The sequence below is a fragment of the Rutilus rutilus genome (assembly GCF_951802725.1).
Source record: "Rutilus rutilus genome assembly, chromosome: 5".
NCBI classification, from domain to species: domain Eukaryota; kingdom Metazoa; phylum Chordata; class Actinopteri; order Cypriniformes; family Leuciscidae; genus Rutilus; species Rutilus rutilus.
In genome coordinates, this window is record NC_140213.1 from 44849814 (window position 1) to 44921902 (window position 72089).

At 41.0% G+C, this 72089-nt stretch overlaps 1 protein-coding gene and 1 pseudogene across 3 annotated transcripts; both read right to left on the reverse strand.

Moving 5' to 3' along the window:
• Positions 1-360: 360 nt before the first annotated feature.
• LOC311291136 (cilia- and flagella-associated protein 45-like) lies at positions 361-44094 on the reverse strand (annotated as a pseudogene). Its single transcript has 10 exons — positions 43807-44094; positions 42056-42196; positions 29573-29674; positions 20624-20781; positions 20432-20561; positions 20190-20336; positions 11100-11208; positions 10772-10965; positions 6763-6987; positions 361-412 (listed from the first exon to the last, which is right to left on the reverse strand). The product of its transcript is annotated as a cilia- and flagella-associated protein 45-like (transcript).
• LOC311290632 (transforming growth factor beta regulator 1-like) lies at positions 41866-55874 on the reverse strand. 2 transcript variants are annotated; one of them, XR_014627422.1, is made up of 6 exons: positions 55697-55852; positions 55428-55582; positions 53780-54036; positions 53566-53705; positions 47574-47811; positions 41868-44156 (listed from the first exon to the last, which is right to left on the reverse strand). XR_014627422.1 is itself a non-coding variant. In XM_084409235.1 (5 exons), exons 2-5 carry the CDS (start codon positions 55550-55552, stop codon positions 47791-47793), a joined length of 543 nt encoding a protein of 180 aa, XP_084265361.1. In that variant the 5' UTR covers positions 55553-55582; positions 55697-55874; the 3' UTR covers positions 41866-47790. The 2 variants fall into 2 exon arrangements, 1 of the variants encoding a protein (XP_084265361.1); XM_084409235.1 differs by having other exon boundaries at positions 41866-47811; positions 55697-55874.
• Between the last annotated feature and the right edge of the window lie 16215 nt (positions 55875-72089).

Here is a 72089-nt window from a genome sequence, read left to right on the forward strand (position 1 = left end):
GAGTGCTTTTGAAGTAAGGGATCGAATATTCAGCAACCCGAGCTTTATCATTTGTTCTGTTGTTATATCTGTTTTTTATTTGTTGAACATCAATTACATTTTTACCCTTGAATGGGTTTAGGAGTTTTTTGTATGTCCTAATTCGGGGAACAGACACAGTCTCTATATGATGATATCTAGGTGAAAGAGGCTCTATGTGATGAGATTTATCTGACCTTGGTGACGTGAGACAGCTGGCAGACGGTCAGTTTAGCCAGTCTGGGAGGGATGAATACCATCTCTTTTCAACAGGTCAGGTCTGCCCCATTTTGACGTAGCCTCCATTTCTCTTGCTCCTCAGTTTGAAAAAGATGGAAGAGCTTAAACTTTGCGCTCCACTTCCTTGCAGTACTTTTCTGAGAGCCCAGCTGCCCTGTGGTCAGAAGAGGAAATATGTGATTGTCTGTCTAAATCATTGCAAGATGTGTGTGACCATGACATATAGAGCCCAACATATAATCTCTGCGAAGTAAGAAGATTGGAACTCTCTTTTTCTTTCCCACAACCTCTATATCTGGACACTTACGTCACACTTAAATTAATGTCATGGCATTACATCATAAACCTAAATGGCAGAAATACAGTGCAAACACACTTCTCAAGAAAGGTGGCGGGGATACAAAAACGTGGAAGTAGAATCTGCAGTGTTCACAAAAGTCTCGGAGTGTTTTTGTGTCATCTGGCACACTTTTGCTGACAAATGGAAGCAATTTCTAACACTGGAAATATTGTACAGGGTCCCCGCGGATCCTTAAAAAGTCCTAAAAGGTCTTAAATTAGATTTTTTTTTTATTTAAGGCCATAAAAAGTCTTAAATATATATATATATATATTTTTTTTTTTAAATGTCTTATTTTTACTTATGAAAGGTCTTACATTTTAGATGACACTTTGACTTAGACTTATCTAAATGCTTTCGAAATTAAAACGATCTAATTAGCGTAGGCCTACATATTTTTTTTTTTAATTCTATCTTTGTGGATTTGCTTGTTCACGTGACAATTCGCGTCACTTACGGCAGCATATTACGCCGGTTTCACACTGCACGCGTTAGCAGAGCGTATGGTGAGCGGGAGCAGGATACGTGCATTTTGCTGAGAGGCGGTATTAACATTAAGTGACATGGCATCTGACGCACAGAAGCCAATGGCACATGTCACTATGCGCATTGGCACATCCGGTGGCACATCCGGTCTTCATTGGCATGTGCCAGTGGATATGTGGCATGTGTCACTGACATTATTGGCATGTGCCACTGACATCGCGACACACTGACACTGACATGACACCTGACTGACACCGAGTCGCGGAACATGTCACCGTGTTGCGACACCTCCAGTAGTGACTGACAGATTAATCGAACACCTATAGCCTACTGACGTAATTGTGCCACAAAATCCTAAATAAATAGCCTAATTTTGTGATATTTAAAATATCAATTAAACGAATTAAAGTGCTTTAATATTTTAATAAACGTGTTATTTGTGTCACGTCTGTATTTGATTGGTATGTGTCACTGAATGTTTTGTAATACCAGTGCTACTTTATGTTGTTTATCTCGCAAAGTCACAAACTGCCCATTCTAGGAAAGACACGAAATAAATCTATCATGGGTCACTAAGAATAACGCATTAACTGTCGCGTCCGTTACTGTAAACCTTTATTTTTGCGTGATGCTGCACAGACGCACGCCAGTAGGTGTCAGTATAAGTGAGTGTAACACTGGCCAGCGCAAGATTCTCATCTGTGGCTTACATATTTCAAGTCCTTCCAAAAAGTGTAAAAAAAAAAAATAATTATTAAAAATCATATGTTTGTTAGGCTATGTATCAAACTAAGTGCAAAAAAAGTGCTCAGTGCAACAAACGTTCGGTCGCGCAGGACCTTCCTCAGTAGCATACCTTTAATATTTAAAAAATAATTTTATGGAATTATTCAATAAATAAAATACATTTTTGTTCTACAAATTAACGATGTGCATATGGTACACAATCTACATTATACTCCGGCAGACAGCTGCAGGTGTCACTACTGGAGGTGCCACAACATAAAGAGACATGTCAGTTTTAGTGACAGGCCAACTGGCATGTACCAGTGGATATTGTGTCACTAAAACGTGAGATGTGCCAATGGACTGCGTCATATGCCACTTGCATAACAATTTTGTCAAAAAATATGATTTATAACATAGCCAATGTGTAGCCTACAACATACATAATTCGATACAATTATTTTGAAATATGTAAGCCACAGATGAGAATCTTGCGCTGGCCAGTGTTACACTCACTTATAGCCTACTGACACCTACTGGCGTGCGTCTGTGCAGCATGTATGTGCAGCATCACGCAAAAATAAAGGTTTACAGTAACGGACGCGACAGTTAATGCGTTATTCTTAGTGACCCATGATAGATTTATTTCGTGTCTTTCCTAGAATGGGCAGTTTGTGACTTTGCGAGATAAACAACATAAAGTAGCACTCGTATTACAAAACATTCAGTGACACATACCAATCAAATACAGACGTGACACAAATAACACGTTTATTAAAATATTAAAGCACTTTAAATTCGTTTAATTGATATTTTAAATATCGCAAAATTAGGCTATTTATTTAGGATTTTGTGGCACAATTACGTCAGTAGGCTATAGGTGTTCGATTAATCTGTCAGTCACTACTGGAGGTGTCGCAACACGGTGACATGTTCCGCGACTCGGTGTCAGTCAGGTGTCATGTCAGTGTCAGTGTGTCGCGATGTCAGTGGCACATGCCAATAATGTCAGTGACACATGCCACTATCCACTGGCACATGCCAATGAAGACCGGATGTGCCACCGGATGTGCCAATGCGCATAGTGACATGTGCCATTGGCTTCTGTGCGTCAGATGCCATGTCACTTAATGTTAAAACTGCTACTGATTTTGCTTTCACACTAGCAGCGTTTGTCACGCGCGGCGTGTGTACAGACAGAGTACTCTATAATGGGTAAGTTGGCATTGCTTTATTTAGTTTTCAAATACATTTAAGAGAAAAGACTTGTCAAGAAGCTTATTTTATTAATCTTTTCATTTATATAACTTTTGGTTCATCTTTGTTTTTATCGCTAACGCGTGCAGTGTGAAACCGGCCTACGTCTGTCTCCTGCACGCGAGAGGAGAGAAGAAAACGAGTGAATGTCAGTTCAGTTGTAAGTTCATTCTTTATGTGCGATATTGTCTATGAACTATGATGATATTGTAATCATTGTTTTAACTAAGTTATGTACGAGGCACTGCGAGCGCGAGCTGACATCGCGTTTGTCTCTCATGCTTGCTTTCACTGCGTGATGTGTGCAGTTATAGATGTCCCCAAATGAGTTTTTGTCTTATATTTATATCATATTATGTTGTTATATTAGAATATCACATGAGCAAGAGTGCCGTTTTCCTGTGCACAATTGACCCTTCGCATTTCGCAAAGACCCGCCCCCCCTTAGTTACTAGTAGCAGCTACGCAGTGAAAAATACATCGCGGAGCAGAGAGGAGACCGACAACACGCTGACAGACAGGACAGACCAGGTTACTTTTGATATTAAACATATTAAAGTCTCACCTGTCAAATTTGGCCATTTAAAAAAAAAAGAAATTTAAACGATACATAGCTGCTAACGTTACCGTTTTGTGGCTCTTAAATGTGTCTGACAGATCGCTGTAGAGCATCAGTTAAAGTTGCTCGTGAACCGATCATCTCTTCCTTCTAGTTCATTTATAGCATCAAATAAACATGAATGAACATAAGGAATGTTGTTTCAAACCGCGGAAAGGCGTCAGTACATTCCGTTTTTCAAGTTCAAATCCTCCCATGTTAAATCTGCTATCTCTCCTGACTGCTTTGTCGGACAAAATGGCGGATGGCGGATTATGATTGGTTAGATCGCCTGTCAATCAAGCTCCCTGCGAAGGGTCAATTGCAAATGTGCTATTTATTTTATACAACAGTTAAATTAACAATAAAGTTAACATTGTGAGTTACTTTTTGGACACAATATTGTCAATTTTTACTTTATTTCGCCGACGAGAATTTCATAATGAAGCCGTACGGTCCAACAGACAGCGATTTTTTTTGTTTGTTTGTTTTTTACTGAAATCCGCGTTTTGAACGAATCATTTGAACGATTCAATGAACAATCACTTGTTTTTCTGAATGAATCAGCCGTTTGAACAAATCGGTTGAATAAATGACTCCAACAACTTGCTAAGACAGTGACTTGCCGCCACCTACTGGTGGTTTTAGTTTCATATTTAAAATATCCTTTAATTAAAACGTTACAATTATAAATCATTTCATATTTAAATATTGAATAGCTTTATTTATGCAATTGTAAATGAAGTGTAAATATAGTAGGCTAATGCCAGTTTTGATAACGCTTCTGTGTCACCTCTGCACTGCAAGGATGGATTTTAATTTAATGATTTAATTTGACATTGGGACTGTGTTATTTAGCCTCATAGCATAATTGCCTACGTCCTATTTTTTAAAAAAAATTACTTGGGCAATTATGCCATGAGGCTAACGATAATTTAATTTGAATGTTAGAATTTGACATAAAAGGTGATGCATACCTCTAAATACGTTTAGAAACAATGTCCATATATAAGGATAAAATGCCCCTGGAAATCAATTTAAGATGGCAAATATTGCCCCTTAATAAAAATGTTCATTTCGGTCACTACTGTGAACTGACCACTGCATAGAATATAAAAAATATGAATATCTTCGTGGGTCTGCTGTCAACAACAGGCCTAAACCAGCCAGGATACCAGTACAAAAACACAATCAGTAAAATATCATCTAATTATTATCAACAAAACTTAGAAAATATCTAGACATATTTTTGTCAATATTGCGCACCCCTAATGTACGGTATTCATTTTGATTTCTTCAGGTCTTAAAAAGGTCTTAAAATGCCTTAAATTTGACATTAAAAATTGTGCAGATACCCTGTTGTAGAAATGAAGAATTTCATGTTTTTTCCCTAGCTCTCCTAGTGCCTTTTTCTTTTGTTTTGATTAACTGAAGTTTAGTTTACACATAGGCTAGATCCTCAACTCTCCTCCTTCCTATCCTAACTGTGAAATATAGTCAATAACACAGCAGCTCTTTCACATTTTAGATTTGTCATTCACTGCGGTTTCACCCACTGAGTGGCTGCGTTAGTGTTAGCTTAATACTAATGCAGCCACTCAGTGGGTGAACCCGCAATGTCTTTCTTTGACGTCATGTGCATACTCTCTATAATGCTTTTCCCTTTCATTCTTGTGTAGCAAGCAGATTTCTCTCCATCTTCCTTTTTTTTTTTTTGTGGTAGAAATGATTGAAATACCAAAATTACTTGCTTCATATAAAGTTATGTTTCAAATATTCTTTTACAAAATTTTTTTACATGAAAAAACACTGAATTTATGACAATCTTTTGGGCCTTAGACTTGTTCCCAATAAAAACCCTGAATGCCACTATGGGCCCTATTTTAACGATCTGAAACGCAAGTATCAAACGCGAAACGCAAGTAACTTTGTGGGCGGATCTAAGGCGCTGTTGCTATTATACCGACGGGATAAATGACTCTTGCGCCCGACGCAAATCTAAAATGGGTTGGTCTGAAGTAGCTTCATTACTCATAGGTGTGGTTTGGGCGTAACGTGCCATAAACCAATCAGAGCGTCATCTCACATTCCCTTTAAGAGCAGGCGCGCTTGTTCCATGGCGGATTGCTATTATAACGGCAGATTTGCCAGGAGCAGTTCACAGCCGAGGAGACTGACGTTCTCGTCAGGGCCATAAAAGACAGAGAAGTGACATTGTTCAGTTAAACAGGCGTATAATAATTTTGGTAAATATGTAAGCTAGATTTATCACAGATAAATCACATCTTCATGGACACCACAATGATTTCCCTGATGTGGAATATTTTTCCTTGTAATTATGTATGGTTTGCAAAAATGGCAACTGCTGTGTGTAGATGAGAGAAGCAAAGTGTATGCGCGTTGTGCACACGCTACATTATGGCCAAGCATGCGCCCTTAAAATAGCATCTGAATAATGCGCCACTGACTTTAGACTAGGTTTTTCCTGGTCTGTGGTGGAATTGTTTTCTGGAACTGCAAAATAGCACCAGGGAACGTTTGCGCCAGAACACGCCGCCTCTTTTCGCTGAACCGCCCCCGAGAGCGCAAGTTCATTCCCTAATTTACCGACGTGCGTCTGTGGAGGGAAAAGTCCGCTGTGCGTCGGGTACAAAATAGGAATGATACATGCGTCGGTGTACAAAGTCAATTGCGCTGGGTGCAAGATAGGGCCCTTGGTGTGATATTTTGTAGTTAATGCAATGAAATTCATAAATTTTTAATTGTGCCGTAAGTGTCCAAACACTTTTTGAGGCCACTGTGTCTTCTTTCCTGTATGCAATCCATCATTCCTTATTTCATTACTCATTCATAACTCATATTTTCATTACAGTCTTATGTCATTTTTAGGGCTGCCCTGACTAAAGATTTTTTCTGGTTGACTGGTAGTTGTTCATTTAAGCCATTAGTCGACTAGTCGCACGTTTATGACATTAATTGAATTACTTTTAATCATTTATTGATAAACTAGTGTTTATGAGTCAATGTCGGTGGCAAAGAGAATAGTGTATATATAAAGAAAATGCATTTTGCTGTCTACTTTACTCTAAGGACATACCTGAGTTCCCTTAGTTTCTTTTCTTTAATCTCCTCCAGTCGGGCTCTGCGACTGCGCGCCTCCTCCTCCAGTCGTTCCCCCTCTCGAAACAGCTCTCGGCGCTGGCTGACGGCCTGCACTTCTCTCTCCCGTATCTGCTGCCTCACAGCCTCAGCATGCCTCTGGATGTGTTGATGCCGCTGCTCCTCTTTATCTCGTTCTTTCTCAATTAAATCCTGCTGTGCCCTGGAAAAGGAGTATACAGCATACAATCTTCAATGTTATCTTTGTCCATTCTCCCCTCTAAATTGCATTTATTAGGACTAAATAAAAGTGTACATCTTACGTACGGTGCTCTGCAGTGATCAAAAAGGATTTAAATAGTGAATTTTGAATCTCTTCTTGTAAACTCAGAGATGTGGATTCAGACGGCAATTAAATTACCACACGACCTGTTTGCCAAAAAACAGTAGGTACTAATTTGGCCAGGGATTTTTACGCGGGTTGGGTGAGAAAAAACACTGATATTATGGATTCGGACGGCACTAAAATCACCGACTTACCCCTGTAAATGTTTAAAATACAAGCCCATGAGAAACAATTAGCGTCCGAATAGGCCTAGGACTTACAGTAGCTAACAGTAGCTAACTTACTAACAGTAGCCTATGCTTTCACTGGCCTTTAAAAGCGCTCTTTAATTAAATGAATAATATAATATATATAATAATATAATAAAAAATCTAACAACAATCTGTGTAATGACAGTTTTATTATTTGCATGAAAACACTTGAATGAGCCTAATTGAACACTGTCTGAATGTATTAAAACTTCACAGTTATATTCGTATAGACCTGCAACAGTGATAAGGTAAAGCTAAGAGTGGTCCAGACCAACCTTCCGAACGTATGAATTACAGAAGGTATACTTAACTAAGAACATTTCGGGAAACGCGTATTATCGATAAGGTACAGCTTAAGGTGCTTGCAGAAATTGGTTCTGGTCTATCTGCTTGATTATTTCGGGCTCTAACTGATTCGGTTATACCAATGCCATTATTAACTGTGTGTTTACATTTGCTTTAGAAGCCTTGAGCTGCGTCCGAAATTGAATACTTCCCTACTATATAGTATGCGAAAAACAGTACGCGAGCAGAGTAGTATGTCCGAAATCATAGAATTCGAAAAACAGTAGGCGAGAAGTACCCGGATGACCTACTGCATCCGGCGAGATTCTGAAGTGCGCATACGATGGACACTTTACTATCCCATGATGCCACGGGAGAGGAGTTGTCGTCGTTATATTTGAAAATGGCGGAAAAAGGAGACGCGGCTGTTTTCAAGTGTAAGTACATTTTTGTTTATTTGTGGTTAAATTGTATTCGTTTAACATAATTTAAGTAAACCATTGACTTGTTAAAAGTTTAAATAATGTAAATCGAGGGTACAAGTTTGTGAATTGGCTGCAAAATGACAATTTTATCATTATTATTACCGAACAGACGAGCTAATGCCTGTCAGTTAAGTTAGTTAACACGGTTTTATTTAAACAACGACATTGTTTCTCAGTTAAATAAGAGAATTACAAAACTTTTATTTTTTAATATTACAACGATTTTATTTCTTCTTTACCAGTGTTGATATGTAATATGTGATGGCTACGTAACGTTAGCAAGCTACTGTTTCAAGTGTAACGTACCTCAACTTGTCCATGTAACATTAATATTAATATTAATATAGTAATATAGATTGACCATGGTTCATCACTAATGTTAAATTCTGTGTTGATTTTGCAGGGGGCTGATGAACACACCTGTGTTCTTATAGAGTGGAGGGTGGCTAATGAAAGGGAGGAAAGAAAAGAGAGCTACGAGAGAGAGGAAAGATTCCTTCAGCTTTTAGAAATAATTGCTAAAAAAAATTAATAAAGAAAACAAATGTTACACACTCTCTTTACATTTATTTGTTAGTAAGTTCATTTTGTAATGCTGTTTTAGCAAGTTTTATTACAAAACACCTCAAAACAAAAAGATTGTCAGTTGTAAAGTGTTTAATATGTGGCATTGAGTAATTCATATTTTTAAAGGGTGTTGTGTGTGCACTTATTTTGTGGCAGATTCCAGATGTTTTTTGAAACAAGCAAATTGCAGGTATATCTGAAAAATATGAGTACCACACTATAAATACCCACACTCCAGACACATTTAAAATGTATATGCTTTATTTTTGTATTTTTTAACTTTTAAATGGATACAGAATACACAGCATAAAACAAAATCACACAACTTTGGCACAAAGTAGTATAATAGAGCTTAAATCACCACCAAAAGCAAAAGTTTTAAAACTTTTTATTTATTAAAGTGTCATCTTGAGGGAAGAAAATTAACTTCAGCAGCTTCAGTAAGGTAACCTTCTAAAATATCTAAAGGGACTTTCTTACTAACAATCTCATTTGTTGGGCGTCACTTTAAAATAATTAAAAATCTGTTTCTTTAAAAGCATGTGTACAAGATGAGAACTTTACACCCTGGGTAATTTTTGGATTTCCACTTGAATTTTTCCTACCCAAATTTAAAGTAAATAATTTGTAAAAAATTAAGCTTGATATGTAGCTAGAACACCAGCATCTCGATGTCCTTTTTTTCCACCCATGGTCGCAATCAGTGACTGACTGGATGGACTACTGTGAAAGTCGGAGGTTGGGGTGGAGGTCAGCTCCATCTTTAAAATATAGATGAAGAATTGGTGCAGTAGGTTGTAGGGCTCACAGTCTGTAAACGTGTTTATAGTTTATTTCAGAATACAATTTGAATCGACAAGACACTTGTTTTCTGTGTTGGATTATTTATAAATATAATATGTATGTATTATATGTATATGATCCATTTCTTATGTATACACACACACACATATGAATACTTAAGATGTAAAAGCCTCTAAGTGCCATCTGAAATTTTTTTTATCAAGCTTGTATGTTTATGTTCAGTTATTTCACTTTAATGGCAATGAAAAGGACCTATTAATTGTCATTAAAGTGAAATTACTGAACCTAAATAATACAAGCTTGATAAAAATGCTCATTTTAGAAGATTTTTTTTTCTTTTACGTCTGAAGTCTGCATATATACACGTATATGAATGTGTGTATTGTATCTGACCTCAATGTGTTACCCTACTGTTCACTGTGTCTGTGTGTCATACACACACACACACACACACACACTGTGATATTGCATGAATGAATCAACAGAGATAAACACACGCATAGGCTACTACTTATTCATTCATGTTTATTAATTGATGGTAATATCACAAGCAAATGAATTACTTTTTCCTTACCAAAAATCAACATCTGCCATTGCTCACAGGTGTGTGTGTGTGTGTGTGTGCGCGAGCCACTGACCGACTACTCTGAATTGTGAGCACGAACAACGTAAAAACGCAGACGAAAGCGGAGAGAAGAACTAAAAACATTGCTCTAAGCTGGTGCAGTCAGTGCAACGGGCTCTTTAATTTTTCGCGCTGATGTGACCGCGCATGTAGTACGTCCGGACTCCATTCATTCTAACTGTATTCATACTATATAGAACGTACTTTTTTAACGGTCGCGAAGTACGTTCTAATTTAAATGTAGTACCTACTCACATAGTACGCGATTTCGGACGCAGCCTTGGAGTTTCCAATTATGGAAAGTGCATTGAGGATTTTGGCCAATCACAATGCACTGGGTCAGCTGGCCAATCAGAGCAATCTGTGCTTCAGACAGACTGGGAATAGAGGCTATGCAATAATATACAGTATGTAAAGTGTTTTTTTTTTTTACATAAAAGCAAGTTAACCTATTCTATTACACCCAATAAACAAAATAATGAACTTTTAAAATAGCATCATATGACATCTTTAAAATGCACAAATGTAGATCGGGGGGGGGGGGCCCGAAAATGTTAGCAAGCTTAGTTTTTGTACCTCTGTATTTCTAAAACCTTGTGTACGGCCATGCTAATAGTACTTGATACATGTGATGGTGTTTGTACCTCAGGACCCTCTCAAACTCTGCTCTCTCTCGTCTGGCTTCAATGGACACCAAGTGATTCTTATGAGTCATTTGTTCCAAACGAGCAGCCTTTGGCTCCTCTTCCTCTTCCAGCTTTTTCAAAGTCTTCTCTTTCTCTTTTCTTCTCCATTCCCTCGCAGCCGCTTCCTGGTTCCTCCGTGCCCTGATCTCATCCTCACAGTTCAGAGAAAAACTAATTTATTTGAAATCCAGAATCCAGCATGCAAAATGTATTACGCCATCATGGGTATACATCTCATACAAAGGAATTTAGTAATTTTTTATAAAGACATACTGTAACATTTTACCTGCTCGGCTTTATGCTCCCTGTCCCGTTCTTGAAGAGCTCTGTCATGCTACTTCCTCTTTTTCTTTTTTGATTCGTACCTGCTCAGCTTCATACTCTGCCTCTCGTTCCTAGAGTTAAACACATCTGGGATTGATGTGGCTATTCAATGTGGCTTGGTGGGCAAGCAAACTGCAGCTGCTGATGTCGCCAGGCCCTTGGAAGTTTTTTGTTTAGCTTGTCTCAACATATTAATCTACCATTATATGATCCTTCCTTTGATCACAGTAAAGTAGGTCAGACTTAAAAAGATGTTTTTTCCCTTGTGGTCCACTTCTAATATTGGTCAAAATCAATGGACAGACAAATGACAGACTGGAAATAATTAATTTCCAATGAAGAATATTACGGTCCAGTTGCATGGAGGTCTGACTTAGATGCATAAATGTTCTGATTCAATTTGAACTTTTGCAACTAGACCATAATATGGTCCATATTAGTGTTGTCAAAAGACCCGGTACTTCGGTACCAAGTCGGTACTAAAAAAACGTAAACGTCACGGTACCAAGTTTTCTTAAGTACCGGTGGTACCGAGGAGCCGTTCAAACCTGGTTCCTTGATGCGCATGCATGCACTGAGCGCGTGCTGTTGCGCGTCCTCTTTATTAAAGCGCTGAGACACACACACGAGCATTGCGCGTGGCAAGCGCGCTCATAATGTAAGAGACGCCGGCACGACCACAACATTGCCCAACATCAAATAGCAAACGTAATGCAAGCGGAACGAAACTGCTGGTTATTGTGTGGTTGAAGGACCGTTTATCAGTTTGGACCAGTGCAGCGCGAGCCGATCGTGATCATGCGACACTGTTACTACGCAGCGCTAAGAGATCCAGTAAAGAAAGCATTTGAATTCGCCACAGAAGTAATAACATCGCTGCGAGATCTAGTGAGAAACATTCACATTTCTCCGTTATTAACGGATCAAACAGCGCTGATGTGGAAACCAGGAAGAAACATTGTGCCATGAATGAACTATCCAGTGTCCACAGATCAGCAACATTCACCATGGATTTACTGTAGTAACACTAACTGCAACCATGGAAGTTTGGCAGGAATAGTAGGCATAATGCCTTCAAGTAACATTACGTCAGTTTTATTTTGACATTATGAATACAATTGATGCCCTCAAATGTTGACCTGAACTAAAATAAACCTTTGTTTATAACTACTACAATATTACATTTCATTTTTTCCAAGGAGCTGTTTTGTTTTATATGCTCCTAAGAAGAGTCAATTATAGCTCTAGAATTGCTCAAAGTAAAAAAAAATCATACTTTATGATTTTAGTTTTAATAAAATTAAATCAAGGAAATTTCCCTGGCATTTCTTTCTTTTTGCTGTATCAAAAACGTACCGAACCGAACCGTGACACAAGTGTATCATATATATCGAACCAAACCGTGAATTTTGTGAACCATTACACCCCTAGTAATCATGTAAATTTCCTGCACCTGTCATAGACGTCCAAATGACTTCCAAAAAATTACCCAGTTCAAAGGTACAATGTTGAACGTCAATATGACGTCCAAGTTGGGTCATGGTTGGACGTCCAAATAGTGGACCTAGTTTGGACGTCGAATAGATGTCCAGAATTGGTCATGGACCGACGGACCCAATATAGACATGATCTGCACGTCTATCCGACGTCCAATGTTTAGTGGGTAGTTCCATATAAGTTCATGGATAATTTGTTGTTTTGTCGTTAGTGAAAATCAATATTGACCTTGTATTTGAAAAAGGATCCTCATACTGTATAAAAACAATACTAATTCAGACTAAGTTCATTCGCATTCGGAGATTGACTATTTTTGAAACGGTGCGAACTGCGCTCTCCATGATGACGAGGAAATATCAGCAAATAACTTATTGATTTCTAGCCCTTTGGTACCGAAATTGGTACCGAGAACCGTGGATTTTCACTGGTATTGGTACCGAATACTGACATTTTGGTACCGTGACAACACTAGTCCATATATATTATGTGACCACACGGCCAGATCTTGATGAAAACAATGAGCACAAGAATAACCAGCATTTTTGCACTGAAATATTAATATTTAAACACTTTTTCTGTAAAATGGGTGGTTATAATTATGTATGTATATATGTATGTATTTGAGGAGCGGAGAAGAGCGTCTTCGTCTAGCATGTGTTGTCGAGTCATAGCCAATCCTGTACAAGCCCAATTGCCTGTGCAAACCACTTCACAGTTTGAGATTTTGGCCAAATGACAGAAAAACTGACCAATCGAGTCTCTTCGGAAAATTTGGACTAAACCACTCGGTTCCTTTTACGAACTCTTTATGAGAAAGTGGTCAAAGTGTTAGTTGCGAAGACTGTCGATGGAGGGACAGAAAGCTTTCAGATTTCAGCAAAAAGATCTTCATTTTTGTTTTGAAGATGAACAAATGTTTTACAGATTTGGAACGACATGAGGGTGAGTAAATGAGGACAGAATTTTCATTTTTGGGTGAGCTATCCCTTTAAAGTAATCTGTAGTACTTAATACAAAAAGGGATCAGGGAAAATTTTATCTCACATTATAAGGCCGAATCACACTGCGCAGACAGACAGCAACAAGACAGTTCGTCTGGTGTTTGCATGGGCTTATAGGGCTTTTTATGCTGAATCATGTTTGTCGGATTGTGGAATGTCTGAGAAGTGACATACTGTAATCTGGTGTTTGTCCACGTTGGTCGCTGTCTGTCGATGCAGTGTGAATTGGCCTATATGAATGCTTAATTGATCTTATTTATTGTATTTGATTAACAAGGTAAGAACTGCAAGAACGTCTCGGTTACGGATGTAACCCTCGTTCCCTGAGTGGGAACGGAGACGTTACGTCGGATGACGACGATTGGGGTTTCGCTTAGAAGCCTATCACCTTCGAGTATTAGAAAACGAGCCTATGGCAATGAAATGCCATGGGTCTGCGGAATTTGCATAGCGTAACTCCGCCCGCCGCAGGGGGTATATAAGGAAGTACGCGAGCACAATGCAGACATGCCTTCGCTGAGGAGCCGAGACCGGCCCCAGGCGTTTTCAGCGGTACAGCGGAAGTGGCAGGGAGACGTAACGTCTCCGTTCCCACTCAGGGAACGAGGGTTACATCCGTAACCGAGACGTTCCCTTTCGTGGTCACTCCGAGTTACGTCGGATGACGACGATTGGGGTTCCCAGTCTAATCACGCCACCTCGGCTGTCTTCCAGTGCCCTGCGTAAGTCTGAGCTCCCTGTTGTGAGACTAGCACGAACGAAGGAGTCCTACTTAACACAGGGATACCAAGGTACACTGGGGAGCATATCCCAAAAGAGAAGTATGCAATTACGCCCAGCCATTGATGGGGGGGACTTAGAATACACATATGGCCAGAGGCTGCATATGGAAGATCACTGAGGTGTCCAACCGCAGGTGGAATTTTTCAACCCCAGGGGTGGCAAGAGTGGCTTGCCAAGGGAAAGACACCCGCTCACAAGGAGACTTACAGTGGAATACACATGTGGGGGTCGCCTAGAGAGGGGACCATGCACATGGTGGCACCTAGTCAAGCGCAAAAGCTGAGTATGGAAATTTTGGCATAACTCAGGCGTTGACGTAAGCAGTGCTGGAGGAAACTCAGAGCTTATCAGACTCACCTGAGGAAAATATCGCACGTATCCCGTCCGTGGAGGGGAATGGCGAGCAAGCGAAGACACCTGAGCAGAATCTAGCACCGGCTGGTTGAAGCGAGTACATGAGAAGAAACTGGCTCTACTCGGAGATTATAGAATCTCGCGAATGTGTTGGGTGTCGCCCAGCCTGCAGCTCTACAAATGTCTGTTAGCGAGGCGCCATGCGCTAGAGCCCAAGAGGAAGCCACACTACGTGTGGAGTGGGCTTTCACACCAAGGGGGCACGGACGACCTTGCTGCTGGTATGCCAAAGCAATGGTATCCACTATCCAGTGTGATAACCTTTGCTTTGAGAGAGCCTTTCCCTTCAGCTTCCCACCATGACAGACGAAGAGCTGGTCTGAGGTCCTGAAACACTGCGTTCTGTCTACATAAGCACGGAGGGCGCGTACTGGACAGAGCAGTGCCAAGGCTGGGTCTGCCTCCTCCGAGGGCAGCGCTTGCAGGTTCACTACCTGGTCTCGAAAAGGTGTGGTAGGAACCTTGGGCACATATCCAAGCCGGGGTCTCAGGATCACGTGAGAGTCAGCCGGCCCGAATTCCAGGCACGCTTCGTCAACCGAAAATGCCTGCAGGTCCCCTACCCTCTTGATGGAGGCCAATGCAACCAGGAGCGCTGTCTTCATTGACAGGAACTTAAGCTCCACTGATTGCAAAGGCTCAAATGGAGCGCTCTGCAGGGCAGTTAGAACCACTGAGAGATCCCAAGAGGGAACGAGGGGAGGACGAGGAGGATTTAGTCTCCTGGCTCCCCTCAGGAACCTGACGATCAGGTCGTGCTTTCCCAGAGACTTACCATCGACTGCTTCGTGATGGGCGGCAATGGCGGCCACATACACTTTCAGGGTGGAGGGAGACAGCCTTCGCTCCAACCCTTCTTGCAGGAAGGAAAGCACGACACTGATGGGGCATTTCGTGGGTTCTTGATGTTTAGAAGAACACCAGTTGACGAAGAGGTTCCACTTCAACGCATAGGCATGTCTCGTGGACGATGCTCTAGCGGAAGTGATGGTAGCCACCACCGCAGGTGGTAGGGTACTCAAACCTGCCTCGTCCCGTCCAGGAGCCACACGTGGAGGTTCCAAAGATCGGGACGAGGGTGCCATAAGGTGCCCCGTCCCTGAGAAAGGAGGTCCTTCCTCAGAGGAATTGGCCAGGGAGGTGCTGTCGCGAGGAGTACTAGTTCGGAGAACCAGGTCCGGTTGGGCCAATACGGGGCAACCAAAGTGACCTGCTCCTCGTCCTCCCTGATCTTGCGCAATGTCTGCGCAAGGAGGCTCACTGGGGGAAACGCATATTTGCGTAGGCCCCGCGGCCAGCTGTGCGCCAGTGCATCCGTGCCGAGCGTGCCCTCGGTCAGGGAATAAAACAGGTCGCAGTGGGACGAGTCGTGGGAGGCAAACAGGTCTACCTGTGCGTCGCCGAACTGATCCCAAATCAGCTGAACCGTCCGGGGATGGAGTCGCCATTCTCCAGCGAGAGACCGAACTCGAGACAGCTCGTCGGCCGCCTGGTTCAGGTGTCCCGGGATATGGATGGCTCGAAGCGACCTCAGATGCTTCTGACCCCATATGAGGAGGTGGCGAGCGAGTTGCGACATACGGCGAGAGCGTAGACCACCTTGACGGTTGATGTACGCTACTGTTGCGGTATTGTCTGATCGGACTAGTACGTGCTGGCCCCTGAGCAACGCTCGGAAGCGGTGCAGGGCGAGACGTACAGCCAGCAACTCGAGGCAATTGACATGCCAAAGGCGCTGGGGTCCTGTCCAGGAGCCCGCGGCAGCATGACCATTGCACATGGCGCCCCAGCCCGTGTTGGAGGCATCTGTTGATACAACAACATGCCGGGAAACTCGTTCTAAGGGCACTCCGGCCCGTAGAAAATTGAGGTTCGCCCACGGGGTGAAGGTCTGACGGCAGGCTGGAGTCACTGGGACTCAGAGCGTGCCGTGTTGCCATGCCCACCTCGGGACTCGATCGCGAAGCCAAAGCTGAAGCGGTCTCATATGAAGCAAACCCAGCGGCGTTACTGCGGCTGCGGATGCCATATGCCCCAGGAGCCTCTGAAAAAGTTTCAGTGGAACCGCACTCTTGCCCTCGAACTGACGAAGACAAGTCAGCAGTGACTGCGCGCGCTCGCTCGTAAGCTGCGCGCACATGGCGACCGAGTCGATCTCCATACCGAGAAAAGAGATCCTCTGCACGGGGCAAAGTTTGCTCTTCTCCCAGTTGACCCGAAGGCCCAGACGAACTAGGTGCCGGAGCACTAGGTCCCTGTGTTCGCAAACCTGGTCTCGAGAGTGAGCTAGGATCAGCCAGTCGTCGAGATAGTTCAGGATGCGAACCCCGTGTTCCCGGAGGGGAACAAGGGCTGCCTCGACGACCTTCGTAAAGACGCGAGGAGACAGGGCTAGTCCGAAAGGGAGAACCGCGTACTGGTATGCCTGCCCCTCGAAAGCAAACCGTAGAAACGGTCTGTGTCGAGGTAAAATGGAGACATGGAAGTAGGCGTCCTTCAGGTCGATCGCTGCAAACCAATCCTGCGGCCGCACACACTGGAGGATGTGTTTGGCCGTTAGCATCTTGAACGGCATCCTGTGAAGGGAGCGGTTCAAGACGCGCAGGTCGAGGATTGGCTGTAACCCACCGGACTTCTTGGGTACAATGAAGTAAGGGCTGTAAAAGCCGGACTTCATTTCGGCTGGAGGGACAATCTCGATCGCACCCTTCGCCAGCAGGGTAGCGACCTCCGCTCTCATGATGGGGGCATTGCCACCGACCAAAGTGAAGCGGACTCCCCTGAAGCGGGGAGGAGATCTCGCGAACTGAATCGCGTAGCCGAGCCTGATGGTTCTCGCGACCCAGCGGGACAGTCTGGGAAGCTCTAGCCAGGCCTCCAGAAAGTGCACCAGCGGGGTCATACGAACCACAGACGTACCGTCGGTGGGGCAGCGAGGCGGAATGACCGGCACCGGCGAGGGTGGCATAGCGGCCCTGTGCGGGGGCACGGTCATTAACCGCGTCCTGCCAGAGGAGGCCAGGGGAGGGCGCGCGTCCCACGGGGGCGTGCTCTGGCAGGGGTCTGGCGACAGAGGGGGATGAGAGGAGCGAGGCCCGTGGGCGGCGCATGCTGTCATCCCAAACCTCTGGGACAGAGGGGGGCGGGAGTGGCGGGACCCGAGGGTGGCGCGCACTGCGGCCCTCGAGCTCTGTGGGCTCAGGATTGGGAATTTCGATTCTTTCTTTAACCACATTAGGGTACTGCTCGTCGTGGGACGAGCAGCGGGGAGTGGAGAACAAAAGATTCTCCCCCGGCCCTCCACCGGGGGAAGGAGTGGCCCTGCTACCAGCTCCTGTGGAGAAAAGAAAACCAATCCTGAGCTGCCCGTCTCAGGAGCGCCGCTTAGCCTGGCGTTTAGCGGGCGGCGGGGCTGGAGAGGGCTGTGGCGCCTTCTTGCGGCTTCCTCCACGACGCGACCCCGATGACTGCTGCTGGGGCCGTGCGGGAGGGGCGGGAGCCGCAGGAGGGCGCCCTCGGCGGCGAGCAGGCTGAGGGCTCTGAACCGGCGGCTTAGCAGCAACAGCACGCCGGGGCAGAATGTGCTTAATGGCCTCAGACTGCTTCTGAGCAGTCGAGAACTGCTGGGCAAAGTCCTCGACTGCACCACCGAAGAGGCCGGCCTGGGATATGGGAGCGTTGAGCAGACGAGTCCGCTCAGGCTCACGCATATCAGCCAGGTTCAGCCACAGGTGTCTCTCCTGGACCACAGCTGTGGACATCACCAGACCCAGGGAGCGCGCGGTCACTTTCGTCGCCCGGAGAGCGAGGTCAGTGGCGGCGCGCAGCTCATCGAAGAGCCCTGGGTCCGTCCTACCCTCGTGCATGTCACGAAGCATCTTGGCCTGGTAGACCTGTAAGATGGCCATGGCATGCAGTGAAGCAGCTGCCTGTCCCGCCGCTCTGTAAGACTTCGCCACCATAGTAGACGAGAATCTACAGGCCTTGGAAGGGTGCTTTGGATCACCACGTGATGAAGCGCTTGCCGGACACAGCTGCATCGCGACAGAACGTTCAACCGTGGGTATCCCAGTGTACCCACAAGCATCAGCTTTATCGAGGGGAGGAAAGGCGGAGAAAGCCGACGAACGATCGCGAGAAGACATGGGAGCCTTCCAGGACCGCGTGACTTCCTCATGCACTTCCGGGAAGAATGGTATTGGGGCTGGGCGGCGACGGGTGTCAGCGGCCGCTCCCAAAAACCAATCGTCCAACCGCGAGCGCACTGGATCAGGTGGCGGGGACCACTCAACACCAATGGCCGCGGCTGCCCGGGAAAGCATGGCGGTCAGCTCGGGATCAGACTCGGGCAACGCTGGCACGCCCGAGGGCGGCAACGCAGCCGAATCCTCACTTCCCGAGGACTCGCGCCCACCTTGTGATGCCGCGATCGACATAGTATCCTCTTCTGGAGCTCCAAACGAGACGCGCGGGGGCTCCGAAGAGGGACCCGCGGTCTCAGTTTGTACACTCGCGGGTGCTGATGCTGAAGAGGGGTGTGTGGACCGCGGACGTGTCGGCGGTGTGTCCCACACAGTCACCCTCAGGTCACCCCGGCCACCAGCCGAAGTACTAGCCCTCTCGGAGTCAGTAGATCGGGGTGTGGGTAGGGGGACTCTCGCTCTGGTGAGTTCATTGAGTCTCGACCGCAGCATAGAGATGGTCATGTTCCCGCAGTGGGAACATGAGTCATCCATGAACGCTGCTTTAGCGTGATCAACGCCCAAACACGCTAAGCAGTATTCATGCCCATCAGAAAAGAATATCTCGCGACCGCAACCAGAAGTGCACGGGCGAGGCATCTTTGAAAAGACGTGCCGCGTGCAAGCTCTTTTTGTGAGAGGATAAAACTCCGCGGATGCTGAAGCGAACAGGGAGAAAACACACTAACTGTCAGATCACTGAACAGATCAGCAGGGTAGTGAGCACTCGCTGAAATCGCCGTCACACCAACACCGGAGAGTTCGCTCGTCTCGAAGGGAAGAGTAGACTAACTCAGAATATTTTGGCTTGCAGGAGAGGAGAAGTTCTCGGCTCCGAAGCGAAAGCATGTCTGCATTGTGCTCGCGTACTTCCTTATATACCCCCTGCGGCGGGCGGAGTTACGCTATGCAAATTCCGCAGACCCATGGCATTTCATTGCCATAGGCTCGTTTTCTAATACTCGAAGGTGATAGGCTTCTAAGCGAAACCCCAATCGTCGTCATCCGACGTAACTCGGAGTGACCACGAAAGGGAACAGTCTGCCCCTGATTTTAAAGTTTAAGATTACAGTGGTGGTGGATGTCAAGAGAGGCGATTAAAAAGACTTTTCTTACCAACTTCTTGGTTGTATACTCTACAGCACGCAAACCTGCTAAACTCTCTTCTTCCTTTTTCTGCTTTTTAGCAAGCAGGTTCTTCTCATTTATCCTCTGAATATCCTGAAGCAATTTCCTCTGCTCTTCCTCCTTCCTTTCAATGACCTGAGATAACATTACACAAAGAGTGAGTTCGAAAACTACCGGTACTTTTGATTCAAATTGATCTGGAGATAAAATTTTCTGGATATTGCATGTACTTTGAGCTCCTCCATCTGCATCTTTTCCATGTTTTCCAGCAACTGCTGACCCTCCTGGTCCTTCATCTCATCCTGAAGCATTTTCTCCTCCAGACGCATCTGGATCTGGTCGAGGGTGCACAGCTTCCCCCTTTAATAACACCCACCCATTAACCAGGGAGCAATACATTGTATGTAGAGTATATGGAATACAGAGTGTTTTTTTTTTCCTGAGTTTCTACGGCTCGGCAACGCTCCGCCTCCATGATGGCATCCAGCCTTTTCTCCTCCTCCAGCCACTTTGCGCGGTTCTGTTTCTTCTCCTTAATCTGCGCATCCCGGACAACATGGCACTGCGCTTTCCGAATCAACTGCAGGAGTACAAAGACAACATTTGCATGTAGGAAATAACCAGTGCGTCATGGTTTGGCTTGTTAGTGTGGTCCTATCTACCTCATTGAGCTTCTTGACTTCATCTTCTTGTTCCATTCCCATGGCGTTGGCTCGTTCCAACAGGTAATCTCGAGCTCACTGAGTTTCTGGTTCTTCTGCCGAGAGAGGCGCGCCTGACGCATCCGTGCTTTTCTCTCCTCTGCAGAATCCTGACATGACAACAACCAGACAGTGTTAATTTTGGCAGCCATTTTTGATTTAGTCTTAGTTTTCATCTTGAGACGAAAATACTTATTGGTCTTAGTCACATTTTAGTCATTTTGTCTTTCATAGTTTTAGTCTAGTTTTAGTTGACGAAAAGTCATTGCGTTTTTTGTCAACTTTTAGTCAAACTGCAGTTACCGACATTCATTTAGGTAGCTATTTATATGTAGTCCTTAGACAAAAAATGTCCTACATTTTTTATCTCTAGGCCAATTCAATTAAGCTTATGAGAAATGTAAATTTATGTAACAGGCTGTATTGACATTGCACTCTTTAGCAGTAGCACTTGTGCAATTCTACATACCCCTTTTCCTTAGTTCAGTGGTTTTTAGAGTGCCCTACCCCCTGGTACCCCCTCTTCCACTTAGACTGCATTCACATTTTTTCCACTAAGGGACAAAAAAAATGTTATATATATATTTTTAAATTAAACAATGTTCAATAAATATGCAATGATGGTAAAAACTTAGTAATACCGGTACTTTTAAAATATTAAATTAAAGTCAGTAGTAAGTCACTGTCTTTATGAGTGAGTCATGGAGTCATTCATTCATTCAGTAAGGAAGCAAGCTGCTATTTTTATGAACGGGTCATTGAATCTCACGAATCATTCTAAGCCACAGAATCGTTCACGAATCACCGCTGTGTGCTGCAGTTCTGCTGTGGCTTTCGTTGCAAAATAGAGCAATACGCCTATGACAATACTGTTTTAAATGTAGTAAATCATTTAATGTTACCCTTCTGTTTGTTGCACTGTTGTATAAAATCAATGTCTCATTTGAAATCGTGTGGATATTCAGGAAACATTGCATTCTTGCTCGTATAATATGATCGACATTAAAAACACTAGATTTCAGCCTATATTTTGATCGCAGATTTAGTAGCACAAAGATTCAGTAGTAGTCTGTGTTCGGCTCGTGGCAGAACACAGACCGACTGAAAGACACTTTAATTTAAGTAGAACATCTCAAATGAAGATCGCTAAACTCCAGCTTACTTGTGTTGTTTTCAGATCATCCGCGCTTCTTCAGCAGTGTAGAGAGCGCGCGCGCATGGTTGCCAGATACTATTGAAAAGGCCGGGTAGGAAACGTGTTCTTTAACAGAAAAGCTCTGTCTGGGGATTTAATTATTAAAATCTGGCAACCGTAAGCATGAACGCTCGTAAAAAACAGTCAATGTGTTGTCGTCTCCTTTATTTGACACAAACAAGCGGTTTTGGTTAAGTTTAAAAAATGTTTAAACGCATTTAGTCTCGTCTTTTTTCGTCAACGATATTGCATGTGTTGATATAGTCACAGTTATCGTTTAATGACGTGGGTGTCGTCTCTCATCGTCTTGTCTTAGTCAGGGGAAAAAAGGTCGTCAACGAACATTTTTCGTCATAGTTTTCGTTAACGAAATTAACACTGCAACCAGATCAGGGGCGTTTCCTCAGAGGAGGCAAGGGAGGCAGTGCCGCCTCAAAAAATTGGATCAAATATTTCAAAATGTTAACAGACCCCTTAAAGTGCGCGGTGGGTTTAGTGGGGGGTAATTAAGAATGAATGGGGGAAAGTCATGCAAGAGGAGGTCAGTGGCGGTTCTAGACCATTTCAACTGGGGGGGCCAAGCTGGGGCCAGTTGTACTGTTAGAGGGGCCAGTTACATTTAGACCTCATTGTTGTCATATCATTTTCTGCACTGCACTGTAGGCATTAACAGGCAAAATACCATGTTTACAATCATTCAACAATGTATTTGCATTTCCATTATATTTTTAGCGCAATTTTCCACCGGACAAAATTGCGATTGTTAACTCATGATTTCTGTTCTGTCTGTGCGCACCAATCTTGCACTTCTATCTACTCCTCAACCAGACCACCTAGAGACTTCGGGTTTTCGGCATTATGTTAAGGAAGGTCTAATCTCGGGAATGCACAAAAAAAATCCAGGAAAAGATTTACTATCTCTCAGTGTTGTGATCAAGCACAAGCCCTAAAATGTGAAGCCAAAACGTCTCGATCGCCCCCCGGTGGCTGGTCCTAGTATAGGTCATAAGCCCCGCCTCCCCATGTTATTCAACAGGACGTGAGACCAACTAAACAATTAAATTACACTTCAAATATCTTTTTTCCAAAGGTGGTTTCTTTCATTTGCTGTCGTTTTTATCACGCTGATGTAAGTTCAAGTGTCTGTTTCAAAAATAAGTTGTTTTTTAGTTAGTTATGTGATGTGGTGGTGTAACGTCATGATTGACAGCTGTGATTGACAGGTTCTCGAGCGAAGTAGTCACTGAAGCACCAACGGACATTTTTTTCGGGATCTTCGGAGGACTGAGGAGATTGTATTTACTTTATTTTAACAAGCCTCTTGTCGTACTGCAATCAATTTTTTTAAAAGTGTGCAGAATCCACTCTCCCTCGGTGCATTCTGCGAGAGTGAGGGCGGAGCGCTGATTTTCGCGGCTTTACTTCCTGCTCACTACTGCGCATGTCTGGTCCCGAGATCGCTACTGCGCAGACTCAAGTTCCAATCTTTTTTTTACAGTCTATGGTTGTGATCCCATGAGGTCAGAAAATTGCGCTAAAACACTCACCGAGTTTTTATTACTTGTTTAGATTTGCATTACATATTCAGAATCAGTCACATTAACTGTATTCTACGATTTTTGTGTTTTTTTGCAAAAAAAATCAGCAAATTCATCTAGATTTAAGGCCTTTGCCCTCCTTGACTCAATACTTAGAACGCCTAAATTGCTTAATCTGTCATCTGACATTGTGGACCTGAGATAGGTTTTCACCAGCTTTAGTGCATACAATATAATATACAATTAAATTATGCTTATTTTAAATGTATTGTGCAGGCTAGGTATAAAAAATATAGGAAAAACCATGATAATATGAAACGCTTCAAAACAGAGCGCACAAAGCGCGTATGCGCATCGCGGGTGCAGAATGATGTGCTCAAAGCAACATGGAGTCACAGTGTTCAGCGCTGCGCTGCACAAGTGCGCATTTAAAAGTTCACGGCACAAAGCGAAGAAATGTCGAGCGCACAAATCCTAGTGTAGCCCATGGGCGAGGCTAGCCCCTTTTTAGGGGTGCTTCAGCACCCCTAAAAAGGAGCTCAGCACCCCTAAAACTTGGAGTAAGAAATGTTGTTATTCTAAAATTTTTGTTCGTCTTTGACAAGGTTAAATAATGTTCTTCATCTTCAATCCGCAGCAGCGCCAAGCAGAGCGCAGGTCAGAAACAGAGGCGTGTGTGTGTGTGTTTGTTCATCTGAGCCTCATTGGTCTTTCACTTCTCGTCAATGTCAGAATATTTGAGATGACCAATCAAATCAAAGTAGGCGGGCTTTATTTTCACAGAAGCTGCTGAGCGCGAATTTTACATGGAATTTTAGCAGCACGACTGACGCTTCAGTTTATAGTGCGAGTTAAGATGTAAGTAGCTAAACTAAACATTTTATATTTGACAGTTTTTTAGGTCATAAATGTTAAACGAATGACAAAAATAATTAGAAAACTAATAAACTTTTGTCTATTTTCGCCATTTTGAGCTGAAAATAGGCCTATATAACGTGCAATTATGTCATTGTGAGGGGACAAGAAACATTAACAAAGCCGTTTTCATAGGCACAAGATTAATAATGCATGTGTACATGTTGAGAATTAATATAATACAATTTGTAGCCTTCAGTAAATTAAAAAAGTTCAGCTTTAGGAGGGGAAGAGACAGGGCAAGATCAGGAGACTGAGAGAAAAAGACAGAGTGATGGAGATGAGGAGAGAGCAGGTTTTAAATCTATTTCTTATACTTTTTTGGCCTTCAAACGTCTTGAAATGCACATATCAGAGAAATAAAAATGTTTAACCCCATAACAACCTCAAATTTATGACCTCTTTGATTATAAAGCCCTGTCTACAGCCATGTATTAGGCCTAGATCAATAATGAATGTGTACATATTGTGAATGAATTTAATAAACTTAGTTACCTAGCTTTCCTGGTAGCTTTGTCTGAGAAAATGATTCATAAATCAACCTATCAGTTGACCCTATGTTTACTTTCTTCACTGACAGACAAAAATGAAAAGCCTATATCAGTCAAAGCTCAGCTTTAGGAGGGGAAAAGACAGAGCAAGAGAAAAACAAAGAGAAAAAGAGTGTGATGCTGATGAGGTGAGAAAAATAAACAGCTGCCCGCACATGGTTTTAAAGCTATTGTTATCCAATTTTTTTGGCCTTCAAAACATCTTAAAATGCACATATATAGATCAGAGAAATCAAAAATTTCTCAGGGGAGCATGCCCCCGAACCCCCCTAAATACCACACATTTCGGACCTCAGTGATTCTAAAATTCTGCCATATGCATACTGGATGGATGAATGAATGAAACTAGTTAATAATGAGCATTAGACCATAAACTAACTTTTTTTTTCCCTCATTGGGGGCTGAGCCCCCCTAAAATGAAAATCCTAGAATCGCCCCTGGTGTAGCCTATATCTGTCCAACAGTTTATTGATAATTTGTTTCTTCACATAGTGAAGTTTTAAATTCCAGTTATTGTGCGTTTGATGCCCTTGATTAGTCCTTGTGGTGTGAACAGGCACACGGTAGCGAGTCGTTTTAAAACAGCAACAAACATGAAATACAAATACACAAAATAAAGTCATTTTATGCAAATCCACAGCCTTTTATCTACAGATCAAGCATTATAATGTGAATATATCATTTTGGAGAGAGTTTTACCGTGCAACCTGCTGTAACCGGACGAGGCGCGCGCGCTGTTTGTATACTGAATGGAGAATGATTGACAGATGAGGGAAAACGAGTTTCCATAAACTTTGATTTAATGATGTAAATAGACTTCTGTCCCTCACATTAAGCTATGGAATGGCTTCAGATGACTTTGTGAAATTATAATCAGACCCAAGTCACCCAAACTGACGTGAAAAAGAGGCGCAGAAAAGCGCGCTGTTTGCATCCCTGTTTAAGTAAAAATATCAGCACCATGAGTTTGTTGATCATTTTTATCCTTTTTCAAACTGCCACAAACTAACAAAACGGCCAGGTTAAGATTAGCTGATCTAACGTTACACTTCTGTAATGCATTTAATACAAATACAACATATTAACAACTTTACTCACCTCTATATTTCCTTCTTTGCTTTAACTATAATATTCGCGCAAAACGTCCACCAACTTCTGAATAGAAAAAAACCTGCAGATCCGATTTAAGCAGTCCCTCTAGGGTTACATTTGTGTTCCGTGTTGCCACTGTCTAATAACGGATGTGAAAAACAACGATAGCAAAAAATAGTTTTGTAAAAATGATTTCACACTCCACATTTAGGGGGGCCACAAGGGGGTCCAAGCTTGTTGTCACAGGGGCACTGGCCCCCCTCTAGAACCGCCACTGGAGGAGGTACTGCCTCCTCCTATCGCGCTATGATTGGTTCGTGTGATAAATCCCGCCTCCTGTTTACAGACATCTCCCGCATGTCGAGCGCGGCAGTTCATCTACATTAGACGGTGTAATGAAGCGTGTGGGTTACTGCATCCAACAACCGAACATTTTAACTTACCCTCTCGTAACTTCTGCATCCTTTAGCTTGGACTACAAAATTGCAGCGAGAAATAAAAATGGCGGATTGCTCGAAGTGTTGGGCCGGAAGTCAATGTCCTTATTTGGCAGTTCCGCTGCAAATACTGTGACGTAATAGTTCAAAAAACGTCATAGAGAACAGAAAAATCGGAACGGGTTGAAAAATAGGACCAAAACAGAATATAAAGATATCAACGAAGCACCTGAAGAGAATAATTTAAACTTTTCTGTACTTCTAAACACTCCAAATGTACAACAAAATGCATATAAGGGCTAAAAAAGTGGATTTAGCATGATATGTCCCCTTTAAACAGCTCTGCCACTTGGATAACACCGCTTTGTCACTTCAAAATTCTAACTTGAAATGGCCTGAAAACATGATGACACTGGTTTAGTGAGCAATCTGCTCAGTGAAATTAAAGGTATTTAGATCTACTCCCGTCGCATGAAAGGTTGCAGCGATGAGCTTGTAGCCGATGACACACATGAATGCGGTGATCTTATCAATGCAACTCGATTTCTGCACTCTCACGAATGCTTTCATCAAAACTAACAGTGCAAACACAATGTGAATAACAGATTCATTGTTCAGTGAAGACAGTGTCATTGATTATAATGGACTCAGTTACTGATAAACTTGCGCTCTTTGATTGGTAGGGCTGGGTATCATTCAAAAAAATTCGATACCAATACCTATACCTTGATTTCGATACCGGTTCCTGAACGATACTTTTTTCGATACCAATTTTATGAAATCCAAAGATTACATAACACATTACCTCAGAAAAACTTTTTTCAGTTTGACTCATGCTCCTTAGCCAGTGCACAAAGGAAAAAAAATTTTTTATAAAGAGCTCATGCTCACCAAAGCTAAATTTGTTTGATCAAAAATACAGTAAAACATGTAACATTGTGAAATAGTATTATTTGAATATATTTCAAAATGTAATTTATTCCTGTGATGTCAAAGCTGAATTTTCAAAATCATTACTTCAGTGTCACATAATCCTACAGAAATATGAAAACAGTTTGCTGCTTAATATTTTGTAAACTGATACATTTTTTCATGATTCTTTGACGAATAAAATTTTCAAAAGAACAGCATTTGAAACAGAAATATTTTGTAACATTACACGTGTTTTAAGGTAATTTTTGATCACTTTAATGCATCCTCACTGGAAAAAAAAATCTGACTAACCAACACATTTTTGAACGGCAGTGTACATTTAGTAGGTCATTATTGCAATATAAACACTGTCAGAGTGATCAACAAGGTATCTCTTCATTTACCAGTCAAAGACGGAGCAACTTTCTGCTCTTATGTTTACTCCGTGCACTTCTCAAGGTCTTCATCATATCTGTCGTTGTACCGGTCTTTGCAGCAATTATTTTACCGCAAATACTGCATCGCGCGCTGTTGGCATCGAGCCTGGAGAACTGTAGCCACACTTTCGATCGACTTTTCCACATCTTTAGGGTATTGTGTGTGTGTGTGCGTGTGTGTTCGCGTCTCATATGAGTATGTGCGTGGAGAGTTTGTGTGTGTGCTCGCGTCTCATTGAGTATGTGCGCGAGTTTGTGTGTGTGCTCGCGCCTCATATATGCGTGGACAGTTTGTGCGCGCGCGCGTCTCGTGTGTGTAGAGTTTGCGTGTATGTGCGTGAGCGAATTTAAGTGTGTCGTTGTGCATTTCATATGTATTTGTTTGAGCACTGACGTTGACGAGTTAACCCCTTAGGTATCGAGATCTGGTACCGAACAACGAGTCATTTTTCGATACTCGATAGTATCGAGGCAATTCGGTCGGTACCTAAAAAGTATCGAACTCGGTACCCAGCCCTATTGATTGGCAGCTCCAGCGATTATAAAGGGAGCATTATTTGATCGCTGTCAGTATATAATTTAATCACAGTTTAAATAACAGATTGCTACTAAGAGAAACGATGTGAAGTTGACCGTTTAGTCACTGGATTGATTTACTGATGCATAAACGGCAATAAACAATGAACGTCTGACTGTACATGAATCATTACGTATCAGAAATCACTGATCACAGATTAAGCATTAAAATGAACACGGTTACTTGCATGTTGTTGCATTACTGTCGGGTTCATATCTTGCAGTTAAAGTCTGTTTGCAAAGCCTGTGCCGAAATTGCGACTGATTTGCCAAAGAATTCACAGTGAAATTTTCCGAACAAACAAATAATGCACTTTCCTAGCATGGAAGGTAATGTTACATTTAGTCCAGTGATTCTGTATCTCTCTTTTCTTCTAATCTCACTAAAATGCCAGTGGGCGGGGCCAAAGATGCCATGATGTAGAAGACGGTCTTTCGTGGCACTATTGCGTCATAATATGACAAAATCCGAAACTAGTTGTCTTCAGAGCTTGGTTTCAATAAAAGTTGTTTTTGGACTAACAAGGAGGTTTTGAGTTCTGAAACTTACAGGATGTTTTTATAGTGCAATGACCTCGTATATGTCAAAAGATTAAGGAAAATTTAATTTCTCAATTCATGACCCCTTTAAAAACTGTGAAAACACAAATGGCCAATATATGCAGTTCAGGGATACACAGATTTACTGGTTTTATTCACGTCAAATCAGGTTACACCAACATTTTGAACAAGTAATGTAAATATCTCAATAAGGATAACTACATGTCTCCACAGTGTAAAAACCTTTTGCTTCTACTTGCCTGAGGTCTCTGATGAGTTCTTTAGTGATGATGCGTATTACGCCTCTGGCTTTTTGGTCGCAGGAGCAGTGCATGACCGTGTCCTTGACCTCACGCTTCTGCCTTCAGCATCATCTTTCATATCAGCAGCAGAATGCTGAGAATGATTCAATAGACTGTTGGATCTTCCTTTACTTTTCATTTAATGTCCAAGACTATAAAGTAAGCTTTTTTCTACCTGTTTGGGGGTCCCAAAAAGGGTCTCGTCCACATGAGAGGTGAGGGCCCGTGTGCGATAGCGGCCCGACAGTTTCCCAGATGATGGCCCAGAGCATTGAGGCTGAAAAAGCATGTCAAATTACCAACTAGTGAGTCGCTATGTGATTTAAGAATCAGGAGTCTTTAATACAACAACAAATCAGTCAGTTTCTGGTTCTTTTTTTATTCATTATGAAGTACCGACTCATAACATTCATTCCTTCTAGAATTGGACTACACTTCCTGCTGAATATACACGGGTGGTTAAAAGTTTGGAATAATTGTATTTATTTATTAATTTTCATGTTTTTGAAAGTATCTTCTGCTCACCAAGGCTGCATGTATTTGATCAAGTATACCGTAAAAATGGTAAAATATTATTAAAATGTAATACAAGTGTTTCCAATGTGAATATATTTTAAAATAATATAGTAATTTATTCCTGTGATCAAAGCTGAAATTTCAGCATCATTACTCCAGTCTTCAGTGTCACATAAGTCCTTCAGAAATCATTCTAATATGCTGATTTAGTGCTCAATTTATCACTTATAATTGGTGCTCATTTATTAATAATGGTTTATATTGCTGTCAATGTAAAAAAATAAAATAATAATACTGATATTTTTGTGGAAAATGTGATTCTTTTTTTCAGGGTTCTTTATTATAAAGTATAAAGTTAAAAAGAACAGCATTTAAATATAAATATTGAATCAATTTAAACTGGTTCTATCTCGTTTCCAAAAATAAATAAATAGCCTAAAAGTTAAGCAGCAAAACAGTTTTCAACGTTGATAATAATAATTTTAAAAAAAAAGTTTCTTGAGCAGCAAATCAGCATATTAGAATGATTTCTGGAGGATGTATTGTATTTTTCATCAAATAAATGCATCCTTGGTGAGCATAAGACACTTAACATTAAACATTTAAAAATCTTACTCATTACAAACTTTTGCCAGCCAGAAAACATGACATTTTGTCATGTTAATGCCCATAATATAGTGTATATGGTGTGTAAAAGTAACGTTACTTACCATTTCTATCGAGTTCGTCTGGTGTTTCTGGATCAGTGCGTTTACTGCGTTACCCCTGTTGGCATCTATTGGCATGGGCTTATAGGGCTTTTTGCCGATATAACAAGCTGGATCATGCTTGTCGGCTTGTGGAATGTCTGAGAAGTGACGTACTGTAATCTGGTGTTTGTCCACGTTGGTCGCTGTCTGTCGGGCGCAGTGTGAATTGGCCTATATGAATGTGAATTGGCCTATATGAATGCTTAATTAATCTTATTTATTGTATTTGATTCGCTCCGTGCACAATATGGCGGCCGTTGACGTTCGAGCTTGAGTGTGTGGGCCAGTACTTCCGGTGAAAACTTCCGGTGATCTGACAGCGAGAGCGAGAGACAACAGCGACCAAGTTCCATTACCACAGAGATATTTTTTTAGGATTCAAGAGAGGCGACTTGCCTTTCAGAGGGTGACAGCCTCAGCACTTCATGGTTGTGTGCCGTTATGTACCATTTCGTCACGTTACAACAGAGAAGTTAGCTTTCATGCATTCCCCGTTGATGCTGCGGTGCGGGCCGAGTGGATACAGAAGATCCAGAGGCATGACTTCAACCCGACCAAATTTTTAAATGCATATAATTTTCAGTGTATTTCACCTGTGCGTTTATTTTGTGCAAGTGAGATAAGTAAAGATCTGTTTCATAAATCATTATCTGTCTGGTGTTCATAAGCAGCACATACAGTATTGTACTAGTGTAAAATATACACAAACCTGCCTATATTAAATTGTTTGTGGTACCTACAGTTAATTTAAATATGTGATGATAATCTTGATCGAGCAATTGATGCAAGTAAAAATATATGCGCAGAATTGAGAAAATAGTATTTATGGCGATAAATTGTAGCCTATAACAGGGCAAACATGTGAATGTTCACGGTGCATTTTATGCAAACAACTCTAATCGTAGTTGTAACTCTATTTACAGTAGTGTTACGTCCCTCAGCTCTGGTGCTTGTTCCTACACATGTGTATGAGTGCAGTGTCTCTTCCCCTTTTCTTAATTAGGCTACAGATGAGCCACACCTGAGCGAAGCCTATTTGCGCTATAAAAGGCTTCTGGGTCCGCTCCTGAGAGCGCACACAGAGACTGAGAACAGAGTCGATGCACAGCCGTGCTTTCGGTCTTTTGAGTGATCTGATTGCCGTCTAGCCGTCCACCCGGCAGTAGAAAGCGTTCCGTTTTTGTAGTTTTTTTTTTCTTCCTGTGTTAACCTACCTAATATTTGATACCCATTCTGTTAAATAAACATACCCTACTTTTAATACAAGCTGATCTGTGTGCGTCTCTCCTTTATGTTAAGGGTGGTGTCCGACTGCCCGTAACATAGTGGAGGCTCGTCCGAGATGAATAGTTTGATTAAATCGGACTTTAGTGTTAATTGCGGAACTTCTGAACGCTTCAACATTTTGGTGAGTATTCTGGTGAGCAATTATGATTGTCTGTTCCTTTGTTTAGTTGACGTTTATTTTATTTTGGTGGATATCTCAGGAGGGGGCACGTAGGAGATGCCTCGAGCTGAGTAAGCCACTGAAGATTGCGTAGGTATTTAGGATTTTGTTTTGGTTTTGTGTATAGTTAGTTAGAGAAGTTGGACAACATTTTTGCCTATCAGAATACCTTTTAGTTTAGTTGTATAGCTTGTGATATATTGTGGCATATCGCCTATTTAGTGAGCGCTGGTACTCTGATTGTACTAGCGTATTGGTTAAATTTGTGGGTGGACATTAAAATTCGTGTTCGTTTGTAGCCTATATTGTGCTTTTCGTTTGACCACTTCAGATATTCGCTACTTCGTAGCTTTGTCGCAGTTAAACTGCTTTGAGTGTTTATTTGTACTTGATTTTGAGCGCGCTTTAAGCGTCATAACGCTTTAAAATTAAACGTTAACAACCGCTTTAAAATTACGCGTTAAAATGGCAACAGAGGAAGCATTCGTTAAAGAACCCTCTATCGAGTTATTTTTGACATTTTCGAAAGAGCGGTTACTGAATTTGGCTGCAACTTACGAGGTTGAGCTCACTTCTGCTGAAAAGCGCACCAAAGATACAATCAAGACCGTCTTACAAGCTGCTTTGGTTAGTAAGGGCATTCTGCCTGTAGAGAAACAATCTCCCGTGTCTACAGAAGCATTACAGCTGCAGATTCGGTTGAGAGAGTTAAGTATCAGAGAGAAGGAAATGGAGTTCGACCGTGAGCGCATGCAAGCACAGGCCCGTGAGCATGAACTTGAAAACCGGCTGGCGTTGAGAAAGTTAGAAATCGAGGCTCAGAGGGAAGGTGTCGCTCCTTCTGACCCTAATTCATTTGATGTCACTCGTCACATCCGACTTTTGTGGAGAAAGATGTGGAAAAATGTTTTCCCCACTTTGAGCGTGTCGCGACCAATTTAAATTGGCCGAGAACTGCATGGGCATTCCTCCTGCAATGCCTTTTAGTGGGAAGGGTGCAGGAGGTTTACTCATCGCTAACAGTGGAGCAGAGCGGTGACTATGATGTTGTGAAAGCGTCAGTTCTGAGGTGCTATCAGCTGATCCCTGAAGCATACCGACAGAAGTTTAGGAACTTAAAAAAAAGCTGCGCGTCAAACTTTTGTCGAATTTGGTCGAGATAAAGCAGCCCTGTTTGATCGCTGATCGCTGTGCTCATCACAGCGTGTTGATAGTCAGGAGAAATTGCGTGAACTAATTCTTTTAGAAGAATTTAAGAACTGTCTGCCAACCGCTGTGGCAACCTATTTAGCTGTGCAGAAGGCCGAGTCTATTTCTGAAGCTGCTATACTTGCTGACAAATATGTTTTAACGCATAACATTGCCAGAGAACGTTTTCGCTTATGAGTTAATCCCTCTATGACCACTGATGTAGACACGAAAAAGAACGCAGTAAAACAAGGCAGACACTGTTTTTATTGTAAAAAGTCCGGGCATGTTGTGGCAGACTGTTTAATATAAAATAAAAAAAACAGTCCACGAAACCAATGGGTCTCGTTAGTTCTTCGAAGAAAATGTCGCCTGTCCTTCGTGCAGAGTTAAAATCAGAGAAAACCCAGTCCATGTACGAGCCCTTTCTGACGATACCGATTATTTGCATGTTTATGTGCCCGATTACCGATATGCAGAACTGATATTTATTTACTGTTATACTTCTGTTTTTGACACAATTATTACAACACAAATGAACTGAACAAACCATTTTATTTATAACAATCACTCCCTCCTTGCATACATAAAAAAACTTTATTTATACACACAAAAAATAGAGGGGTCTGAGTCCAAAAAATAAAGTGCACTGTTACTAAGTGTCTTTGTTTAAAAATAAAAGCTTTGAGGTAAAAAATAAAGCACAAAAATTATTCTAACATATATTCAAAGATAGTTGAGTGATGTATCTTTAAGTGGTTCCACATGTTGGAGGTATTTTTTGTATTGTATTTTGTATTGAAATGCAGGGCTCCAGACTAACTTTACCACTGGTTGCACTGGTGCTACCAACTTTCTCAGTTGGTCGCACCAGCATATGATTTGGTCGCACCTTTTTTTTTTCTTCTTTTTTTTTTTGTTTTTTTTTTTTGCTACATGCCATGGGATTACTCAATGCATGCTGATGAATAGTGGTCTTAATCTGCATACCCTAGTTTTGCACTGATGTAAAAAGACTGACAGTGACACAAGACCTCATGTTAGCTAAATGTTTTAATCTTTTAACTCTCAAAAAAACTATTAAAAAAACATGTATGTTCTTTAATGTTTGATTTATAATTTTACTGTCTTCACATAGGGATGGGAATTGATAAGATTTTATCAATATCAATGCTACTGACGATTCTGCTTATCGATCTGATTCTTTAACGATTCTCTTATGGATTCTTGATAGCACAAAATGTAGTTGTCATGCTTTTCAAAAAAACTAGTGGTTTTATTTATTTTAAAGCTTAAGCTTGAGTAAGCAAACTGTACTTTTTATGTAATTTATGTAATAAATAGAACCTTATTGTAAAGTGTTACTGATTAGTTATACACCGATTCAGACGTCTCCTGAGTTCACTGTTGGAAAGATTAACGTTAGTTGTTTTAACCATTCATTAAAATTAGTTAGGACATGGACATCCAAGATTTGTCAACACAGAAAACATTTCATCACTGGATAGTTGTTTTATGTCAGCTGAATGTCCGGAACGCTTTTCAGAGAAGATAAGGCAACTTATTTAGCACAACTCACACTCAGCGGTAATTCAGAAAAAAACAAAACAATCTCCGAATGCTTCCAACCTTTTACCACCGTGACGATTTATTTTGATTAATATGTGCGAGGGAGTTAGAGCAAGACAGCGCTTAGTTTGGAGACGGTGAAGTCTTGTTTACACTTTCGCCTGGCTCCGAAAAGAGAGAGAGAGAGAGAGCGCGCGCGCGACCCTCTCTCTCCTGCTCTCTCTCTCACTTTCAGTTAAACATGCGCAGCAGTTCATCTACATTACTCACCGATCAAATAAGACTTTGGCGGGACAAAAATTCACTTTGGCGGGTGCTAAAACAAGTTCAATGCAGGAAAATGCATGCGTGAATTTAACTGAGTAAGTTAGTAGGCTACATGACCAAGCACTCGCACAAATGCGACCACATAAAATGTTTACTCGCACATTCTCAAAAAAAATGGTCGCAGTCTGGAACCCTGAAATGTAATTCATTTTAAACAGTTTTAGAAGGTTTATGTGCCGTTTAAAGATTGAGGAATAATTCACTGGGTAATATTAGCTGGAATATAACATTGTCAGGAAAGTAACAAACAAAACAGCATATTTGCATTTTCCAACTAGTATGTTATTAATTATTAATGTTTTTGTCGGTCTAGATCATGAAATCCTTTCTGACAAAGTGCTGTTTATCTATGCATTTACACAGAACTATAACTTATAGGCTACTCAACCGCAATCGCGCGTGGAAGATAATAAATAATTAATTTCCACAGAGCGGTATTTATTTAGATGTGTATTAGCGAAATAATTGCTATGTAGTAAATGATAATATAATCTAGGGTGTTTAAACAAGATAATCTTGTCAAAAGTTTCATTCAGTGGCCGTACTTGAGCATTCCTGTCATCAACCCAGTGAGTGCTCAGCAATATGAATGAACTTTTTTTCCCCCGAGACTAATGGTGATCAAATACAACAGATAGAGAATTAAATTCAGCGCTTTTATTTTCAACATGCACTCATGCATGTCTGTTTTATTTAATTCATGTAAAGTTACGTCTTTATTGGGGCAGGACATGACGGATTACGCTATGTGACTCCATGAGTTCGTCACAATTTTTTAGAACCAAGCTGCATAAATAAACTATATCAGGCATTTATGTCTCAAATCTCATTTCTGCATCTCTGTTATGTTAAATAAAGTTGAATAATTAAAGCAAAGCAAGCAGAACATATGCTTTACCTGTGCACAGAGTTGTTGTTGACTGATCTCCTCAGACGCGGACTGCAATGGCGGAATTCTCAAAACGGCCACAAGATGGCGCCGTTTATCTGCGAATCCGATATTACAAAACCGATACCCGATTATGGGAAAATGAACACACAACACAACTTCGAGAGCTTTTCCGTAGACTGTCCAATGCAAATCTCACAATTAATCTAGCAAAATGTGAGTTCGGAAAAGCCACTGTCACTTACTTGGGGTGGGTAGTTGGCAGAGGACATGTTTTACCAGTAATGGCTAAGGTGGCCGCTATTCAAGAATTTCCTGTGCCTTGCGATCGGCGTGCGCTACGGGTGGTGTAAGGGTGGTGTCCGACTGCCCGTAACAAGTAGGCATAATTGTCATTGCGTATGTATGTGTATGCAGCATGAGTCAAATACAATCTTCTGTTCGAGAACAGTTGTACGCCAGCAACATAGGCGCCGGTGCCGTACTTATACGATCAGGTGCAGACAACGTAAACCATCCCGTGAGTTTCTTCTCTAAGAAATTTAATTCTGCCCAGCAAAAGTACTCCACTCTTGAGCAAGAGACTTTGGCTTTAGTACTAGCTATCCAACACTTCGAAGTGTATCTAGGTTCTTCGGTACATCCAGTTAAGGTCTATACTGATCATGACCCACTCAAATTCCTCAGTCACATGTACAATTCAAATCGTAGGTTAATGCGCTGGAGTCTATTGCTTCAACCGTTTAACCTCCAAATTGTGCATGTCCGGGGAAAAGACAATATTATCGCAGATGCGTTGTCTAGGGTGGATGCTTAATAGTATTAATTTTTTTTTTTTAAACACGTTTTGTTTATTATGAAAATGAACTTGCATGTGTCCTTATTGATTGGAAATGGCCTATACATCTAGGTTATAGTTAATAATAATAGAAAAACTCACTCTCTCTCTCGTATATGGATGTACACACACAGACACAGACAGTATATACACAGACAGTGTATATATATAGACACACACAGACACACACATACACAGTCGTGGTCAAAATTGATGGCACCCCTGATAAATATGATAAAAAAATGGCTGTAAAAAATAAATCTGCATTGTTTATCCTTTTGATCTTTCATTCCAAAAATGCACAAAAATCGAACCTTTCATTGAAGTAAAAGAATTGAACTTGGGGGGTAAATCACATTATGAAATAAATGTTTTTCTCCAAAACACGCTGGCCATAATTGTTGGCACCCCTACAATTTTTTATTAGAAAAATATCTCTGAAGTATATTCCCATTAATATTTACCTTTTTTATCACACCAGGGTGACTAGGAACATGAAATTGTCCACCTATGACTTCTTGTTTCACAGGAGTTTAAATATGAGGAAGCACAAAGGCCAAATTCCCTTAATCATCCATCACAATGTGTAAAACCAAAGAATATAGTTCTGATGTGCAGCAAAAGATTATTGAGCGTCACAAAATAGAAAGTGGCTGTAAGAAAATATCTAAAGAATTGAAAATCCCCATTTTGACCATCAGGGCAATAATTAAGAAGTTATAATCAACTAAAGATGTTACAAATCTGCCTGGAAGAGGATGCGTGTCTATATTATCTTAATGGACGGTGAGGAGGATGGTTTGAGTGGCCAAAGACTCTCCAAGGATCACAGATGGAGAATTGTAGAGATTAGTTGAGTCTTGGGGATCAGAAAGCCTAAAAATTTTTTATCAAACAACCACTACATCCCCACATGTTGTTTGGGAGGGTTTCAAGAAAAATCCTCCTCGCTCCTCCAAGAACAAACTCCAGCATATTCAGTTGTCAGACACAACTGGATCTTCAAAAGGGACCGGATTCTGTGGTCACATGAAACAAAAAAAGGGGCTTTTTGGCAGCAAACCCAGCAGATGTGTTTGGTGCACACAGGGATGAAGAGTACCCCATGCCTACGGTTAAATACACTGCTGGATCTTATATGCTGTGGGCCTATTTATTTGCTGGAGGTCCTGGACATCTTGTTCAGATACATGGTATTATGGATTCTAGCAAATACACACAGATAAAAAATCAAAACCTGACAGCCTCTGCTAGAAATCTTATAATGGGCCATGGTTGGATCTTCCATCAGGACAACGGTCCAAAACAAACATCAAAATCAACACAAAAATGGGTAACTGAGCACAAAATGAAGCTTCTGCCATGAGCGTCCCAGTTCCCTGACCTGATGAGTGGAGTGAACTTAACAGAAGAAGCACCAACATGGATCTGGGAATCTGAAGGATCTGGAGAGATACTGTATGAAGGTACTGTTCTCCAAACTCATCAGGCATTATAGGAGAAGACTCAGAGCTGTTATCTTGGCAAAAGGAGGTTGCAAAAAGTATTTAATAACAGGGTGCCAAAAATTATGGCCAGCGTGTTTTGGAGAAAAACATTTATTTTATAATGTGATTTACCCCCACTTTCAATTATTTTACTTCAATGAAAGGTTAGATTTTTGTGAATTTTTTTAATGAAAGATCAAAAGGATAAACAATGCAGATTTATTTTTTACAGCCATTTTTTATCATATTTATCAGGGGTGCCATCAATTTTGACCATGACTGTGTATATATATATATCAGTGTTTTCCCTACCATTATATAAGGGGGCGCCCCGCCCTCCTAACGGCTCTCCCCGCCCCCCTGAAAGGTCAAGTACATTTGATTTGATTTTCTTTATAGCACCAGATTACAATTTGTTATTTTATTAAACAAACTAAATAGCCCTCTCATGTTAAGTTGCTAGCTTCAAAAAGTTAACATCCATTGTTAGTTTGGTTTTATATCATACATGTTGCGTTATTGAAGTGTTACAGTAATACATTAATACAGTATTTTAAGTTATGTTATAAAAAAATAGCTTTAAATCTCATTTTTATTTATATTGATTCTCATGTGATTTTTTTGGGCCTGATTGCTGTTTTCATTACAGTTGGGCAAAATGTTAATATTTAAGGTTGTTCCTATCCCTTAGTTTTCACCATTGTTTATTGCTTTTCCAGTGTTGTACCGGTGGTATGTTTTCTATTTTTTCCATGTCCTGTACCTGTCGTTTTGTAGTGTCTCGTATGTTTGTCCCGTGTTATATGTTCTCACTCATGGCCTGCACCTTGTCGTGGTGAGTGGGCTTTTAACCAAGACAGGCCATACTGAATGTATTGTACCAGTATTTTTTAACCTTGTCATCTTTCTCTCATGTAGGGTGTGTGACGTCCCCTGAATTTTGTGTGTCAGTAACCATACTCATGTTGTCTGTTGATGTGCCAGAGGAGCTGATTGCAGTATCCATCCTCCAGATGTGGAGCGTTCTGATTCCAGCTTCCATCATGGCACTATACCTTCTCTGTCATTGCCTGCACCATTTTGCTTTGCTTAACTTTTTGTTTAACTTGTAGTCTACTACTGATTAAAATACCCCATATCTGAAGTTGCAGTTCAGCTGTTAGTGTTTGTGGCAACTCACTTTTGATAAACACTAAAACAATAATCAAAACATTATTCTAAATTTACTTCATAAAGCAATGAAATGAAAAGTCAATGCATTCCATAAAAACTACTCATACAACTGTGAAAGATTGAATTGAATTTATTTAATTCTTCAGTCAGGATTATGGGGATGGATATGGGGATGGGGGGATATGGGGATGGGGAGATGGGGATTGGGGGATATGGGGATGGGGATTTGGGGATGGGGATTGGGGGATATGGGGATGGTGGGATGGGGATGGTGGGTGGGGGTAGGAGTGGTGGGGGTGGGAGAATGTAGGGATGAGGAAGAGCAGGGGCCTGTACCATGAAGGTAGCTGAACAAACTCGGGGTTACAGGATTAGTTTTGAGTTGACAAAACCAAACCGATGCAATCAGGCTTTATTGGTACCATGATGCAGCTCATCAACTTTCTTTGTCAACTCAGGCTTTGATCCTTAAGCTATGATTACTCCACGTGCGCGTGCACATAAAAGAGTGACGTCGACACTGAACAGCCAATCGCGGGTAGAGCGAGAGCGATATATTTTTCCGCGGAGGAGCAAGAGATAATCATTCATAATTACGATTAATTTAAATATGTATGTCAAGCTCGAAACAATACGGTCTCTGCTGCCAAAGCAAGAGAAGACTGTTGGAGAAAGATTGCTGATTGTTAATGTTTAAGTTAAACAAATACGTTCTATATTTATGTAAAATTATGTATGTATATATGTATGTGTAGCCTATATGTGTAATATAGCCAATAGCCTATTTTTATAATATATAAAAAAATGTGCATGTATGTCCTAAGAAAGATAAATATTCATTGATTTTTAGATGCAACCCCAACTCCAAATGTTCTTGGCAGCAGATAAAGACAAAATATAAAAATATAATTCAAAGGTTATTTCAAGGAGTTAATTCAAAGAGTATTTACCACAACCTTTTATTACTTTTGTGAACATTTTATCACACTTGTTTGCAGCAAACAGAAATAAAGAATTAAATTCAGAAAATCAGAATACACTGGCGGAGGAGTTGGCTCTGAGTAGGCAATAAGGGACGGCCGATTATGGATGGGATTACAGGTGCTGTACAGTCTGACCCTGGTGCTGGCTCCTCTAAGCAAGTAACACTGGGTACGTGTGCAATACATTACTACTTTTTTTTAAGTTTTAAATATGGCTGACTGTATGTTCTGCATGGAAATACAGTGTCCCTGTTGAAGCTAGCACACACACACACACACACACACACACACACACACACACACACACACACGTCTGGTGCACTATCTTTGTGAGGACTCTCCATAGACGTAATGGTTTTTATACTGTACAAACTGTATATTCTATCCCCTTACACTGCCCCTATCCCTAAACCTACCCATCACAGGAGACATTCTGCATTTTTACATTTTCAAAAAAACTAATTCTGTATGATTTGTAAGCTTTTGTACCCACGGTGACCTCAATTTAGGTCCCCACGGTGACACGAGTCCCCATGAGTCTGTGTGCATTCAGGTTTAAGTCCCCACCGGTGTAGAAAAACATGTCCACATACACACACACACACACAGTCTCCCACACAGAGGTCAGTATGCAGCAGACAGAACACCAAACATAACCTGCTTTACAACAGTTATGCTTTACATTGGCCTATTTTTATTTATTAGGGTGAAGCAAATGATGAAGACACTCTGTCTGTGTGTTCAGTTGCTGATGTGAATGCACTGGGCTTTTTATTATGGCAAACATTTGAATGTGTGGCATAAAAAAGGGACTGGCCCTTACACATCTCTTTTGTAGGATTTTTCACAACCTGCCCCAGAAACTGAGGCCTCTACTCAATGGGCTTCAGAAGAAATGTGTAAGGATTTAAAACCCTTGACAAAAATTACAGTCAGTCCTGTGTTTGTAGGAAGTCAAGGAACTTTTTGTGATTTTGATGAGCCTCCAGAAAACTTGTAATGATCATGTTTGTGGTGGAATTATGTTTCAGGTGGAAACAGACTCAGTCAGGGCCCTGTACAAAAGGAGTCTTGAACTAGACTGCACACTAAAGGAGACTTGAACTAGACTGCACACTAAAGGAGCAGACTGTGAGCTGAGGAGGCTCCAAACAAAATCAAACAGCTGGATTAAACTGATCTCAGTATGTATATAGTTATATATATGTATAACTTATTTAACCACGTAACACTTTAGTACGAATATTTATTAATGCAACTTTCTCTTGCTCTCTTTCTCCCTCCCATCCCACAAAACCAATAAAACAGTTTGAGACATATCTGCAGTTTCAATGTGCTTTTATTAAGTGTAATATTGTATGGTGATTGCATCTACATCTGCACCAGCTGGGTGGTCAAGTGTGATCGGGTCAGTTTCATCAGGGAGAAGCTGGTTTTGTGGTGTTTCTCGCTCCTTTCTACTGGTGGCTATATTGTGCAGAATGGCACATACACAGCCACTATCTGTGATGCCCGCTCTGGTGACTCTGAAGCGCCGAACACAGTTGAAATGTGCCTTTAGGATGCCAAAGGTCATCTCTATCTTCACTCTGGTTTTACTGAGGGCCACATTGAAGCGGTGCTGTGGCCCTGTCTGAGGGTCATGATAGGGGGTTATTGTGTAGGTTTTTCTATCTCAGTTTAAATGAACAGTGTTTTGTACTGTACCAAATTTAACTTGCTTTCCTCAAAGCGCTGACACAACACAGACTCATGGAAAATTTGTAAGACAAGTACTGGAGCCAGGCCATTTGGCATCCAAACTTGATCATATGTTCATGACCACAAGTCGTCTGCAGATGAAATGTTTAGTAGATCATTGTTATATCTGTTAAAGTTACTATTAATTTAAAGATTCATCTCACAGAAAATAATCGTCTCACATATTCACATCATCTCTGCCTGAACATTAAGGCTGTGATAGGACTTCCTATTAACATAATCTGCCTCATGTTCCCCTAGAGCAGTGGAGATTGGAGCAATAGACTGCATACATGTTGCAATGACTCTTGGGAATCCTATCATAAGATTATCAGAAGAATAATAAAAAAGATTCAAAATAATTCTTAATATGTATTACATTGTATAGTACATTTTGTGAAATTTGCTTTTTGAGAAAAAAAAAAGTGTTCATGTGATGTCACCCTATCAATATATCTTACCGGTAATTTTATAAAAGCCCTCTTTTATGGACATGGTCGATAAATGTCCGGGGAACATTATTAATTAAACTTTTCATGTACTCCTGCAGAGCGAGGACCACCTTGCGAATGGTTCGACAAACATATGTTTTCCCCTAGCTTCTGTGCGTCACCCACCGTGCAAGAATGTACCACTTGCAAAAAAAAAAAAAATACAATTTGCGGTACAGTAAGTGCATGAATTCGACGTGTTAAATTCTTTATGCGCGGCTCAAGAAGTTCGCAAAGATAAGACATTCCTTCCGCGGAAAATCTGTATCTTTCATACAAGTAACTATCAGTTAAGGCAAGGGGATTTTGTCTGGCTAAAAACTCTTTCTCTACGAAGTGCTCGTCAAACAATTTGCGCTGAGATGTCCACCGGATTTGGAAGAAAAGGTGAAGTCATTGCAACAGACACTTGGAATAAGTTACGTCACCTGTATGTTTCTTTGCTCTCAGCTGATTGGTCAAACTTCGGTCTGAGATCTTGAATCCAGAACATAACCTGCCCCGGAGCAGGTTAGCCGTGCAGCGTAAGATACCATGGCAACGAACACCGATTAAAGCCAAGCTACTTTCATAGTACCTAAAACCCAGGGTTGGCGGAAACTAAGCTGAAACATAGCTGGCTAGCCACCTAATCCGGCTTCATGGTACAGGCCCCCGAGGTAACAGTGTTATGGCTACAGGTGTTTCTAAATTAACATAAAAAACTCAACATTAGCCATGATGGTCAGGGCTATATTTAGGCCTAACAAAATGGCCCTAAAGGCAAAATTCAAAAGCAGTAACACTGCCCACTGTAAGCAGTTCACTGCATTTGGATGTGGCCTTTAAGGCAGTTAGCTATTGTATTTAAAAACATATCATTTCCCCTAGGTGTGAAATGAACTCCATCTTTCAAAAATAGACCAGGACTGTCATGTTTAATGTGAGGGTGCTCAATCATGGCACCATTTAAGCTACGAACAAATGTAGCCATAACACTGTTAACAAAATTTTTTGCCTTGTTAATTTTCACCGGATTGGCACCAGCCTTCCACCGGCACCTCTGTGTCACGGCTGAAAACATAATCTTCATGCCCGGGTGCCGGAGTTTAAGCTGGTGCAGGTCCTCCTTCATGGCGTTCACGAGCTGGACGCTGCTGACCTCGCCCAGGTCGTTGCCGCCACAGTGGATGAGGAGGACATCCGGTGCTGCTCTTCCTCGCAGGGAGTGGGAGAAGAAGGGGAGGAGTCCTTTCCACCGCAGTCCACCACAACCAAACCAACACATCCAGACTCCTGGCAGACTGAGGTTGCTTCCCATGGTCTCTGCAGCTCTCTGGGCACCACGTCTGACATAACTGTCACCAATGATCCACACTGTGTCTATGGAAGGAAAATAAATGAGTTTAATAAATGCTTGAGGTAATGAAAATTAAGAATTAAACTATGAAAGGTAGCTCAGGTTTTTTATGTTAACAATACATGTGGGAGAACATAGATCAAGGGAGCAACACCTCAAAATATAGATGACAATTTAATTTGTTGTTGTCCTTTTAAGACAGACATAATATATCAGTTTTTATGTGCAGATGATGGTGCAGACAGCATCACGGGTGCAGTATAACGGGTGGCCATCTCAAAATCGATCACTAAAAAAAATACACAGCTTGTAAAAAATAAACTAACTAATGTAAATGGGTAATAACATATGGTAATAACATTTTTATGTTGGCTAATACGAATCTAAACGTTACGAATCTTATAACGTTATATTCAGTTGACATCCAAATAGACGCTCATAAATTCAGGTTAATTGATTTGCTTCAAATAGTTTATTTGAGATGTAAGTTTTTAAGTTAATAACGTTAACGTTAATTCTTATTCATGAATCATGACAACTGTTAATGTTTTCTGCAAGTCATCTAACGTTAGTGTTGAAAATAAACGTTACCACATGTATTAAAAGTGCTGCAGCGTTTTCAACCTTGTGTAGTCTAATATCAATTACATACATTTATTTCAAGTTTTGTTGTGTAGGTTCAGGTCAATTTACCTCAATGGTAGTAAGCTTGGAGTTCAAAATTCAAAATGAACCGCCGACGCCAATATCTTGTAGTATCCAAGACAACAACTTGATCGCGTGATTCGCGTCGAGGTAGGTGGGCGTGGTTTCAGCACCAGGCTCCTCAGCTCCACCCACGTACCGCTTCTTTGCCCATTTTCGTTTATCCGGGAGGCGATATTTTTTTTCCCAGGATGGTAGGGGAAGACTCATGAATATTCATTGGGGAAGTCATCCCTGATTGGTCTGATGACCTACCCCTAACCCCACCCCTAAACCTACCCGCCACTGGGGTTAAGACCAATCAGGGATGACTTCCCTAATGAATATTCATGAGTCTTCCCCTACCATCCTGGGGAAAAAAACATCGCATCCGGGAGTGACGCGCTGCCAAGATGGCGACGGTCGGCTACGCCCACTTTAGGCTTCAAAAACGGTCTTCAGAACTCTACGGGTGACGTCACAGACACTACGTCCATATTTTTTTTTACAGTCTATGGTCATTATACGTCGTCGCTAGCGCCTACGTCACAGGAGATGCACCGATGTTTATTACAAACTTCCAAGATGCCGTCAACAGCTGCAATCATCTCAGTTGCCTGGGTTGCATCTATTTTTTTGCATTTGTCTTGTGAGCTTCATAGAAAACAACGAAGACGACGTTATCTTCGACGCCTAAGTTTGCTGGTGGATCAGTTTATGGTATGTATGATGGCTGCAAAGACGTTTAACGTTAGTTGCAATTTTAACGAAACGTTAGCTAACCACAACTCTGTAACGTTAGAAGCTCTACTTGTAAAATGTCCGTGGACTTGTATTCTGTGTTGTATAAACATGTTGGAGGTACAGACCTATGTTTGTATCCATTTATTTATTTACTGTGTGAAATGTTTACAGGGTTTATACGACTTGAAGTTACTCAATCGTACGTGATAGCCTACTGCTGTATTATAAGTTGTGTTTACGACCGCAGGTGTGTTCAAATCACTTTCGTCTGAGTTTAATTTAATTTTAATTACCGTAATACACACAAACACAGCAAGGGTTTTAAACTGTAGTTTCTAGCTTCCCACTTGTATTTACGACATTGTGTGGCATTCATGGGGTCTATTAAGTCTCGGAGTGTTTTGTGTCATCTGGCACACTTTTGCTGACAAATGGAAACAATTTCTAACACTGGAAATACTGTAGAAATTAGGAATTATGTTTTTTCCCTAGCTCTACTAGTGCCTTTTTCTTTTGTTCTGATTAACTGAAGTTCAGTTTACACATAGATCCTCAACTCTCCTCCTTCCTAACCTAACTGTGAAATATAGTCAATAACACAGCAGCTCTTTCACATTTTAGATTTTTGTCATTCACTGCGGTTTCACCCACTTTGACGTCATGTGCATACTCTCTATAATGCTTTTCCCTTTCATTCTTGTATAGCAAGCAGATTTCTCTCTATGTTCCTTTTTTTTGGAGTGGTAGAAATGATTGAAATACTGAAATTACTTGCTTCATACAAAGTTACGTTTCAAATATTTTTTACACGTTTTTTTTTACATAAAAAAACACTGAATTTATGACAGTCTTTTGGGCCTTAGACTTGTTCCCAATAAAAACCCTGAATGCCACTATGGGCCCTATTTTAACGATCTGAAACGCAAGTATCAAACGCGAAACGCAAGTAACTTTGTGGGCGGATCTAAGGCGCTGTTGCTATTATACCGACGGGATAAATGACTCTTGCGCCCGACGCAAATCTAAAATGGGTTGGTCTGAAGTAGCTTCATTACTCATAGGTGTGGTTTGGGCGTAACGTGCCATAAACCAATCAGAGCGTCATCTCACATTCCCTTTAAGAGCAGGCGCGCTTGCTCCATGGCGGATTGCTATTATAACGGTGGATTTGCCAGGAGTGGTTCACAGCCGAGGAGACCGACGTTCTCGTCAGGGCCGTAAAACACAGAGAAGTGACATTGTATGGCTTCACTGTATTAGCTTCGGTTAAACATGCATATAATAATTTTGGTAAATGTGCAAGCTAGATTTATGCCTATTTTTTCACATCTTCATGGACACCACAATGATTTCCCTGATTTTTCCTTTCCTTAAATATGTATGGTTTGCAAAAATGGCAACTGCTGTGTGTAGATGAGAGAAGCAAAGTGTATGCGCGTTGTGCACACGCTACATTATGGCCAAGCATGCGCCCTTAAAATAGCATCTGAATAATGCACCACTGACTTTAGACTAGGTTTTTCCTGGTCTGTGGCGGAATTGTTTTCTGAAACTGCAAAATAGCACCAGGGAACGTTTGCGCCAGAACACGCCGCCTCTTTTCGCTGAACCACCCCGAGAGTGCAAGTTCATTCCCTAATTTACCGACGTGCGTCTGTGGAGGGAAAAGTCCGCTGTGTGTCGGGTACAAACTAGGAATGATACATGCGTCGGTACAAAGTCAATTGCGCTGGGTGCAAGATAGGGCCCTTGGTGTGATATTTTGTAGTTAATGCAATGAAATTCATACATTTGTAATTGTGCCATAAGTGTCCAAACACTTTTTGAGGCCACTGTGTCTTCTTTGACTGGTAGTTGTTCATTTAAGCCATTAGTCGACTAGTCGCACATGTTTATGACATTAATTGAATTACTTTTAATCATTTATTGATAAACTAGTGTTTATGAGTCAATGTCGGTGGCAAAGAGAATAGTGTATATATAGAGAAAATGCATTTTGCTGTCTACTTTACTCTAAGGACATGCCCGAGTTCCCTTAGCTTCTTTTCTTTAATCTCGTCCAGTCGGGCTCTGCGACTGCGCGCCTCCTCCTCCAGTCGTTCCCCCTCTCGAAACAGCTCTCGGCGCTGGCTGACGGCCTGCACTTCTCTCTCCCGTATCTGCTGCCTCACAGCCTCAGCATGCCTTTGGATCTGTTGATGCCGCTGCTCCTCTTTTTCTCGTTCTTTCTCAATGAAATCCTGCTGTGCCCTGGAAAAGGAGTATACAGCATACAATCTTCAATGTTATCTTTGTCCATTCCCCCCTCCTCCACTTTCATAGGATAAAATGTTCTGTCAGTAAGTGCAGTGAATTTTTTGACGTGTGTGGATTATAGAGGTAGTTGCTTAATTTTCAGGTTGACTCACTGGGTTTTGTAATGCTTAATATGCTGCATTATAATAAACAAATAAAAGCTTACCGCTGTGAAACATTCTGGGCTGCGTTTCCCGATAACGTTGTCTCTTAGCGCGCTATGAAGCCTCTTAAGGTATAACTTAACTAAAGGTATACCATTACTAGGCGTGTTCCCCGAACCATACCTTAGGAAGCTGCTTAAGATATACCTTCTTACGTGCGACGTTACCCGGTGCTGTTCGTGGCGATGCTGCTGAATTGGTTGATATCAATGGCTCGAGAATCAATTATTCCCTCGTGCAGGGGCTGCTTTATGCTGCATTATGTGAGAAAGTGGTGTTCTTTATAAAAGAAGCACTTCAGAAATAGTTGAAATTGCATTTATTAGGACTCATGGGATAATATAAAAAATAATCCAAACTATAATAGCCTAGCCTACATATTTTAAAATGGTATCATATATTGCTGCCATGATAACCATTTCAAATTTTTACGAGTTTTCTTCTCTTTCCCATTTTTGTTCGCTGAGGTGGATCTGCGATGAAATATTGTTCTTGTAAATACTTTCCAGCATTTCAGTAATAAAAGTGTACATCTTACGTACGGTGCTCGGCAGTGATCAAAAAGGATTTAAACAGTGAATTTTGAATCTCTTCTTGTAAACTCAGAGATGTGGATTCTGACGTCATGCGGAATTTTAACGCTTGACGCAGAAAAGGCTTTTGACAGACTTGAATGGGATTACCTCTGGGCTTTATTAGATCACATGGGGCTTAAGTTAAGATCCCAATTGTAAATCAATTTAAATATTTAGGAATTGCCATTTTTCCAACTCTAAAATCTACAGTTAGTAAGAACTATATAAAAGTTTTGGAAAAAATCAAAAAAGATTTGGGGAATTGGATGCCAAGGCCTATATCTTTTGATGCTAGGATTTCTGTTATAAAAATGATGGTGTTACCGCAAGTAAATTGTGTTCTATGTTGCCTTTGAGTCCACAGATTGAGTACTGGGATAGTTTACATAGTTTAATCACTGGTTTTATCTGGAATAACAAAAGACCAAAGATTAAACTTACAACTCTTCAGAGAGAAAAATTAGCCGGAGGTTGGGGAGTCCCAAATTTCAAAGTCTATCATTGGTGTTTCGTATTGCGCACTATAAAATCTTGGCTAGACCCCACAAAATCTGTTTGTTGGCGCTCTCTGGAATAGAAATTAGTTTATCCGTATAGATTACAAGATCTAGTTTATGCAGAAGTTCCTTTAAAACAAGCCAAAATGCGTTTCGGGCCTATTATTTTTAATCTTTTACTAATCTGGAAGCTTGCGACTAACAATACTGATTATAAAAAAAGTGGCATTACCATACTCCAATATTTCATAATCATAATTTATTGCTAGGTGGTCGGACAGTGGCCTACCCAATATGGGCGAACAATGGAATTTATCTACTTGGATTCATCACTAATGGTCTTCGTACATTTCAAGATTTGAAGTAAAGCTATAATTTACCTGGATTTTCTTCTTTTTTTTATATATATATTTGCAGCTTCGTTCTGCCTTAAAGGCATATGGAGTCCCATGGGAATCTAAACTTCCAAAACATGATTTTACAAATCAACTGTACAACGTAAACACTAAGGGAATTGTTTCCACAATGTACTCTCAAATAATGCAAAGTTCTTATAAATTAATTACAATTCAAACAACTTGGCAAAATGATTATGGTTTCATTTCCCCTACAATAGCTTGGAAAACTATTTGGAATAATATTAACCAATCATCAAAAAATTCTGTTTGTATTGTTTTGTTTATGTATGTGTGTGGGTGGGTGTGTGTACGTAGTTTTTGGTTTGAGCGAGTGAGGGAATGTGGGGGTGTATAATGTATTTTCTGTACATGTATATGCCCTGTTTATTCTATTTTCTGTTTGTTTGTATGAAACTAAATAAATAAAAATTGTTCACAAAAAAAAAAATAGATGTGGATTCAGATTCAGGGATTTTTACGCAGGTTGGGTGAGAAAAAACACTGATATTATGGATTCGGAAGGCACTAAAATTGCCGACTTGCTCCTGTAAATGTTTAAAATACGAGCCCATGAGAAACAATTAGCGTCCGAATAGGCCTAGGACTTACAGTAGCTAACTTACTAACAGTAGCCTATGCTTTCACTGGCCTTTAAAAGCGCTCTTTAATTAAATGAATAATATAATATAATATATATAATAATATAATAAAAAATCTAACAACAATCAGTGAAATGACAGTTTTATTCTTTGCATGAAAACACTTGAATGAGCCTAATTGAACACTGTCTGGGTGTATTAAAACTTCAGAGTTATATTCGTATAGACCTGCAACAGTGATAAGGTAAAGCTAAGAGTGGTCCAGACCAACCTTCCGAACATATGACTTACAGAAGGTATACTTAGGGGTAACAGGGGCTCTTGATAGAGAAGGCAAGTACAGAATATCAAGGAGACGCCTGATGTTGTCAAAGCAGAGTCTATTCTTAATGAATCCAGTTTGATGTGGTGAAATAATGAATGATAAAATGGGCTCTAAACGTTTGGCGAGGATTTTGGCTAATATTTTCACATTAACCCCGATCAGGGAGATGGAGGGGCCAATTTGTTGAGAGCTTTATAGACAAATAATTAGTGCTGCACGATTAATCGTATCGCAATCGCGACGTCAAGCCTACGCGATTATATGAGCAAAATGCTGCGATTATATATTAAATAAACAAATTAGCACTGTTAACGCAATTAACGGAGCATCTGTTAATTTTTGGCATCCTTTGGCTAGTGTTACATGATCCTGCTCTTATTCATGCAAATGCTTTTAAACCATTCCTGCACGATGCGAAGACAAAAAAGAACGCGCTGCCTGTGAATGTTCTCCTGACACACACACACACACGACCCACAGATAGACGCGCGCAGGTATCAAGTTCTCTTTCGCGGTAGAACGAACACCACATTATTATAACACATAACATGTAGAGTTCTCAACGGAACCCGACGGGACCCGCGGGTTCGGGCCGGGTTCGGGTCGAAAATATAATCAAATGACTCGGGTCGGGTCGGACCTCGGGCTTAATCTTTTCCGCTCAGTGAAAAAAAACACATTTATTAATCATCGCTGCTGTTCACCGTAAAGAAAGTCTGGCTGCTGCGTGCAACGTGCATTATGGAGAGGGGCGGGGGCAGACCTGACGCCGCTGCGTGCACGCCTTTAGCCTGGAGAGAAGAAGATGGAGTTGGTGAAAAGTAAACTTGCCGCAGGTGAATTCACCGTCGCTACTACAGCCTATTTAGATATTTTAAAGTCCCCGTGAACCGGAAGTTGCAAACGACTTTTCTCCAGTGTTATGACGTATTTCCCAGTGAAAAGGAATATTGAACAGAGGGCAGGGTTTTACTCTAGCACTCCTCCTCTCCATCTCTGCTCATAGCAGACTAACGGTTTGAGGGGAGTGGTTAAGCGTTGCCCAAACCAATTCCTCAAACCTACGTCATCAGAGAAGGTCCTCCAATGCAGAGGGGAGGGGCATTTTCAGATTTTGATTAAAGATTACCATGGAAAATTTTTTTTTTTTTAAATATTTTCTTGCACGGATTAATTGTTCACCACAAGACTAGTAATATGCGCTAACAAAGTAAATAGGGTCAATTTTGATTTCATGGGGACTTTAAAGTTTATTGTTTCAGTTGTTTGTATTGTTTGTATTATTAAAAGGCGTGAACATTAAAGGTTGGTTTGAATTTCCGTCTGCTGGTCATGATAATACGTGTATGAGAAAGAAAAAAAATCTGACGCGCGTCAGGCCGCGGGCCGGGTTCGGGCAGATAATTATGTTGATGTGTCGGGTTAGATCGGGTCCGGGCTTTAGAAGCCACGGGCCGGGTCGGGTCGGGTTGTAATTTTCAGGCCCGTTGAGAACTCTAATAACATGTATGCCAAAATGAACGCGCTGCCTGTGAATGTCCTGACTGTGACACACAGAAAGACTCGCGCTAATATTGTGCGTGCGCACAAAACAGCATGCCAGAATACAGTTCTCTTTCGAGCTTGAACGAACAATAACACACACAATTATGCCAAAATGTCTTTTTGTCGAGTATCTTAATAACATAAGAGTAGTCTTATGATAAACGTGAAGAGTTGTGACTCGTGAGAGAATGAGGCGCGTGTGAGCGTGTCTCTGACAGCAGCGGCTGGTCTTAAAGGGAGTAGTCCCACAGTAGCCACTAATTATATCTGTCGCTAAAGTTAATCAAAGAACAAAGGGAACAGAGAAAAACACTCACTGCTCTTGACTAAAGAACTTTTTTCTTTAGGCTGATTATCACTAATCTGTGTGTGCATTTATTTTCCTTGAGAACCAAGCAATTTGACTCATGAAACCATTTGTTTATTATATTGTATATCGCAATCGCAATATTGACCTCAATTACCGCAATATGACATTTTCCCCAAATCGTGCAGCCCTACAAATAATAATAACATTTTAAAATCAATTCTAAATTTCACAGGCAGCCAGTGCAGTGCAGTGTGGATAAAATAGGGGTGACTAGAAATCTAGACGCAAAATTTATTTTGCAGCCAGTGTAATCTAGCAAGTCTCCGTTGACTTTCGAGCTGGAAAAACCAAACTCTAGTCATGCCAATCAAATCGTGTACAGCCGTTTATCCCGCCCCTCGGATTGAGCCCAGACAATGCTGAGTTGCCAGACCTAACATCTTGATGTAGGTCTGACTTGCCAGGCTAGGTGACTCATCGACTCATACTCGCGTATTCCAGTGCAGAGTCTGCATTTCGCACTAGCTGTAGATGGAAGAGGGAAGACTGCGAGACACCAATATAAAGTGAATTATAATAGTCTAGACGAGTTGTTACGAAAGCGTGAATCGCTAATAAAAAGTTACTCTGGAATAAAAAGGGTTTGACTTTAGAGGTTTTTAAGTAGGAAAGTTCTTCACTTGAACGTTGAGCGTGCCAGCGATGGACTCCTGAGGATACGGCCAGTGAGAGGGAGAGTAAAGAGTACGGGCCCGTGGTCAGAGAAGCACGCACTACTGATTTCTATGTTTGAAATAGAGAAACCATGGGTTAAAATTATTTCACTCAAAGATTTCACTCTTAAAAACTGCTGCTTTTTTACTGCCAAGAAAACAATATTGATGACCTTATTATATCACAAGCTGGTTTATGTGTGTTTTATTAGGGTTGGAGACGTATTCTGCAGAAATCGCCCTTCAAGGTTTGCATTCTCGAGCCACCAAACATTGCTGTCATGCAAATGAACGTCCAGAACAACAAGTTTTCTGTTTTCAGTTAGTGTCGTGTAAGCGGCCCCTAAGTTAATAACTAATGATCTTTGCAATGGAAGTGAATCAATCAAAAACTAACTTTAGCTGGACAATAACTTTATTGTAGAGCTGCTGTAAAGCCAAAACCATCTCTGTTACGTTAATTTCCTATTATCACTGTAAAGCTGCTTTGAATCAGTCTATATTGGTAAAAGCGCTATATAAATGAAGGTGACTTGACTAAAAGAACTGAGTTTGACACATTAGGACTGGATGATTGTCTGACCTCTCCTAGGCTGTACACGGTCAGTCCACCGAGGACGATGGGAAAGAGCGGTCTCCCGGACGAGTCCAGCGAGATGGGCTGAACAAGCTTACGCACTCCTCCCTCGGCAACCTTCCTCCTCTTACAAATCCTCTTCATGACTGAAAGTTGAGCAAACAAATGCTAAGTAACTATTAAATCAAAATACAGACGCATATAAGAGAGAAACACTCACAGTCTTCCCTGCCGTTCTCTCTTCCTCTCTCTTTCTGTTCTTTTTTGGGTTTCTTCAAAAGGCTGTCTTCAGATGCAGAGAATCTGGGGGTCTGGCTGTGGCTCGCAGGTAGAGCAGCGCCCCCTGGTGTGCTGGAGCTCAGTGCCGGGTGTGTGTGTGTGTGTGTGTGTGTGTGTGTGTGTGTGCTGCAGCTGGGAGTCGGGACGGCCTCTCCTTCAGACAGAGACTGAAACTGCAACAAAGACTTCAGCAGGAATCTGGAGATACAGGATGAGATTAAGTGGACTGTATCTCACTTTTTGGTGTGTGTGTGTGTGTGTGTATACATATATTATACACTACAGTTAACTCTTTCCCTGCCAACGTTTTTTTTTTTTTTAATTGCCAGCCACCACCAGCATTTTTGATTATTTTCACAACTTTTTGGCCCCCAGAAGATTTTGTTGTATGAATATCCGAACATCCAATATGTCAAAAGAAAGAACAGAGCCTCTGCTTTTAAACAAAAAAACTGTTTTATTCTATCTTCATGTATTCTTTTTTTATCACCACTTGAATATGGGTAGTTTGCCAAGTTTCATTAAAAAAAGCTAAATTAAGCAAAAAGCAAATCCACACCCTCAAAGCTTCACAGTCCTGCAGCTCGTCCTGGGTCGACATTTCATTCAGTAACATTAGGAAGTTTTGATTTATGCTGTTTAATGTTGATGATCATGTTATTTTACATGTATATCAGGCAATGCTTCTATCGCTTGTTTCTGCTTCTTCTCCTGTGTTTTGATCAGGAGATTCTCTACTCTTTCAGTAAATGTGTAACAGCGCCCCCTACCGTATAACAGTGAAAACACGGAAAGCCAGAAATTTCCGTCATAGGCCTATGTCACGAAAAAATTGAAGACCGGAAGTACGTCTTTTAGTAGGGATACGACTCTTCTGGTTAGCTTTTTACAATGGCTTAGTCCGATAGATACCGCTGGATCAAATCTCTCCGCAACCTGCTTGAAGTCACATATGACGATGTGGTTCGGATGGTAAATTGAAAACTCTCAAGTGGAAACGTCAAAACTGAGGAAAGAGTACAAGTTCTTATGGGAGAAATTCATTTTCAATTACAGAGGTAAGTGTTTGAATTCCGCCGCCAGTAAGGTAAACGTTTCTATGGTAACAGCGAGTTGGACCAATCAGCAGACGTTGCTGCTACGCTTAGGATTGTGGGTAGTGTAGTTTTTTTTCCATAAGATCGCGGATAAAACATGTTTTTCTTACAACAAGGTTGATTGCATACAAACTTATAGCTTCTACAGGAGCAAAAACCTTCGTTTCACAACCTCATAGCTCGTGGTCAGTCTACCTCGGATGGTTTAGACATTATGGCTGATAATCTAAATCCTTATCGAGGAATACTGTTGACCGGAAGTTCTGAATCCCTACTCCGCGTTCCGGAAGCAGGAAGTGTGACATAGGCCTATTGGCGGGGAAAGAGTTAAAAAAAAAATTAAACAGTAATATTTGATATTACTATCTTATATTTTTAAATATTTGTCATATACTGCTTAATATTTTTGAGGGAATACATTTTTTTATAAAAATAAAATAAGTGAAGGGAATATTTGATAATGAACACATTAACACATCCGCCTAAACTCACGCGTCGAGACTCTCGGCGGCTCCAGTCGGGCTAGTCAGGCTGTTCATGCTGTCCAGCGCTGGAAACAGAGAATAACTGCCCTGCCCATCAGCCTCCATCTCTGACTCAAAGTTCAGCGAATCCATCCTTGCCCGATCTGTGCTTTACATCCACGCCTGGGGCGAAATAACACACATCATTAGCTGTGCTAGTAGTGCTAACTAGGCTAAAAACAAAATAACACGATCCAGCCGTGCAGAAATTCAAAATACATGTCGATGCAAGTTCACCTGTAATCTCACTCGATATTTATTACAGTACCCATGCTGTGCAGGAAAGAATAAAAATGCTTCTGATCTTCATTTTGCTGACATGTTTGATTTAGCATTTGTGTTCAGTGCTCATGGGAACCACTGATCGATTGAGTGAAGCATTCGTGTTTCCGAGGGGCATGTTTAAGGAGCACACATCACATCCGCCCTGTGATTAGACATTCTCTGGTGCCATCTACTGTATTTTTTTGGATTTACATAAAAAAAAATTAAATCAAAGAGAGGGAGGGGGGAGTGGTGTTTAAAAAAACACAAATACATAAAACATGCATAATAAGAAGTATATTGTGACTGTCAAAACATTTGGTAACTGAACGGAATTTCATTAGGTTTACATTTAGGTGTAATGCGGTTACCATCGTTTTTTTCTTCTTTCACTTTTCTAACATTGCAAGCCTTGTTGGAAATATGTGCTGTAGTTTTGACAGTATTTGATTTATTATTTACTCATTATTCATTAAGAATGAACAATACTTCTAGAACATTTATTAATCTTAGTTAATCTCAATTTTTTGATATTTACTAATACATTATTAAAATCAAAAGTTGTATTTGTTAACATTAGTTGTGAACTAACATGAACAAAGATTAATAAGTATTGTATTGCTCACTGTTAGATCATGTTAGTTAATACATTAACTAATGTTAACAAATGAGACCTTATTGTAAAGTTTTACCCATTTTATTAGTTATATTTATATTATTGCTTAAATGTTTATTTTATTATTGATATATTTCTTTTTTTTATTATTATTATTTTTTGTTGGTTCTTGTGATGGTGCTCGGCGCTTAATTACAATACATTTTGTGTATGCTCCCAATAAGTTTAGTTCAGGTGAATAAGTTTAACCACTTGGCCTAAAAGTAGGGCTGATGTGGTTAAGTGGGGGCAAGTTTCATGGATATGACACTTTCATAGTGAGAAATATGAGGGGGGTGTATTTCCTGGAAGATTGGCTTGCTGTGAAAAGCACCTACACACTACATACTACATCTTTACTATACTAATATACTACATCTAATGCAAAACTTAGTATTAAGTTCAAGTTTAAGTTCAAGTTCTTTATTCGGTCATGATGTTATTACAGACACAATAATAATCACATCAACAACAAAATAATAACATTCAATGCTGAATAGGAGCATGAGGAAGACAGTCTTATAATTTCATGCCCCTTTTGTCAATAATCTGAGCTGGCACAGAACAGATGGCTGGCGTTTTTTTGTCTCACCCTATGTCGAGATACAATATTACTTCATAACTAAATAATTGACAGTTTCAAATTTGTCAAACATTGGTTCTTATGCTTCACTCACTGCCTTCATATTTTACAAGTACATTTTTTTTATACATTTTATTGAATTGAACAATCGTGTTACATGATTTTTGAACAATGTCCAAAGAGTTCCATAAACTGATCCCAATTACAAGAAACCCTTTTTGTTTTTGTGAGGTGTGTGAATATGGTACACAAAAATTGCCTTTTCTTCTGGTGTTACTGTCTGTGATTAGCATGAATTTGTTTTGGATATGTATTGGCACCAAATTATTTTTCACTCTCCACATAATTTGTAGTATTTTAAATTTGACCAACTCTTTAAATTTCAAGGTCTGCAATTTTATAAACAGTTTGTTTGTGTGGTCTCGTAAACCTTTGTAAGTCACAATTCTTATCGCTTTCTTCTGAAGTAAGAACAGCCTTTCTGTATAACTGGTGCATGCATTACCCCACACTTCGGTACAGTATGTTAAATATGGAACAATTAAGATTAAGTATAGAAGCTGTAAAGAAGCTTCATCCAATGTGTGTTTAACGTTATAAAGAATACCAATATTTTTACTAACTTTACCTTTGATATGATCGATATGAGGCTTCCAGCTAAGTTTGCTGTCTAGGATAACCCCTAAAAATTTGAGTTCTGAAACACATTCAATATTTACATCCTCAATAACTAATTTTGTACATTCATGTTTTCCCTTATTTCCAAAAACCATATAAATTGTCTTATCCCAATTTAAAAACAATTTATTACAATCAAACCATTTCTTTAATTCTGTCATTTCCCTTTCAATAATGGCCATTAATTCATTTAAATCTGTCCCGGTCTTGAACACAGTTGTGTCATCAGCAAACAACAAAAAATTAATGTACTCAAATATATCATTAATAAATTATATAAAAAGTTTAGGGCCAATATTGGAGAATTTTCCCTTGATTCATGTCTAAATATGATGCAATGAAAATGACAAGCATGAAAAAATAGTTCTGAAAAGGATGAGAGAATGGAGAAATACCCAGTATGCATGGTGTCAAAATACTGTATGAAACAAAGCACCATTATGTGAGGTTTTGACCAATAGAGAGGACATGTCTAACTGTGTCAAGGTCACCAGGCGTGACAGAGGGGAAGAGATAGATTTGAGAGTATCCATTGGCGACTTGATGATATGAAAAAAGTATAAGACATGAACACTGGCCAATGTAACCTCAGATGTCCGGATGGCCGGCCGGCGTCTCACTTTGTTGCTTGTCAATAAAGTTAATTCTTCTGACCTGGAACCTCGACTCTGAGAAACTTCTTTGAGACCTGAACCAAAAAGAACTTTGAATTTGCCACAACATAACTGCCGAGCCGAGCCAGGAGGGACAAGGGGTCGAGGAGTGACCACGGTGGGCGTGCTGGCAGAGGCCTCACAAAACAAAGGTGCACCAAAAAATAAGGTAAGCAAATTTTTGCTTATATTTGTTTTGTGCTGCCCCTGGTAAGCTAACGCCCGGTTGGTGACTGCCTTAAACAATAGACTCCACCAAAAAGAACCTAAAAGTGATAAAAGATAAGGAGGTAAAAGGAGGGTAGGTTCCAGGTTTTGAGAAACAGTGCATGCAGTAAGTGTTTGTCTGTCCATACGCGGGTGCGTATTCCATTCGCATGAGGTGCGTTGTACACGTGTGCGACACGGTACTTTACGTGAAAAGTGCGTTTGCAAAATTATATGTTGTATTGTCCTCAAACGCAGAAGGTGCGTTATAATGTGAGAAGCACGTTATTTGTGTATGCGAGAAGTGCGTTCCCACGCGTGCCCCAACGCAGAAGACGCATTGTACAGTAGGGGTAAAATCTCTGCGTGGCAGGGGTAGCTGCCAATAGACCTGTCACTCAACCCGTCACCGCTAGGGGCAGCTGCCACTCGACCAGTCACCGTAATATGCGCCTGCCACTCGACCAGTCACGGATATAACCAGTCTTGTCACCTGAGAGTCGCACCTGCCACAAGATCTCTCACTGTTTCTATCTACCAGACACTCCAATTGATACACGAGAGCACATAGACAGTGCAATCATGCTCTTATTTACCTTTTTCAGGGTTTTCATTGGCCGGAAAAAAAATGAAATGTCCGACAAAATTAAATCTCTCCGGTCAAATTGTCCGATGTTAATGTTAAAATTGCCTTATAATCCCGCCCCCCTAACACAATCTGAATTTGAGAATAAGCCTAAAATGTATAAAGCAAAAATACACCGACCTTTGGCTATGTTATAAAGGAACAGGCTCTACCGTTTGAAAGTTATTAAACATTATTACATGGCTTGGTTGAATTCCAATGTGGAATGGTGAAGATATCAAGAAATATCAGACCGCTGCGAAGCACTAGCGGCACCAGGATTTTGATTGTAGGTGGGCCTCCAGAAAACTGGATGGGCCAGTTAAAATAAGCCAAAAAAAAAAAAAAAACCGGGTTCCCCTTCATCTCCGTTTCAGCGCTTTTCTGCGGCACTGAGGACAGTGACTCAGTAGCCTACCTGAATTTAATGCGTAAAAAAAAAAAAAAAAAAAAAAACTTAAACAGGATTTTTTTTTGTTGCTTTTTTAATACAATTACAATTACAATTTCATTTAATTTATTGTTTAATACAATTATAGGCCTATTATTTTTAGTTTATTAACAGCAACAACAGCTGTAAAGATGAAGTTGACGATCGCCATCTCCTTATGAACGCGCCTATAGAGAGAAATGCACATCATGGATTACACTCTACTCACTCTTTACATCTACCAGACACTCCGATTGATTCACGAGAGCAAACAGACAGTGCAATCATGGTCTTATTTACCTATTTCTCATCTTATCTTATATTTTAGGGCAACCCACATAGGGCAAGATGGCGGCGCGCACAGACGCTGCGGCTTTGTGCTCCCCACATAGGTGTTGTTTTATGCTAATAATGTTTTTAATATTGAGTATTATTTCACTAACAAGAGCGAACACTTACTACAGTCGTCAGGAACTACTACAGATCGGATCGGACTATACAGACTACTATTATAATACGGAAGCAATACCACAGGAGATTTTCAGATCACCAGGACCATCCTTGATTCCTATTCACGAACGACGGCGCAGGGAGAGGAAGCAAAAGAGGGGTAAACGAGCAGGACTACTAGCAAAACTAAAAGCAGCTCCCCATAAAACCCCCATCCCGAGTGTCTTTCTTGCAAACACCAGATCACTTACCAACAAAATGGACGAGCTTCGACTGGACATTGTTACACATAAAACCACAAAGGATTGCTGCCTTCTGATTTTCTCAGAGACATGGCTGAACGCCACCATACCGGACGCCGCAGTCGAGTTAGCAGGCCGTACGCTACATCGCGCAGACAGAACGGCTGAATCCGGTAAGAAATCGGGAGGAGGACTTTGTGTTTATGTAAATGATTCCTGGTGTACAAATTCAACTATAATCAATACGTTTTGCTCTCCAAATTTAGAATATTTATTTTTAAGATGCCGACCATTTTACTTGCCCAGGGAACACACAGTTGTGTTTGTTATTGCTGTATATATACCACCTCAAGCTAATGTTAAGTTAGCATTGGAGCAGCTATATGACATCATCAGTAAACAACAGAATAATCACCCCGATGGAGTGTTTATTATCGCTGGGGATTTTAATCAAGCACATCTTAAGACTGTACTGCCCAGTTTTTACCAACATGTAAAATGCAAAACTAGAGGTGAAAAAATCCTAGATCATGTTTACACAAACATAAAGGATGCTTATAAGGTCATACAACGACCCCACCTCGGACAATCAGACCATATCTCCTTGTATCTCTTACCCGCATACAAAGCACTTGTCAACAGTGCTAAACCAACTAGCAGGATTATTAAAACTTGGCCTGCAGTTGCCATGAACCAACTCCAGGACTGTTTTGAAAATACAGAGTGGAACATATTTTCCCATCAGTCCGATTTAGAGACATTTACTTCATCTGTACTATCATATATTAGTTATTGCGCAGATAACGTCACGGTAAATAAAAAGATTAGAGTATACCCAAACGAGAAACCATGGATGGACAATGTAGTAAAACAGTTGCTCAGAGCAAGGGATATAGCTTTCAAATCAGGAGATATCTCTGCTTACAGAGTTGCCAGAGCTAATCTCAAGAGAGGCATCAGGTCTGCAAAATTAAAATACAAACAGAGGATTGAAGAGGATTTTAGTAATAATTCTAATCCACGGAGAATGTGGCAAGGCATTCGATCAATTACAAACTATAAAAAGAAAAATGACACACAACAGATGTCATTCAACAATAATGCTAACCTAGCAGAAGAACTAAATAGTTTCTTTGCTCGGTTTGATAACCAAAATAATGAACTGCCTGTTTACCTGCCAGAAGACTCACAGCACCTGGTTCTAAATACTGTTGAAGTACGGCGGGCACTAAAAAACATCAACACAAGGAAAGCAGCCGGCCCAGATGGTGTGCATGGACGTGTGCTACAAGCCTGCGCTGACCAATTGGCAGAGGTGTTTACAAACATTTTCAACCTCTCCCTCTCCTTGTGTGTGGTCCCCACGTGTTTGAAATCTACAACTATTGTGCCTGTTCCAAAAAGAACTATGATAACATGCCCCAATGATTATCGACCGATTGCTCTCACTCCTGTTATTGCAAAATGTTTTGAACGATTAGTAATCACACACATTAAAGACTCAGTACCAGCTGACCTAGACCAATATCAGTTTGCCTATCGGGCAAATAGATCGACAGAGGATGCTATCTGCGTAGCTTTGCATACTGCCCTGACACATCTGGAAAAGCCCAACACATACATCAGGATGCTTTTCGTCGACTATAGCTAGGCTTTTAACACTGTTGTACCGAGCCAGCTGACCAACAAACTACATGCATTAGGACTAACTCCCTCTATATGTCGCTGGTTATTGAACTTCCTTACCAATCGCCCCCAGTCAGTGCGGTTGGATAAGTATACATCATCTACTCTAACCGTGAGTACTGGTGTGCCACAAGGATGTGTGTTAAGCCCCCTCCTCTATGTACTTTTCACCCACGATTGTAAAACTATCCATGAGTCGAACGTTCTGGTCAAATTCGCAGATGATACAACTGTTATTGGACTTATATCAAATAACAACGAAGATGCCTACAGGGACGAGATTCGGAATCTGGAAGCATGGTGTGACATTAACAACTTAGTCCTGAACATCAAAAAGACTAAAGAAATTATTGTGGATTTTAGGGCCGCCAAAAAAATCATCCACAACCCAATAACCATCAAAGATGATGTTGTGGAGAGAGTCCCTAGCCACAAGTTTCTAGGAGTTACCATCACTGAGAATTTCACATGGGGTGAGAACACTGCAGGCATAATAAGGAAAGCCCAACAACGCCTCTTTTTTCTGAGGAGGCTAAGGAGAGCTAACCTTCCGCAGAAGCTGTTGGTCAATTTCTATAGATGTACTATAGAGAGCATACTAACAAATTGTATGACAGCCTGGTATAGCAGCTGTACTAAAGCTGACAAAAAAAACCCTGCAGCAGGTTGTTAAAACAGCACAGAAGATTGTAGGCATTGATCTGCCATCACTGGATCACCTTCACAACACTCGGTGTTTGAGAAGGGCTAACACCATTATTAAGGACATCACACACCCTTGTCATAGCCTGTTCCAGCTTCTTCCATCGGGCAGGCGTTTTCGGTCAACCCGCCTCCGTACAAACAGATTAAAAAACAGTTTTTTTCCGACAGCAATAATATTGCTGAACTGTGATACTTCCATGTTGGACAATATTTAGCAACTGTTGATAATATGACATTTCTGAGTGCAATAACAATTCTTGCTGCTATATAGGTATGCAATAATATTAGTATTAGTACCATTGTATTTATTATGGACATGCCAATTAACAAATATCATGAATACATTTGAAATGTTTATTATGAGACAGTTTCTTAATCCGTGTATCATTCGTTCAATCGTTTTTTGATTTAATATTGAAAGTAGAAAAATGAGAAAACAGTTCCTTTTTCGATTTTTCATCTTTTCCAAAAAAACGAAAAACAAGAATTCAGCTTGATTTTTCGTTTTTCGTTCTGAGGTAGCAAAATTAATAAACAGCTGGAAAATTCGATTTCTACACGTGGGCGGGAATGAAACGCCCCTTTCCTCTGATTTGTCAGCCGAAGATCAAACTGTCCCGTCATCAGCTCTTCCTCAGTTCTGCACTGCAGAATAAGAGTCCTCCGTTGTGTGGATTCTTAACGCGTTTATTGCAACTACATTTAATCTTTTTTTCATCAAACAACCAGACTAACAAATGGTTCGACACAACCCGTACTGGGAAATAAACTACACAGGGCTTTCTTCTGTGTAGATATAAATTCACCTAACTTTATGCTTTGCATCAGCTCGGTATGCAGGGTAAATGACGGCTGTTAGCCTAACATGGTCGCCCTCGATCGCCCAGTAATTTTTTTTTAAAATAATAAATGTAGATATAGATAATCAATATAATTATTTGTAAATTAAATATTTTAACACTTATAAAAAAGAAAAGAATAATTCATTGACTATATATATAGCCTAAGCCTAGGCTATATTAACATAAACGCATGAACTGTCATTCAGACTGACTATCTAACAACCGGAGAACAGAGAACAACAGAGATATTAAAATACATACTCTTCTGAGTTTTATAATGTAGGCCTTATTGTGTTTTATTAAAATGTATTAATTTATATCTCAAAGATGTGCGCTTGTGCGCAGTGCACTGGGTCATGTTGAGAGGGAAACAAACGCATTTTATTATTAGCCTATTCAGAAAAAGACCGGTAAATAAAATTCAACATTAACATTATAAACACTATTAATAACATATAGGCTATTTCTATGCGTATTTTACTTCCCCTTACCATTACTTCCCCTTTGACATTTGCCTATGTCAAATCCTTAATGGTATTCAGAAAACAACAAGAATAAAAAATAAGTAGCCACGTATAATAAAAATATAACCTAATAGCTTATAATAATAGCCTATTGTGTCCTTATTCATTATAAACAACATTTAGCCTATTTTAAACGCCAAGCCTAAACAAATTTAGGCTATTTGAATCGAAACTGAAACTGTACCGACGTTGGTTTCGCGCATCTCGGTCCCAAGTTTCCATATTTGCAATGCAAAATTTGGATGCTAACTAGTATTGTAAAGAAGGCTTTAAACTTCAGTCGAGTCCCAATATAGGCCTACACGTAGGCTAAATCATCATCTTCACAGCATGGGAAATGAGTTTGGAATAACTGCTGTGCGGCACAGCCTTTATATTGTAGGCTACAACAGACGAATTAAATTAAGCAGAATAACTTTTTATATATTTGGTTGACTGTGTTTTATTTTAATAATGAACAGGCTGCGATGTCAAGTTAGCAATGCCAGAAGTGAACTGATAATAGCCTATGTTGTTAGAGCGAGCGATGCGTCGGCGCCATCACTTGGATTTGTTGCTCAGCATGGGAAATAACTTTGTTATTCGTTACTCTGTCATTCGAAACAGTAAAAAAAATATTTTTATTCGTGTACATTCAAAATGACTACAAAATGTTATGCCTTTGAAAAATAAAGAAAACAACATGATTTCTACTTTAGTGCGTCTCAGTCTCCTTGAACATCTTTCTGGCGCACACCAAAAATGAACCAAAATAGAGTGAATAGCCTTCGGACGCGCCTACTTTTCAAAGTCAACATTTAGATTATTTGAAGTAAAATGCATTATATAGTCACTTAGGAATAAAACTCAGCGTGGTTCATGATAAAAAAATTAAAAAAACTTTACAGTTCGGAAAATATGAAAATAGCAATCCCCTGGCACTTGAGAACTCTGGTCTACAAAGAAGAAAGCCCCGTCTAGTCTATTCCCCAGTACGGGTTGTGTCGAGCCATTCATTAGTCTCGTTGATGGAAAACATGAAAAAGTTGCAATAAACGCGTTAAGAATCCACACAACGGAGGACTCTTATTCTGCAGTGCAGAACTGAGGAAGAGCTGATGACGGGACAGTTTGATCTTCGGCTGACAAATCAGAGGAAAGGGGCGTTTCATTCCCGCCCACGTGTAGAAATCGAATTTTCCAGCTGTTTATTCATTTTGCTACCTCAGAACGAAAAACGAAAAATCAAGCTGAATTCTTGTTTTTCGTTTTTTTGGAAAAAATGAAAAATCGAAAAAGGAACTGTTTTCTCATTTTTCTACTTTCAATATTAAATCAAAAAACGATTGAACGAATGATACACGGATTTTTCTTAGCTTTTATATTGTATTTATTATTGTTAAGCTTACTAATATATTTATAAACTATTCTATTTTATCATGCATTTATTTATCAATTGCATTGTTAACTACTTGTGTTGTTTTTTTTTATTTTTAAATGAAAATTTACTTTTTCCTTTTAAATGCGCTGTGGGGATGTCGCAAATGTAATTTCATTGTTTCATACAATGACAATAAAGTACTTCACTTCACTTCACTTTATTCGCTCTTTTTTTGCCCGTAATTGAGCGCGTCTCGTGGCTCTCACTAAGCGCCGCGCCAGCCACTAGCGTCGCACCTGCCACAAGATCTCTCACTGTTTACATCTACCAGACACTACGATTGATACACGAGAGCACATAGACAGTGCAATCCTGCTCTTATTTACCTTTTTGTCATCTTATCTTATATTTTATTCGCTCTTTTTGCCCGAACTGGAGCGCGTCTCGTGGCTCTTACTAACGTCGCGCCAGCCACTATAGCGTCGCACCTGCCACAAGATCTCTCACTGTTTATATCTACCAGACACTCCGATTGATTCACGAGAGCAAACAGACAGTGCAATCCTGCTCTTATTTACCTATTTCTCATCTTATCTTATATTTTATTCGCTCTTTTTTGCCCAATTGAGCGCGTCTCGTGGCTCTTACCAAGCGTCGCTCCAGCCACTATAGCATCGCACCTGCCACAAGATCTCTCACTGTTTATATCTACCATACACTCCGACACGAGAGCACACAGACAGTGCAATCCTGCTCTTATTTACCCATTTCTCATCTTATCTTATATTGTATTCGGCCTTTTTGTCCATAATGGAACGCGCGTCACGTCACCTTATGTCGTCATAAGGGGAAAGGTTACCTCCCCTTTCTCTTCTATGCCTTGGCCCGCCCATGAGAAAATGAGCTGCGCGAGCGTGATATTGTTTTTTCCTCGAGAGACATCATGGCTTGCAAACGAGCGAAGCATGGCAGTTGCTCAGTGTTTGGATGTACAAATGAACACAAAAGTATTTTTTTAGTTCCTTCATCCGAGCCTGTGAAGAACGAGTGGGTTATGTGAATTTCTGATGTGTAATTGTTCAAGTTCAGACAGATAATCTTTCTCTCAAAGTCGTTCAATACTGTTTATGCATCAGTAAATCAAGCCAGTGACTAAACGATCAACTTCACGTCGTTTCTCTTACTTGCTTAAACTGTGATTAATATACTGTATATACAGACAGTGATCAAAGAACAATCCCTTTCCAATCGCCCAAGCTGTCAATCATACAGCGCGAGTTTATCTGGACACTTGCCAAAACTCGTTATGAAATCAATGACGCTGTTACGCTGCACAACGAAGCTCTTACTGTACTTACCTCATGTTTGCATTGGTGAAAGCATTAGTGAGAGTGCAGAAACTGCGTTGCAATGATAAGTAGGGATGGGGCCGATCCGATCCAGTATCGGTATCGGGACCCGATACCAGCGTAATTCACGTATCGGATTTTCCCGATCCAACCTGCGGAGATATCCGATATCCATGAGTCATGTCTGCGCTCGCTTTAACGTCTGCTGAAATGACTCCAAAAGTGATTCCCGCCGGCTAGTCTGCTAGCTGGCTGCAAACTGTGGAATGGATTTCCAGAACGGAGGCGCGGCTCAATGAGACGCAGGGTTATGAGACACGCTCCCGCTCAGGAAACCCATTCCGCAGTTTGCGGCTAGCCAACAACGTCTGCTGTGTGGAAATACTTCAAACTGGAAACACCGCAGAGCAAGACAGCAAAATGTAATGTTTGCAAAGCTGTAATTCAGAGTCTTTTGAAGCTCCCTCGCGTCGTACAACACAACGAACGCAATCAAACATTTAAAAAAGCACCACGTTACTGTTCGTTCACACCAAATGCGAATAGCGCGTCAAATTCGCGTCTACCGCGTCTATTTTGAATCCATTCGCGCGTCCAGAGAAAAATTGACGTGCGTAAAAAGCAAAAGTTTGAAACGAAATTGACGCGCATCTGAGGCAAAATCCGCTTGTTTGTTTGCACGATTGCACGACGTTTGTTTGCAGCGAGGATCACCCTTCAGATAGTGCGTGTGTAAGATGTTTAATGTTAACGTTACACTTGCACTTTTCTTATATTTCAAGACGCAAGTATTTGACATTTTGGGAATGTAATAAATATTGAAATCATGAGAATCAATTTGAAACCCCAATTGCATATTTGTTTTCAGAATGAGATTTTTCCTGTTAACAGGATTTCCTGTTTTTCTGACCTTATACTTACCTCAAGTTGCCTTTTGGGACATACATGCATGCATACATACGCACGTGTACTATATATTACATATCATTACTTGCTTGTTGAGAGAAGTTTATTTCAGCATCATATAAAATAAACAATAATGATAATAATAATATTAAAGCAAACACAGCTCTGGTATCGGAATAGTATCGGTATCGGCCGATATCCAAATTCAGGTATCGGGATCGGATCGGAAGTGAAAAAATGTGGATCGGTGCATCCCTAATGATAAGATCTTCATTCACGCGATCAACAGACTGTCATCTGCTCAATGCTCATCACTGCAACCTTTTATGTGATGGGAATAGATCTAAATACTTAAAAAACTTCTCACGATTCGTTAATCTCGATAGCTGTAATAGTAAAAGCGTATAATAGCTGTAATAGTAAAAGTATTCGAGAGAGTTCCACATGTAATGCTAGATATTTCATATGCAAGCATGTCAGCCAATCACAGCAGTGGGCGTTTACACTGAAGTCTCACAGCAGCCAATCACACCAGTGGGCGTTTACACTGAAGTCTTACAGCCAATCACAGCAGTGGGCGTTTACACTGAAGTCACACAGCCAATCACAGCAGTGGACGTTTACACTGAAGTCTCACAGGCAATCACAGCAGTGGACGATTACACTGAAGTCTCACAGGCAATCACAGCAGTGGACGTTTACACTGAAGTCTCACAGCCAATCACAGCAGTGGGCGTTTACACTGAAGTCGCACAGCCAATCACAGCAGTGGACGTTTACACTGAAGTCTCACAGGCAATCACAGCAGTGGACGTTTACACTGAAGTCTCACAGGCAATCACAGCAGCGGACGATTACACTGAAGTCTCACAGGCAATCACAGCAGTGGACGATTACACTGAAGTCTCACCGGCAATCACAGCAGTGGGCGTTTACACTGAAGTCTCACAGCAGACACGCCCCTTCAAACAGAGTGTTCAAATCAGAGGCTAAAATCAGGCTAGGAAATATGCCTTTTATTTCTAAATTATAACAACTTTTGATCTTAAAAACATACTAACATTATAAGGGCACCCCAGGAAACATTCTAAAATAATAAAATAATCCATGCAATGGGACGTTTAAGATCTTTTAGGACATGGTACTGTTACGGGAAAATTCAGTATTTCTTATAATCATTTGTTTTCAAACTGTTATTCCATTTTAATCATATGTTTCTGTGAGGTTTTCCAGCAGCTGAGGGGGGACAGGAAAGAGCAGGCCAATAAGACGGATGGGCAGGAAGGTAGTGAAATACCTGAGCACGAGAAAGAGTTTGGTTAGAAGAATACAGGGTTATTTAACTAATAAAAGAAGCACCAGGCCCTCTCCTTAGGGAAGCGGGAGGCAATTTAGGTCATAGATGAAGGCCTTTGGGTGTCTCAGGGACGAAGAACAGTGTGACCTGCACCAAGGGGTAGAAACCAGTCCGAACTAGCTGAAGATAGGGGGTATCTTTCTGGAAATTTACAAGAAACCTGGAAGGAGGAGTTTTTTGCCAAGAAACTGTATAAAATGTCTATGCTTTATTGAGTCTGTGGGTATTCTATTTCAAAGCTGGGTGGCTGCGGCTTTTGTGAAAAGAATCCTCATTGAAATAAACCTTTTCTCTTTATTACAGTTTTGCCTCTTGAAAGTTTCTTACACCTCTGATGCTGTTTGATATTACTTTTGAAAATTGCCATTACAACTTGGTGTCAGAACGTGGGGTCCTGTGCGGATCTTCTTCTCCTGGTCCTGAAGAACGGAATTGGACGGAACTGCAAACCCGGCGGCATAAGGCGGCCGTCTCATACCCCGACGGTTTGAGATAGTTAACTCAACAGGTTAAGGGAGAGAGAGCCAATTCCGGCATTCAGGACCGGTGGAGGAACTCCCACCAGGATCAGAAAGAATCCGCGGCAATTACAGAAAAGAGAAAGCATCTCTGGGTAAGAAACGGCAGAATTGTTTTATTGATGTTAAGTGCAATTTGATAATTGTGAGTGAACATGAACCATATTGGCTGAGTTTGCTTTGGGTACGAGCGAGAGGTGATTCGTTAATCACAATTTTTGAGGGAGAAATTGATCTGACGGAAATCAGACCGGTTTCTGCCACACTTAGCTCGTTAGTGGACAGGAGTACCACTGGTGATTCAGGTAATCACAGGTGCTGATTAATTAGTTTTGCTCAAAATCTCTGTAACCCGAAGAAATCTTGCAAAGGTGGACGGAAGAGCCACGCCAGATTAATTAGGTGAATCAGAATCAATCGAGCGCTGGAAGGTGCTCATGAGAAGATTTTGAGTAAAACATAATTACAAAAGCACGGCATATTTGCTGAAACCCGACCAGTTTTGGGTGAAATAAAATCGGGTCTGTTGAAGACGTTTGACAGATACTAAGACACGTGTCGAAAGAGTAAAATCCAGAAGGGAAATTCAGCCAAAAATTTTCAGTCAAATGAGAAATAATTATGGTAGTAAATGTATGGTTGACATACAGAAACTGATCAAATATCACGATTTCCCCGAGGCGGGAACCTTGAGTAGGATAAGACTTAATGTCGTAAAAGAGTCAGTAGAAAAGAACGAGGGAAAACAGAATGGATGTGTGTGTGTTAAACATGTGTGTAAGAACTGTGAACCGACTATAATGTGTTGGGTGGAAGAGGCTGACAGACGAGAGCGAAAGCAGATACAAAAAACAGTTACTGGGTGATAGTGAGAAAAATGTGAAGGATGTTGTACGTGTGAAAACAGTTCCACTGGAACAGAATGCTACTAATGAACCGAATGTATGTGTTTTTCCACATGTGACCGAGACGGCAACGGCTCAGCCGCCGGCCTACAACACAAATCACTATCCCGTAGCTGAGACTTGGGCTCTCAGGCTGGATCTTGATCTGGACCGCTCTCCACCAGCCCCGAGAACAGCCCAAGAAGCACGACTTGCAGAAGCACGAGCACAAATTGAACTGGCAGAGGCAGCCCAAAGAGCAGCGCAGGCAGAGGCAGATGCAAGAGCAGCGCGAGTGGGGGCAGAGGCCGCAGAGCGAGTGGCACAAAGACTAACAGCGCAGTTTCAGGCACTGTTACACGGGCGTTTGAGTGCAACGCTGAGGCACGCTACTCACGCTGAAGAGGACAGAAAGGAGAAGAAAAAACCCCTCACAATGGTGGTTATGCAACAACGACAACCTAAACAACCCAACAAACCTGCATCTTCCCGTTCAAACCCTGCTGGTCGAAACGGACAGAAAGGAAGAGCTGCTGGAGGAAAATGGAGCTGTTATGTCTGTGCCACAAATGCCCACTCGCTCCGAGACTGTACAAAATGCAGAGTGTGCAAGAAGGACGGACACTGGAGCAGCGCGTGTCCCACCATGAAGTCGGATTGAACCGAGGGGGCTGGAGAGCGGGACGGAGGGGGTCCGGCTTTGGGAAGCCAATCTCTGGCTACAGCAAAGGGAAGTGAAAATATTTTTACTAACACACACACACGACGCACACACAAACACATACACTGATTTTCTTTCTGCTACCTGCAATGAAAAAACTGCTTGCAAATCTTTTTGTGTGTCTGATGAAACTTTGAGCAAAGCTGTGACTGATGATTTGAGCAGTGCTGTGTGTGATGAGCGTGTGAAACTATACAAAAGCACAGGGTTTTCTGAAATGCCTATTTATCCTTTACGAGTTAAAGGGGTAGTTATTGACTTTTTGGTCGATTCTGGTATCAGTCTATCCACATTACGACCATGTGATTCACCATGTGTTCCAAATTTAACCGGGAAAGTGTTTGAGAGCACTTCGGCCTCTGGCCATTTGATTTCTGACCGGTTAACAGAGCCGTTAGAGTGCGAAACAGAGGGGGGACGCTTTTTCAAACATGAGTTTGTGTGGTCTCCCGGTTGTCCCGCACCTCTGATAGCTCGTGATTTAATGTGTAAATTAAATTTGTCCCTCTGTGCTGATTCCTATGGAATCAGCATCGAGGAAACGCCACAAATTACTTGTTCCAAATTTGAGCCGAGATGGGCTTATGAGTGGCAGGTGACAGATGTTGATTGGGCAGAGAAAATTTTGAAATTGGCAAAAGATCGAACAAACCCAGTCAACACAGAGTTTATGACAAATGATAAAATGCATTGTACATCACATGTCGTAACAGAGCGAGGTTCAGATTTTGAAAAGATGTGGTTTAATTCTGTGAAGAATGAAAGTGTGAAATTTGACCAGATTTGCTGGAAAGAAAATGTGTGTGTGTTGTCTGTGTTGAATGAGAGTCAGAAAAGTTGTTATCTTATAACAGAGAACACTGTGTGTCACTTATCTGTCTCGAAGGCCATAAGCCAGCAGTGGAGAGATGTGGGCCTTTTTGTGAAAGAATGTTTATCAGCCACAGACTGGGTGAAAGTTGATTCATACACACAGCAGAGAGCAAAAGGT

Coding starts and splice junctions, on each gene's coding strand:
- LOC311290632 (XM_084409235.1), bottom strand. CDS start 55,552: ATGGATTCGCTGAACTTTGAGTCAGAGATGGAGGCTGATGGGCAGGGC. Junction 53,706..53,779: donor AGAGAACGGCAGGGAAGACT/GTGAGTGTTTCT, acceptor CTCAACTTTCAG/TCATGAAGAGGATTTGTAAG. Junction 47,812..53,565: donor CCGTGTACAGCCTAGGAGAG/GTCAGACAATCA, acceptor CTCCTTTTCCAG/GGCACAGCAGGATTTCATTG.